The sequence below is a fragment of the Trichosurus vulpecula genome, chromosome 7 (genome assembly GCF_011100635.1).
Source record: "Trichosurus vulpecula isolate mTriVul1 chromosome 7, mTriVul1.pri, whole genome shotgun sequence".
Lineage (NCBI taxonomy): Eukaryota > Metazoa > Chordata > Mammalia > Diprotodontia > Phalangeridae > Trichosurus > Trichosurus vulpecula.
In genome coordinates, this window is record NC_050579.1 from 191608918 (window position 1) to 191681006 (window position 72089).

The following is a 72089-nucleotide window of genomic DNA, read 5'->3' on the forward strand; positions in this document are numbered from 1 at the left end:
TGATGTGATATGATATGATAGGATGACCAGTTAGAGGCCCAACAGAGAATGACTCAGAGAGACCTATGTGATGAATGCATGAAAAAAACATTTATTAAATGTTGTTAGGTAGTGCCTCAAACCAAAGGTCCTAAGTTCCTCCCATTAAGTAATTTGTTTCACCTTGGTCCATTTGACTGGAGGTCAATATATCAAGAGGAAAGGCTAGAAGATAAAAGTTTAATCAGCAACAGCTAATGGGCAGTTGCCAGGCCCCAAAGAAAGGGATATATAGGACATACAGTATATAGAGTTTTGCACAGCCATAGAGTGACATTGTGTGACAAATGGAAGGTTCAATTAGACGAACAAGTAAGGCATTTGGGAGGTTGAATAATCAGGACAGGATGCCAGGCACTTTGGGGGAGGATGTATTAACCCTGGGCTCTCAGCACATTACCAAAGACAGGTTTGTTTCAGTGGGATGTTTTCCCTGTAGTTAATATTGTCAGAATACCCCAATGGGGCAGAAAATCTCTAAGACAGTAGAGGTCTCCTTCCAGATAGAATTGGGCAGGCTCATTCTATGATTGAATAAAATACAACCTGAGGGCATTTATATAACCCAGAAGCCCTGTTTTCTAGACCTCTAAGCTTATTTTGCTGGGGAGATGTTTTCTCCAAACTCACAGTTTACTTATTCTGCAATGTTTACTATGTTCCTGGCACTGGGAAGTGGAGAAGGGGAGATACAAAACCGAAAGCAAATTCAGTGCTTGCACTTAAGGAGGTCATATTCTAATAAAGGGAGAGAGCATATACCGCAGAGATGTGACTGGGATGTAGTATTTTGGTTGGAAAGTTAAGGAGTGGAGCCATTTTTGGGGTAGACTGATATACCCTACCTAGGAACAATTGATTTGATTATGGTCAGTAGCCAGTGTGCTAAGCCCTGACGATACAAAGAAAAGCAAAAGAAAGTTCCTGCACTTATGGAGCTTGCAGTCTAATGGAGGAAGACAGCACATACAAGGAAACTGAAAAGTAGGTGGGGGTGAGTGGGAGAGGGTACCTTGCCAGGGCATGATAAGTACATCCATGTAGAAAATGCTGAGATGGCTTCCCTGGAAGCCCTCCTTAAATGGAGAATCTGGGAGGAACTCTCCACTGTCCATCTTCCACCCTTTTCAGTACTTTGGCCTGGCTTTGGTTTATTATTATTATTTTTTCAGGGCCAGGAACCTCGGTTAACCATAGCATTTCTTCATAGTAGAAATCATTCTACCTCTAACTATTATGACTCATGACATCAAACAGACAACTTCATTAGTTTAAAAAGCCATGGTGGGAAATATTTAAGAGAATTGGATTTGGAATGCAGTGGTTTAGGATTGCATCCTGGCTCTGACTCTTTTTCTAGTTGTATGACTTTGGAAAAGTCACTTCAATCCTCTAAGCTTCAATTTCTTCAACCACAAAATAGAGGAATCTGACACAATGACCTCCAAGATCTCTTTCAGCCGTAAATCTTATGTTGTTAAGGTATTGCGATTTAATTAATAACTCATATTTATGAATCAGCCTATAGTCACAAAGAGTATCCCTCACAACAACCGTATGAGGTAGAGTGAGTATTTTTACCCCCATTTTACAGATAGCTAAACTGAAGTACAGAGAGATTATTGCCCATGGCTACCCAATTTGTGAGTGGCAGAGCTAGAACTCAAAAAAAGAGGTCTTCTGACTCTTAAGTCTGGTGTTTTTTTTTCCCTGGTCTTCACAGCATCTCAGAGTTGCATGGGATCTGGAAGTTGGTCTTGAGGTAGAAGGGAAGAAAACGAAGGAAGCTCACATCAGACAGATTTGATTTCAATAAGGTAAGAGAGAAAGTAAACTTTAATTTAATGAGTTAAAATAAAGGTGTTATTCCATACGAATGTCTGTATTTGTGTATACAATGCATTGATATATACATTACAAAGGCATAATCTGTATACATACCACATACATATATGCATGTATACATGCACATTTACATACATGCATGCATCATACAGTATGCATATATCTTATTTTCTTTTCTTTATTTTTTTTTTAGTTTGTAACTCAAACTTTATCAGTGTGAGGAGCTCCTTGTACAGATCTGCTTCTCTTCTATAATTCCCTTATTAGAATGTAGGTTCCTTCAGGGCAGAGGTTTTCTTTGTATCTATATCCTCTATTCCTTATATATACTTAATAAATGCTCATTTATTTATAGTTACATGGGGCCCTGAAAGCTTAAGTGACTTACCCATGATCCATAGCTAGTTTGTGTTAGATATTTTGTTGTTCAGTTGTGTCTTTGTGACCCCATTTGGGGTTTTCTTGGCAAAGATACTGGAGTGGTTTGCCTTTTTCTTCTCCATCTCATTTTACAAGGCAAACAGGGTTAAGTGACTTGCCCAGGATCACACAGCTAAGCAAGTGTCTGAGGCTGGATTTCAATTCATGAGGATGAGTCTTCCTGATTATAAGCCAAGGGCTCTCTCTATCCACTGCACCACCTGGCTGCCCCTTTTGTTTCAGAGGCAGGACTTAAATCCAGGTCTTCTTTTCTCCAAGGCCATCTCTCTATCAACCACTCAGTTAGTGAATAAGCATTATTAAGTACTCACTTTGTGTTAGGCATTGTGATAAGCATTGGGGATACAGGGAAAGGCAAAAGACAGTCACCTTTTTTTCCAAGGAGCTACAGCCTAATGGAGGAGACAACAAGCAAATGTGTATCAACAGAATAAATTGGAAATAAACAACAAAGAGAAGACCCTAGAATTAAGGGGGAGTGGGAAAGGCTTTCTGTAGAAGGGGGAAATTTAGCTTGGACTTGAAGGAAGTCAGGGAAACTGGGAGGCAGAGATGAGGAAGGCAAGCATCCTATAAACATATACACATAAGAATATGTGTGTCTTTGTATATTTTGTATATATACACATATATACACACGTATATGCATACGTATGTACACACATACACATATGTATATACACATACATGTATATATACACACGTACACACATGTATATACATACATATATACATATACACACATGTATATGCATATATACACACATATACACGTACACATATGTAGCTTTTGCTTTGGCTGCATTTTATAACTTGGTGTTTTGGAAGTAGTTTTAAAAAAAGTTTTCCATATCCTTTTTTTAGCTTAAAAATATTGATCATTTTGAGTGTCAGTTCTTAAATATTTAAAATATACTCTTTCCCTAACTTTTGTATAGCATAACTTCTTTTAAAAATTGTGTTAAAGCAGGTGCAGCCTAGTGTCGACTTGGCTTTCAGAAGGGATGATGATGTAGCACGTTTTGCTAAGAGAGCTGTGAACACTTCAAATACTCCTCTGCCAAATTAATTCTAGAATGAAAATAAACCACTAGAAGAACTCAAACATTCTGTTGAGGTCTGCAAGAATCTGGCATCACTGCTAAGGCCAAAATAGTAGAGGGATGTGAAGTCTTCACTATAGATCTGCTTCAACTTGAGAATCCTTATAATAACAAAAAGAAATAACATCTAATGAGCATTGCTTATAAGATGTAAGAAAAGATCTGGATCTGGTCCCTGCCTGAAGGGCTTGCAAAATCAAAGTCAGAAAAGTGATTAAAACATAAGAATACTAATTGAGAAGATAAATCTTGGACTCAGTAATTGGCATTTGACTTGATTTTGAGATTATTCTCCACTAAGGTCCTTCTGCAACACCTCTTATTGGGGTAGAGATGATGTTGGGTTCTCTGAGGTTTTGCTAGAGAACTCTATAGGGCCTACCAGGTTGGAAAGGTTTCAGGTGATGGACTGTATGTGTGTTGTCTAAAGCCAACCTAGCTAAATTCAGAGGCTTATCACTGCATCGACAACAAAGATTAAACTTTATTTTTTGGTCAACAGCAGCTCTCCAGGCTATCCATAAAATTATCGGGTTGGTGTGGTGAGGGGAATCTCAGCTAGCCTCAGTCAAAAGAGTACTGATACCAATGACAGAACATCAGAGAATTTTGCAATATTGAAGCTGAAGAATTAATTTTCTTCTACCCAGAAAACTCTCAGTTCATGTTTACTATATCTAAGCCACTACTCTGTATAAGGCATAATATGATGGGTTGTAGGAGGAGGCAGCTTTGGGGTACAGTAGATAGAGAACTGAGTTTGGAGTTAGGAAGACCTGAGTTTAAATCTGGCCTCAGATACTTACTAGCTGTGGGACCCTGGGCAAGTCATTTAACCCCTGTCTGACTCAGTTTTGGAAATCATATTAGCTACCTCCTGGAGTTGTTGTGGGGACCAAATATGATATTTGTAAAGCACTTTGTAAACCTTAAGGCATTATATGAATACCACCTATTGTTATTATAAAAAGATGTGTATAGTTGGTACTTTTAAAGAGATAGGACGGGGGAATGACCCAAATACGTACAAGTCTACGCTGTCAATGTACTTTAGTTTTTGTGCCATAACAGGACAAGCAACAGGTCAGACTTCAGAGGGCAGGAAAGGTACTCAGTGGTGGCTTTGTCCTCTCTGAGGAACTTCAGTGAGTAGAATTTCAGCTATTATTAAATACTCAGGATCAAGATGGTAGAAGTTTAACTGTAGAGAGTTCCACTTTCGATCTCTTGTCTGAGTCATTGTTGTGTTAATGGGAATGGGAAGATCTTTCCCATCCATTAATAGGCTTATGTGACCTGCTTTGAGCCAGAGTCACATGGAAGCCTGAGTCACACGAGCTTAGGTCACATGGTGGGAAGAGCTTGCTGAATGAGTGGAGCAGGAAGTGAGACAGAGCAGTCAGAGCTGGGAGAGGGAGAGTAGGCAGAGCAGCTAGTGAGAGTGAGAGAGGGAGTGATTTTGCTTAAGGGAGCTTATTCGTGGTGCTGCCCGATGGAGTGAAGGCTTGGGGATGGAGGTGCTCTTTGCACTGGTAATGTGTATAGACTTCTTTATTACTGTGAAGGATTTGGCTTTCTGGTGTTTGAAAAAATATCTTGGTTTTGTCTTTGAGCTAGAGAGTCTGTTGTATCTTGTGATTCAAACCTGCAAATTTGCTGGCATATTCATAGCAGCCACTGTGGGTATGGCATTGGCGATGTAGTCATCTCTGAACTTCCAGAAGAAGTCTTTTTTTTCCTACCAAGGGACCTTCTAGAAATTCCTTACAACTTATCTTTCACCTCAGCCTTTAAAGGATCATGGCTCCAGAAGAGCAGAGTAGTGTTTGTTCAAGTAATAAAAAATTACTAACCACTAGAAAGTAGAAATTGCACTAAAGAAGACAGATTAAGAGAAGCTCAATTAGACCAATTACACAAAGAAGAGTCCACGTTGAAGGCAACAAAATTTTGAAGGCATAAAGGGATCAATTCCCAAGATCTCTGAAAGGTGATAAGACATTGAATACTTGGGAAAGAATAACCTTTATTATTGCTTAAAAAAGGTAACTGAGAAAATATCACTAATTATGAACCTACACACTCAATTTTCCAACTTTATAGAGTCTTTTTGAGATATTTATACATGCATCTTGGGCTTCCTTAAAGATGAGCTGAGAAGAGATTGGGCAATTATCACAAATTATACTCGGCAAAAAACCAGATTTTTATAGTCACACAATTGTCTGAAAGGTGTAGACTATGGGTGAGCAAACTATGGCCAGACTGCTGCTTGTTTTGATATGACCCATCAGATGAAATTTGTTTCCATCTGTTTCTGTACAGGCAAAGCTTCAGTTCATGAGTTATACAGAAACAGGCAGCAGGACAGATTTGGCTCACAGGCTCTAGTTTACTAATGGCTGATAAAGATCGTAGAAAATCCCACTATGCATATATTGAGTATAAAAGATTCTTTGAAAATATAACAACGAGGGTAGTCTTGTTCAATGGTCTTCTGATAATTGATTTCAAGCAAGGCATAAAACAGGGAGGTATATACTTTACAAAGTGTTTGCCACAGTCATGAAGAATGTCCAGTGTATAGTCCAAATGGTAGAATGATTCCTTGTAGATAGTGAAGTCCTCCAAATGTTCTTGTTGGTGGATAGCGTTGTGTTGACTACATAAGCCCCAGAATATTGAAGAAAAGAAACAAGTGTATGAAAAATGCTTGTCATCCAGATTAAGACATGTAGTTGGATGGACAAATCACAAAACTGGTCTAATGGTTTATGTATCTTGGAGAGAGATTGTAGAGATAATGACTGGGCCCAGAGCAGAACAGGAGGAGAACAATTTGGCTTGCCTTTGGGAATTTCATGATACTTTTAATGACCTCCAAAATCTTTCCCTGAAACAAAGGTCAACTTTTTAAACATCAATATTCTGGTAATGCTGTGAGTCATGGAATATCACCAAGAATTTAAGTTGTGGTTCACCCAAAGGACAAGGGAGAAGTGTACAGTGGATGTGATTAGACCATAGAATATTAGTAAAAAGAATTGTATAATGTAAGTAGGATAAAGGAGATATATGATCAGAGAGAAGTGTGATTGGAAAAGGGGAGCCAGCTATCTAGTGAGAGTGAGGTATAATTAGTGACCCCTGTGCTTGTTCCACTGGTATTGATATGATATAAGAAGATTAAAAGTCCCTTGGCAGTTGGAACTAAGGAAGATTTGAGTTCAAATCCTGCATTAGCCATTTATTACCTAGGACTTGTGCAAGTCTTAGCCTTAGTTCCTTCATCTGCAAATTGGGCATAATAATAGCACCTACCTCACGAGGCTGTTGTGTGGATCGAATAAGACAGGTATAATGCTTTCCAAACCTCACTCTGTTATATAAATGCTAGCTCTCTATTAACATAATCCTTTCAAATTGATTAAGGGCTTAGAAATAGCTAGTTATACTTTTAATTATTAATCTATTTTAATTAAACATGATTAATTAATCATTCAATATTAATCAATTTTAATTGATTCAACTGAGGCATCTGGGTCATTTGTGATTATATGAATTAGGGGTGGGGACATGACCACATCATAATAATAGTAAGATAGGTTGGTTGGTTGTTATCCTTCATTCTCAGAGAGGACCAAACTTAGGCCACTATGTTAGAGTCAAGATATGATGCATCTGACTGTGGCTGATCAGACCAGTACAAGCTCAGACTGCTCGACCATAGGGTGGGTGCAAATAGTCCATGTGAATATTTAGGATAGATTCTTTAAATTAGCACATCTCGCATTTCTTTTGAGCTATTTCAATTCTGCTAGACGAGAAGGAAGAAATGGAGAGAAATGGGTATGAGAAGCAGAGGTGAATTAAAATTGCCTAGTAGTTGAACTTAGTCTATTTTTCCTAGTTTTCTCTCCTTTAGTTTGAGAAATAGGGTATTACCAGCAATTAAATTAGCACAATTCTTGGCACGTAGTAGGTACATACATGTTTATTGAATTGAAAAAAATTGAAGGTTACTATTTTGTATGTATGCATATTTATCTTTGTATTCTTAATAATTAGCACAATGCCTTAGGCCCAGAGGTGGGGAACCTGCAGACTCAAGGCAACATGTGGCCCTCTAGGTCCTCAAGTGCAGTCCCTTGACTGAATCCAAACTACACAGAACAAATCCCCCTAATAAAAGGGTTCTGTAAAAAAAAGTTCTGTAAAATTTGGGCTCAGTCAAAAGGCTGCATCCAAGGACCTAGAAGGTCACATGTGGCCTTGAGGCTGCAGGTTCCCCACCCCTACTAGACATTGTAGGCCCTTAATAGATGTTTCTTAAATTGAACATTACCTCATGCATAGAGAAAGAAGTTGACCTCTCTTCTTTTTTTTCTCTCTCCTCAAACAACAGAGCTGCTATATACATGGATGACCTTGTGGTTCTTCCTGATTTCAAGAAGAGTATACTTTTAACGGCTCTACAAAAGGAATGTACTTTGCCAGATCATATGTGGCATTTTTTTGACTCAGAAAGTATTATAATGGTATCTGCATGTAGCCCTCAGCAGAGGATTCGGTAAATGTGGAGCTTGCCAAAGACTATGGCTTCTTCCACTGGCTGTTACTGGCTTAAGTTATGACTAGAAGACAAAGGAAAACAGTTCTGTTTTCTTTTTAGCTACCCACATTTCTACTTGGGATTGCAGCTCCCAGGGGGGAAGGAAGGGCAAAGTAGAACTGAAGAGTATATCACCAGAATTGGGAAGAGGAGGCATCTCCTTCCCTCTGTGTGTGGACAAGTGTGTGGAAGCTCCTTCTGCCCTTCCCAACTCAATCCAACACATGAAGCGTCTATTTGGGCAGGTCACCTCACCTCTCTGGGCCTCAGTTTCCTCATCTGTAAAATTAAGGGGGTGGATTAGATAGACTGTAAGGCCCCTTCCAGCTCTAAATTTCTCATCCTAGTCTTCTAGTGACGTGGTGGTGTGTTGTTTTGTTGGTGAACGGGACTGTCTTACTTGTGTCCATCTTTGGGTGGTCCTGGTTCCTCCTCTTCTTAGGCATGGTTCCCCATGCCCGGCTATTCCCTTGGCCTCTTCTTCTTTGGGGGCGTGACTTTCCTTTCAAACCAGGCAGATGGAAATAGGGGAAAGGAAAATGGCAAAGTCCCTGCCTCAGTACTAGCTCATTTACTTAGGCCAACTTGACCATTGTTTCTCATTAGCTGCCTAGAGCAGGGTTCTTTTTAAAAAAAATGTATTTTTATTTATTTCATTAAATATTTCCCAATTATATATAAAAAATTTTAACATTCATTAAAAAAATCTTTGAATTCCAAGTTATTTCTTCCACCTACCTCTCCCCCACCCCTTCAGAAGGCAAGCAATATGATATGGATTATACATGTGAAGTCACGCAAAACATATTTCCACATTAACCATATTGCAAAAGAAAACACATATACACAAAAAAGAAAAAAAAGTTTAAAAAATATGCTTTGATCTGTGGTCAGAGTTCATTAGCTCTTCTTCTGGAGGGGGATAACATTTTTCATTATAGGTCCTTTGGAATTGTCTTGGATCATTGGCTTGATCAAAGAGGTTCACTCTTTCACGATTGGCCATTGTTACAATATTGCTGCTACTATACAATGTTCTCCTGTTCTGCCCATTTCACTTTGCATCAGTTCATATGTCTTCCTAGGTTTTTCTGAAATCATCAGAAAATCATTGAGCAGGGGTTCTTAACCTACAGTCTCTAGACTTGTTTTTAAAAATATTTTGATAACCGTATTTTAATATAATTGGTTTCCTTTGTCATCCCATGTATTTTGTTTTATAAGTTTAAAAATGTGATTCTTAGAAGGGTCCTATAGGCTTCACAAGATTGTCAAAGGCGTCCATGACACACAAAAAAGTAAAAAAATCTTCTGACCTATGGGGTCCTAGTATAGTAATCTCTCTGCTCTGAGAAGTTGTAAAAATTCATCAATAGTATTCTACTACATCTCTGAGCCCTCAGCCACTGATAGCATACTGGGAAAATGCCAGTTTTAAACCTATCTTTCTACCTTTCTCATGACAATTACCACTATCTATTGTATTTGACCAATGCCACGCACAGATTATGGTTAACACTGTTAATCACAATTGCCTGCTCAAGTGTTAAAGTAAAAAGAAAGATAAACAAATTTTTTAAGAAACTGAGATAAGTCTCTCACCAGGAAATATCAGGAACATACCTCTTAAAAAAAGAGAGAGGGAAGGAAAAAAGGTAAATGGAAAGTTTCCACCTTGGTTCTAACCCTGCAAAGCAGGATAGAACCAGGCATGCTTCATGTTTCTAGTCTTGCACTAATGATCTCTCCTGCTGCCATGGAAACTATTCTCTGTGGCTTCTTTGCTCTTGACTTACTATTTCTTCTCCTTTCTCTGCTCTCTGGGCTTCCAAATGCTATTTCTCTTGCTCCTGTGCCTCCTAACCTCTCTCATCTTGGCTTCTCATCCTTCCACCTCCCAATATTTTAGGATGGGAGGGGGCAGCTTATCAGTCAAAGTCAGATTCCATCAGTCTCATAGTCAGGGTAGATGAAGGGAAAACTGTGGAATTTCTATCTGAAGCCCACGGGCATCCATCTCCAGCATCCTTGCTACTTAGCAATGTCAAGACAGTGCTGGGTAATGATCCTTTGCAGGACAATTTGGTAGGCATGGGGGTATAAAGACTATGATGAGATGTTTCTCAAAGGTAGACATGAACACCATCACTCATTTTTTTCAGTTTGATGTGGCTTTATCATTTTAGTACATAAACCAAAATTTATGCAACCAGAGCAGAGCCTGTGGATGATTCATATTTCCAATTGGGTGGGAGCACTCTCTTGGTCTTGTGGTACTGAGCCAGCTGATGAATTCAGCTCTTGTTCAGAATCAGATGGAATTTAGAATCCTAATCCTTTCTGCTCTCTCAAGATGCATTCAAACAGCAACAGCTTTCTTGATCAGGTGACAAAGATCTTCAGGAAGATCAGGGGCAAGTCCCTTGGACTTTAGAATTCTCAAAATTTTGGTGCCAGTTACAAAGCATGCCATAAGAATCCTGCAGGATCATAACAATCTGGGAGGGCATCAGGTGCTTCTTGGCAAACTTGTAGATCTGCTTCTTCATGTCATTCAAGGCAAGCTTTAGCCATGTGGGCATGCTGTGGAGGTATGGCAGAATCAACTGGGACAAGCCCTTCCCAGGAACTTGCATGCGACCCATGATGGTGACAATCATGTAGCAAAAGAGAGAACACCATCATTTATGTGGCAATAGTAGAGAGCCTTACTTCACACCTCACTCTTCTCTTCTCCCCAAATTTGCCTCACAGCTTCCTTTCCTTCCAGCCTGAAGAGTCTGAAGTTTCCTGGCATATTCACCATGACCCTGGGCTCACTGGGGAAGCACCTGAAGCACTTCGGGGGCCAAGGCAATGCAGGTGGTCTTGGCTATCACTATCAAATTAACTTAGATATCCTATATATTTGGGAAGGTTGGGATGCAGCATTGCCACTTGAAGAAAAACCATTGCTTTTGCCCAACCATTAACTCTGATAACCTGGGGACCTTGATCAGTGAGCAGAAAAGGGCTAACACTGTTAAAAAAAAGACAGGCACTTCCTCCATTGCTTATGTTATGAGCCTGGGTTACTACAAAGTCCTGGGTAAATGGAAGCTCACCAAGAAGCCAGTCATCTTCCATTCACTGTAAAGGTAAAGTTGTTCAGCAAGATAGCAGAGGAAAAGATCAAGGGCATTGTTCGAAACCTATGTCCTAATGGTATAGAATCCAATATTATTAAATAAAATAAATGCCTTTAAAAAGTAAAGCAATGGAAGAATCATACTGAAACTCTCAACAACTTGAGGTTCCATTTTGTGGGTTCAAATCAAAGAAGAATTTTGACTTTCAGTATTTAGTGAGCACTACAAGCAAATGACCTTCAAGCAAAAACGATTTCATTGATCTGAGCTGCACATATTATACTAAGCATTAAAAAGAAAATAAAAAGTGTATCTTGAATATTTGAAATAACAGTGGAGGCATGATGTATAAGGATGGAATGACTTTCATTTTGGGGTATTTTTTGCATGTAAGACCAGATTTTTAAAAAATTATCCCAATTCATAAAACTCAAGGAATGAGCCAAATTACCTTCTTCGATCACCTGAGGAGTTATAAATCACTGGATAAATATTTTGAGATCCTTTTTGTTATTTACAGGAGACCAATAACTTTTAATTTGCATAATACCTCACAATAACCCATTAAAAACTATAAACAATTTAGCAAGCAATACATCATTTAAATTACTTACTAGGAAAAACCATTCATCCCTTGGAGCCTTATGCTAGGCTAAAGGAAATGTGATTGTAAAATGGCTTTTCTTTGGGTTTGTTGGGGTTGCTTCCCCTTTTCTCCTCCTCCTGTCCTCCCAAGGAGGGGCAGCAGAGAACACATTGCCAACTCCCCTCTCCCTTAGTAACCTAGCTCTAGATTATATAATCTGTCATAATTTATTCAGTGCATACTTAACTGGAGTAGCCAGCCCATCGATTTCCTGAACATTTGTTAACTTCCCTCTGAAAGCAGCTGTATTCTTGTTTTGATAAGATAAATTTAAGTGATAACACAGTTACTCAGGCAGAGCTACTCCGAGCACCTTCTTTAACAACAACTTTGGAGATAAATCTGCCTTTAAAAAAACAGCCAAGTTACACCGGGTGCAGATGGTTGAAGAGGAGACAGGTGCCTCAAACAGGGACATCAGTCAGGCCTAAGCTCAGATGTGGGAGGGGAATCTGAGCCCAGAATCTTACATGGCCAGAGAGTAAGGGAGACTGAGACCAAATCCCAAAAAGCTGTTGCTGGGTGAGGGACTGTCTTGAAACAGGTAGGAGGCTATCCCTGCTTCTCTTCAACAGTTTGAGGGGACATTAGAGGGGCAAAGACTAGTTCATCTGGAGGAAAGGAGCTAAGGAAATGCCTTGCTACATGAATGGTGGGTTGAATGTCCAGAGGGTTAGATATGGAGTTGGAGGGCACACATTTGTTCAAATTTTTCCTGTAGAACTTAGCAGCTATGTGACCATGGACCAGTTATCCATTTTCTCTGAGGCTTTGTTTGTTTTCTCTTTTGCAAATGGGAGACTATAGGACTTGTAGTGAGTTCAAATTTGGCCTCAGACACTTTACTGTGTGATCCTGGGTGGCTTAACCTCTGTTTGCTTCAGTTTCCTCACTTGTAAAACCGGCACAAAAATAACAGCTCTCTCCAAGAGTTGTTGTGAGGTTCAAATGAGATAATATTTGTAAAAGGGTGAGCATAATGCCTGACACGTAGTGAGCGCTATATAAATGTTAGTAATTATGATTATTATACCTGCCTCACAGGATTGTTGTGAGGTTCAAAGGAGATGTGTGTAGAGCAATTTGCAAACCTTAACATGCTATATAAAAGTCAGTTAATATTATGCTGGTAACACCCCAATACTTCCTATATGATTTCTACAACTGGTAAAGAAGAAGATGTGTCTGAAAAATAAGGAACATAATTCTCTTTCTCAATAAATTACTTTATTTTATAAACTAGTTGAGAAGGTAAATGTGCCAGAATGCTTCTGTCAAAATACTGACGGAGGAACTGAGACTCAATTTGTGATTTCATCGGTTTGGGAACTTCTGATGAAGAATCTCCCTCTACCAATGCAAATCAGAATCCACTCTGTAAATTATAGTCTTAGAGAGTTTCCTGGGGCCATTGAGAGGTTAAATGACTTATTTAGGGCCACAAACCAGTAGGTATCAGAGGCAGGACTTGAACCCAGATCTCCTGCTTCTCAGACTGGCTATCTATCCATTATACCATCTTGCCTTTAATACTGTTACATTACAATATATTATGATATTTATGTAGCACTTGAAAGTTTGAATAGCGGTTTACATATAAAAGAATTACCTCTTGCTGGTCTGCAGTCCATGAAATGGTTTCAGTGGCACAGCATTCATACAAAAATATCTTGTACATTATCTCTCAAGTTAGCATCATGGCTGATGGCACTTCCTTCTGAAGTATCTGCTCTTCTTGTCTCTAGCTCTGCTGCTTTTTGTGGTAGCAGCTCTTATCCCAGTAACTCCTCTCTTGTTTTGGCACATTAGTGCCAGCATGTTTTCTTCCTCTTGGATGATTTCATCTGCTCACAGTTTCTTAGGGTAGGTACACCAGTCACATCCATCCCCTTCTACCAGCCCCTAGTTTAGCGCAAATCCTGGGGGAGAGGAAGGAAGGGGTGGTATTGGTGGGGAAGGTGGGCATCAAGAAAGGATAAAGTGCTGGGACACTTCTGCCTGAAAACCATCACACATCCGTCTCCAGTGCGCTGATCTTTCTGGAAATGCCAACACATTATTATATTCCTTCCCAGGGTCATAAATTCCATAGTCCCTTGAAAAATCATTACAAGTACATTTGACATCTGCAATTATGCATCATAGCATCAAAATAAGCACCAGCCCTTAACAGAATAAAGATGATTAACTCAGCAGACCAGATAATCATCTCAAATTCAACAATTCATTCAATAGACATAGCACAGAATAAAGCATCATTTGGCAGATTGCTTCAGTGTCTAAATTTAATTTAGGTCTAAATTAAAAGCAGGGCATATTACATGCACATAGCCCAGTAGTCCATGCAAATCCACAGGACACTAGCAAATGTGCATAAAAGAGAAATAAACAAAGCATTAGCAATATCAGTAGGCTTACAGAATGAGAAAGCATGCAAGTCATGCACAAATAGCACTTTGCATGTAACACAAAGAAATAAACCAGAAAATTATACATAACTAACAGACAAATATATCTACCATACATGTATGACACTTGCACAGAAGTGCTGCAGTCCTTCATCAGAACTCTAGTCATGAATTTCAAAACGTGAACTTGTAGCAGATTCAAGCTGGCTAGCAGTGCTACTGAACTGCATTTACTGCTCTAATGGGGAAGTTGCTCAATTTCTCCTAATGTAGCTTTATATCAATCTACTAATTTATGTAACCCATGAACACCAAGATTTCTTAGCAAAACTCTGTCCTTACTGGACATTTGACGATGAATTTTTGGCATTTTACTGTATCTCTCAGTCAAAAGACTTATTGGTTGTGAGTGTCTGTGGTCTCTTCAACCTCGTAGACTCCAATGCACATGCCAATAGGTAGTTTTGGTTCTCACCCAAACATTAAGAGGTTCAGTGTGAAGTCTATGGCTCCATTCTTGGTGGAGTTGCACATGTGTATTAGGATCTTTTCGTGATGGCTCCACTGAGATTTTGGTTCCAGTTCCAATATCCCCAACACACTTAGCATGTAGGTTGAAACATTGAACCTCTGGGTGTCTTTGCGATTATAAGGTGCACTTTTAGACTTCTTGATGCCAGTCAAAGCTAATATCTTACCAGCATGCTTTCAAAGTCTCCGCCTCAGTTCAAATGGATCTGGACAGGAAGTCTATACACTGAGAAATATTTTACTCACATACATTTTAGGTATTCTAGAAACTTTCTGTCTCCAGGATGGTTATGCAAATGTATACCTTATGAAGTAAATAGTCATCACCAAAACACAGCTAATGTTCTTAATATTTTCTTCCAGTGATTGAAAGTGAATGGAAACAAGTTCCTGAGATTTCTTAGTACTTGTATTTTCCAAATGTGTATTATTTTAATTTGCACACAGACAGCATAAACATCACACTTTTAAGTGACATCTGTAGCCATCTGGGGCCAGTAAAATGTGTTTCTTATTAGATTTGACGCCCTTTCTTGAGCTTGTCCAAAGGCATCATGCAATACTTTCATGGCCATAGAGTCATCATACGCACTGTTGTCAACTACTTCCTGGTACAACGTGTGGAACCATTATTAACTGGTTGTTTTTACAATACCGATAAAACAATGGTCACCATGAATGCTCTTACATTCTCTCTTTTATCTAGTCCTTAGCTCTGTGTGTTAGGAATGGGGCAAAAAAAAATTCCCCTGTTTTAACAATCCGGCTAGCAGCTTCTGTGGGGGTGTAAGATCCACCCACAGCCATCACCCAGAAAGCTGCTGGCATGCCGGGAAAGCACAAGTTCTTTTTATCTGCTTAACCAAGGAAAGCACGGTGAAGGGGTTGACAAGCTTACTTTAATCCAGCATTCACTTAGTTCACGGGAGCATACAGACAGCATTCAGTTAGTTCAGGGGAAAAAACAGCCAGCACCCTGAACTTTGGAATATTCATTTAGTTCGGGGGAAAAAAACCAGCATGCCAAACTTCAGAACAAAATACAAACAAATTACAAATATCAACAGACAGACCCAATACAATTCATAGTTACCAACATCTAGGTTCAGCCCGAGAACAAGGGCTGGCTCAGAGTCATGCTTGCCATCGCTGCCGCTCCAACTGAAAAGGGATCTTCAAGCTGTCTTCTCCCCTCTTATAGAGTTTTTGATATCATCAAATGCCGCCTGAATGACCAGGGCCGATTGGTTCTTGAGTTGGCCCCTTCCCCTAGGACCCTGGGAGGTTCACATCCACATAGACTAGGTTAACACCCAATAGGCCATGGCTCCGGAGTCAACACCTCCCCTCAGCTAGCCCCATGAATTGTCACAAAGAGGCGGACCTAAATCCACGTGGTCCAAAAGCCTCTGCTGTCCCAGACATGCAAACTCGGCCCTCCCTGGAGTTAGCCCTAACAGGGGCCCAGCACCCAGCAAGGCTCAATGAGATAAACTGAGTCACTCAAAGAAAACAAAGGCCATTTTGCCTACCGACACACCCTGCATACTTCTGACTTCTGCCATTGTCTCAACAGGAGGGTGTCTTCTGGATGCTGATATTTTAACCTTTTAGCATCACCATCTAACTTGTTGCCTTACATCACTTCTTGCAGTCCATCTTCAGATAGTTATTCTTGCAGTCTGTCATTCACAGACAACTGAGGCAGAGGTTTGTTCAATGAAATAAGGTTCACATATCCTACTGGCATCCTGACTACTGGATGTCACTAACTTTCAGCTGAAATGCCCATCTACTTGCAGCCCAGATCCCTTAGTTTCTTTTATGGATTTTTCTCTTCTTCCTTCGATGTCACCAATGCTTTGGGACAAAGTATCTGCATCTACATCTTCTGTGGACACTAACATATGCTGAATTCATATTTGACTACTTCTGCCACCCATCTCAAGCTTCCACTCTTCCAGGCTCCAACTCTTCTTCTTGTGATGGGGGCGAGTCCTTATCTGAGAGGCTTCCTCCTTTCTCCCACTATTTTAGCTATTGCTAGATCTGACATGTTCTTTATCTCTTGGGTGGCTCAGGTTTCCCACAATGCCTAGCCTGGGGGTCAAAGGGTGTTATGGTAATTAGGGTGGGACTTTTTTTTTTTACTGTTTTCTCTTTTGGAATGCTGAGGTAATCAAGTGCCTTTGATGAGTTTTGCTTTTTAAATGTAATGGCAAGCAAAGTGGGCTTTTTGTTGTTTTTGTTTTGGAGTGATTCTCAGCACTAAGGAATCTTTGATTGAATCAGGAGTCTTTGATGACCTACTTATGTCAAGGGAAGGCCTAAGTCATGTGGATTTGAGTCATATGGTTGTGATGCCCTTTGACCCTGAAGAAATGTATATAAACTCAGAGGTTAGCGTTTTGCCTTTGGGGGGCACACTCATTGAAAGAGTGTTGGTGATGAGACTCTGAGTAGCTGTTGAAGCAACGCCCCCCCCACTCCGGCTTTGAAAACCCAGGTACTGGTGCTTCTTTCTGGTAACTATGTATTGCTAATAGATAGACTTATTTGTGTTTATTTGCTCTGTTTATATAATGTATGCTTTTAATTTCTGTTTGTATTCTCCCTGAAGTTCAGGGTGCTGGCTTTTACCCCTGGACTAAGTGAATGGTATACGTGTGTTTAATTAAAGTGAGATTGTTAAGCCCTTAAAAATGCTATCCTTAGAAAAGCAGATCAAAGGACCTGTGCTGGCGGCCCTTCTGTGTGCTGGTGTTATCGGTCTTTCACCCCGACAACAGCTGCTAGCAACATTGCTATTACAAAAGGTGATGTTCATGTCTCATCAGCTCCTTAACACCACTCCACAGGTTAGGGCTATTTCCCACAGCCAAAAAAAGGGAAAATGCTGGAATACTTTTGCATAAAAATAATCAATGTATCCGTTTCCAGCATCCTTGGCAGGTCCAAGGCAGGGAAATACATATATCATCTCAAGTGATCTTTACAATAGTCCTATGAGGCAAATACTATGATTATTTCCATTTTACAGGCTTAGAGAGGTCAAATGACTCACCAAGGGTCATGCAGATACCAAGCATCTGTGGTGAGGTTCAAATTCAGAGCTTCTTGACTCCAAGTCCACTACTTTATTCACTATACTAGATTGATTTACATTAAAATTTATCTTCAAAGTGAATTCTCATGAAATAAAGGGACAGGTGACAGAAGTGCACTGTGCTGCTTGATAGTATATAGGAAGGAAAATAAAAAAATAAATGAAATTAAAGAAGTATGCCTTTCCTTACTCTTACTTGAAACACATGCTAATTACTTCAACATATTTAGTATCCTTGCTATAATGACTCAGAAGGTAACATTTTATTTTCTCTACTTGTTTAACTCCCTGCTCTTCAGGTCCTTAGGGTGTGAGCTATTGAAAGCTCCCTTCCCTTCAGTATTTTCTTCTTGGAGGAAATATGGCCCTGAAAAGCCCACAAAACAGAGGACACCCTGACCACTTCTGATACTTGGACAGGCCATACTCCATGAGAGTCAGGAAGGTAGGTGGCACAGTCAATAAAGCATAGGACGTATAGTTAGGGAAATGAGGAGATGGTTGCCCTGTGCCCTCTCCTTTAATGGAGGATCTCAAAGGAATTCTCAATGTCTACCAACCATTCTCCAATCACTGGGAAAGAGGGACCTCAGGTTAGCAGTTTACTTAGCAAGTAGACATACTTCCTAAGATGTGGTTAATATGGTTGTTGTTCATCCTTTGTTTTCAAAGAGGACCAATGACATCACGGGGTGATGTCTGACTTGTGTGTGAATTGGATTGAAGTGAGGTAGAGTTACACAAAGTTGTCAGCCTCTTTTCCATAGTCCTTAAAGTTTAGTGGCAAGACAAAAGTCTCAGGATGACTGACCGTGGCTTGGGATGCAGTCGATGACTTTGGTGTCTCTCATTGTTTGACCAAGTTCTACGTGTTCCAGTGTCTGTTTCAGCTGCCTTCTTGGCTTTTGGAACAAATTGTTCTCAACCTGCCCATTCCTTCAGGGGGAAGTTTTCACCTGCTTGTGGTAGACATCTCCCTAAGTCATTGATGGGTTTGAGGCCTGTCGGTTACCTTCATCCTTGATGGATGAAAGTTGAGTTAACAGGAACCCAAAGTGGGTTAACATCTCTGAAAAGGGCTGGGCAAGCGCTCACACCACAGGTGGTAGTCCTCCCTGAATACCCCCACACCCCCATATAGTAAGCATTTAATAAATTCTTACTGCTTGTTGACTGATGTATAATTTTTGTAGAAAGAGACTTTTTTTTGGCCCCATCCCTATCATGCAGAGCCAAGGACTAGATAAAAGAGAGAATGAAAGGACATTTATGGTGACCATTGTTTTATTAATATTGATTCAGTGACTACTGGGTCAGTGAGATGAAACTGTCATATCCTTTACACACCTGCCAAATAATCTTCCTAAAGCACAGGTCTGACCACCACCTCACTCCCTTGATGAAGGATCATAAATGCCTCTCTATTGCCCCTAGGGTCTAATACAAATTCTTCAGTCTAGCATTTAAAACCCATCATAGTTTCACTCTGGACTATATTTCTATTCTCATTTCACTTACTCTGCATTCCAACCAAATTGGTACCTACTCATGGTTTCCAGAGCTCAGCATTCCGTCTCCTAAATCTTGCCTTTGCACAGAATATTCTGCATGCGTTGCCTACACTCCTTTTTCACCTCCAAATTTTAGAATCGTAAACTTCATGGCTCAGGTCAGGAGTTATTTCACTCCTTTAGGGAGTCTTTTGTAATATGCCTAGTCCTTGTTCTCTTTACTCCTCAAATTATCTTTATTTGATTATCAGTTTTATTTTCCCCCTCTTCAATAGCATGGAAACTCCTTCAAGGTAGAGGCTGTTTTTCATTTTTGTCTTTATATCTCAAGAACCCAGCACAGCCTCTGGCTCCTACAAGGCCCTTGATAAAGGCTTGTTGAATTGTACTGGGTCCATTTTAGCTAGGTCCTGGATAACATTCTTCTGAAGACAAGCCGCTTGTCCTTTCTGCCATATGGGAAGAAGAACAGTGCTGAGGTAGTGGCTCTTTCCAAAGGCTCCCACCTGTGATGAGAGAAAGGGACTAATGATGTATTTAATATGCTACTTACAGGGAGAAGGGAAGTACGGTGTTAATTCCTCAGGGTACCGTACTTGGCAATGAAAGGTGCTTGGGGAGCTAAATCAAAGGGATTCATTCCAAAGTTGTAATTCCTCAAATATGCAAATTGAAAATTAGAATAGTGCCAATTTGCCGCACGGCTGTTTTTCACTTCTGACAGAAACTATAAGTTATAATCTGTCTTATTCTTCCCTTCCTGGCAAAGAATGGGCATGTGCTCCTCTGAATATGGAGGGGAAAGAACTCTGTGTCCCAATTTCCATTAGTGGCTTTCTTTTATGAATGATGAATGAATGAATGAAAAACGTATTAAGTACTTACTATGTACCAGACACTCTGGTGGTGAAACAAATACAAGACTAGACAATTCTTGCCCTCAGGGTCCTTATATTCTAGTAGAAGGTAGAACACATGTAGGGGGAATGGAGGCCAGTTGACAGATGTGGTAGGTTACATGTTTGTATTTACTTACCCACCAATTACAAAACCTCAGTTCTGGGCCAGAGTTCCAGTCTTAGTTGGTTGATTCCCTGTGGAGGGAGAGAAAAGTCTCTGGAGGTCTAGGTTGGTGTAGATGATAGGGAGAGTGGCAGGATGGCTGGAGAGAGGCCTGGCTAGGCTCCCTGGATGGCTGGATAGGAACAGAGAATTATAGAATGAATGACATTTTAAGAGTTGGAAGAGACTATAGTAGTCATTTGTCCAACCCATGGGATGAGGATTGGGACTGGACCTGCGGTTTTATTGAGATAATGAGGAAATTCCCCCTTCCAAAGCAGGTCCCCACTTCCTCTTCAACTCATACTCTTCGAGAGTTGCCTAGAGCACTGAGAAGTTAAGTGACTTGCCCAGAATCACACATAGCCAGTGAGTGTCAGAGATAAGACTTGAACCTGGGTCTTTTTTTTTTAAATTAAAATTTAAAATTTTTAGTTTACAACACTCCATTCCACATGTTTTTGAGTTCCAGATTTTCTTCCCCTCCCCCCGCCCCCCCAAGATGTCATGGAATCTGATTTATCTTCTACATATACCTTTGCATTGAACTTATTTACACAATAGTCAAGTTGTAAAGAAGAATTATGACCAATGGAATAAACCATGAGAAAGAAGAAACACAACCAAAAAAAAAAAAAAGAAAAGAAAAAAAGAGAGTGAATTGTTTGCCTCAATCTGCATTCAGACTCCATAGTTCTTTCTCTGAAAGAGAAAGTGTCCTTTGGAGTTGTCTTTGAGCCTTGTATTGCTGAGAAGAGCCAAGTCTAGCAAAGTTAGTCATCACAGCATCAATATATCTGTGGTTGTGTACAATGTTCTCCTGTTTCTGGTCTGCTCACTCAGCATCATATCATGTAGGTCTTTCCAGAACCTGGGTCTTCTGGACTCAGACCAGCTTTTTATCTACCATACCACACTCTCAACCCATACCTAAAAGGAATCCCCACTATAACATAACTGATGAATGGTCATCTATTCTCTGCTTGAATACCTCTAAGGAGGAGGAACCCACCACCTCCTGAGGCATTTGTTTGTCGTCTACTAGATGCTAAAGCAGTGCTGGATATGAAGCATGGTCTGGGGCCAGTTGAATTCAGTAGGTTAGATGTGATGTACTCACCAACCAGATCAGACAGTTCATTTTCAAGACAGAGTTCCCAAACTGAGTTAATTAATGTCCTTAGGAAGGAGATCAAATCTTACATCATAAGGGAGGCCATGACAAAGAATTTGGCACGATGCTTGATTTTTATGGTGGATGGCTATATATTAATGTCTTTTCCCCCAACTAGGTTGTAAATTCCTTGGGGATGGGGGTCTTAATCATCTATCTTCACATGAATTATCCTTGATTGGGGATTATCCTAGGGAGAATGGTTTATGAAAAAATATAAATCTTTTCCATAAACTAATGCCCTTTTCTAGATTTTCACAGGTCTACTGCAAGAGAAAATGAAAGAGTAGGAAGATACTACTATTTCTTCATAAAAACCAAGTCAGACTGACCCTTGGCATCTCATTTGAACATCTGTAATAATGGGATTTATTCTTTCTCCTCTTATTAAATACTAATTTCACCTAAATTAAACATGATATGAGATAAAACAATGCTCTTTGGGAAAACAGACTTTATTTGCTTATTTCTTTTGGAAGATTGGGGATTTAATAGTCTTTCCTCAGGGAGGAGGAAAGCTTTGCAAATAAATATTTCAGGATAGTATGCTTATCACCTCCACAAAGATGCTGCTCTGATGCCTAATCATGATGTGGAGAGCTGTCATTTTTTCTACACTTTGTCAATAGCTGAAAGCCAAATAGGATAGACCTTACTGGGAGTACTAGGGACAGCCAAGCTAGGAATGGAGAGGCTTATGATCGACAGTCTGAGCAATTAGTGATTAATTCTTTGGCCATGACAATTCATGAAACAAATTAAAATTCAAGAAAAATACCCTCAGTCCTGTGTGACTGTGTTTTATTTCTTCAGTAGCAGAGACAGAATTGGGGGAAAAGGAGCAGAAGGTACTAAGAATGAGCATTTTTAGACTAGATTTTAGTCTATATTTTAGATCTATAAATTTTATTTTAGATCTATAAATATTAACTTATTTATTTTAGATCTACTTGAGATCTATTTATTATTAGATTAGGTCAATTTATTATCTATTTATATTTATCATATCTATCTATATTTATTATATTACTATATATGATATATATTATATATAATACATATATACATATATTATATATCTATTTACTTACAATAAATCTATTATCTATTAGATCTATTTATTTTAAATCTAGAAATATTAACTTGGCCATTGGTGTTCTAAGTGTTAAGTCCTTCTTAATTACCCTGCTGTTCTCTATGTTCATTTTCTTGGTGACTTTATCAGCTCCCATAGGTTTAATTATCATATTTGTACCAATGACTCAGATCTATATATCCAGCTCCAGTTTTTCCCTTGAGCTACAGTCTCACACCAACAATTATAGATTGTTGTTTAAAAGTGGATGTCCCGAAGATCTCTCAGACTCAACATGTTCAAAATAGAAGTCAACTTCTTTCCTCCCAAACCCACTCTTTTTTCTTCTCTAGTTCTCTTTAAGGTACCACCATCCTTACAGTCTTCCAGGTTTGTAACCTTGGCATTATGCTCCCTTCATTCTCTCTCGCCCCATATATCCAGTCCGTTGCCACATCTAGCCTCTTCAACATCTATCTCTTGAATCTGACTGCTCCCTACTCAAACAACCACTACCCTTAATTCATATCCCCATTGCCTCTCACTTAATTTATTGTGACAATCTCCTATTTGGTCTCACTGCCTCAAGTCTTTCATCATTTCAACCTAACCTACACACTGGTGCTAAAGTAACTTTTCTTAAATGAAGATCTGACCATGTTACTCCTGTACTCAATATAGTCCAGTGGTTCCCTATTGCTTCAAGAATAAAATCTAAACTTTTTAGTTCTTAACGTCCTTCATAACCCTGTCTCAGTCTAGCAATAATGCCCTTATTGGATATCATTCTCCTTCCTGCACTCTGCAATCTCATCAAACAAACTTCTTTTTCTTTCTCTCACATGACACTCCTCCCTCCCTGTCTCCCACACTGCCATCTCTGTGCTTTCGCTCTGGTCATACTCCACGACTGGAATTCAATTCCTCCCTATCCCTGTCTCATGGAATCCTACTCTTTCTTCAAGTGGCAACTCAAGGATCCCCTTCTATATGGCACCTTCAGCCTTCCCTGATCCCCTCAACTGCTTTTCTCCTCCCTCTCAAGCTCTCTTGTATTTAAATACTTTCTATTTATTCTGCATATATTTACATATTTAATTTCTCTCTTCTCCATTAGTATGTAAGCTCATTTTGAGTAAGGATTATGTCATGCATTGGTAGTTACATCTCTAACACCTAGCCCAGTGCCTGGCAAATAGTAAGCTTTTAATAAATACATTTTCATTGATTGATTGGCCAAACCATGGGCGAACTGCTAGATGAAATTCATGGTAATGACCTTGACCTTCTCACTAGAAACAAATCAGAAAACAAACAAACAAAAAGTTGAAGCTAAATGGACCTTGTCCATCAATATGTATTTCTTGGATAGACACTGACAATGAATGATCAGTTAGACCCAGAACTAAATAGAGGGAGGACAGCGGCCTGGATTGCCTTTGGGAAGTGGCAAAGTTCTTTTTAATGACCCCAAACTTTTCCCTGAAACAAATGCCCCTCTTTTTACTATCAGTATTCCACCTATGTTGTGTAGCTGTGAGTCATGGAACACAATAGTCTTTGAAGCACTGAAATAGAGGATCACCCAACAGGCAACACAAAGGTGTATGGTAGGTATGAGCAGGTGGCATCACATTACAAACAAAAATTATAAAGAAGTCATGTCACTTAAGATGCCATAGGAGAAAAAAGAAGATTACCTGGTCATGTGGTGAGAGATAAGAATAACTGACAAAGTTCTCACGTGCTCTTTTGATATTGGGAGGAAGTGAGGAAGGCTTCCAGTATGTTGGGTAGACCCCTTGAGGCAAAATTTTAGGACATGGATGGGATGGGAAGGCATGGATGATTTGTGATCTGTTTCATTGGAAGTCATACTTGTATCAAGGAGATCAGAGATCCACTGGGGCATTTAAATATTAAATATGGCTAGACAGCTCCATGGAGCAATGGACAGAATGCTGGAGAGGGAGTCAGGAAGACCTGAGCCCAAATTTGGCCTCAGACATTTACTAGGTGTGTGACCTTGGGCAAGTCATTTAGCCTCAGTTTGTCTCACTTTCCTCATCTATAAAATGGTCATAGTACTAGCACCTACCTCCCAGGATTATTGTGAGGATAAAATGAGATAATATTTGAAAAGCACTTGGCAAACCTTAAAGCTCTACATAAATGCTAGCTATTATTATTGTTAACTACCAATACTTGGAGAAATGCATAGAAAGGGAGGCTAGTTATTTTAGAATAGAATTTTCCAAATTCTGGGCTATCCTTTTACAGGAGGCATGAGACTATAAATTGTGAGGAATGAAGCAAAAAAATATAGATATATAGTATATATATATATATATATATATACATACACATGTGGTATTAGTAGATATTACCAAATAAAACTCCCTCAGAGATGCACCCACTTTAAAAAAATGAAAACAAAGTTCAAATCAATGTCAGTGAAAGCAATACTAACTCAGCAAATTCTCAGTTGACAGCATATATGGCATAGTTGTTATTTAATACAGTATCGCAAGCAACATCAAATTTGAATTGGAGCGTGCCCAATCTCAGCACGAGTACAGTTGGTAAACATCACTGTCAGTGGGTTGATGAGTTGCTTTCCGTGTGCATATGAATGTAAAATATACAAACTTCATGGTAGGCAATTTTTCTTTCCCATGGAAGTTAAAAAAATCATAATCATCAAATTTCTCAATAGCATTTTCATAGGAAGAATTTTATTAATAAATTACTATCACTATTATTTTTATTGCACATTTAAGATTTGTGTGTTATAAAATTGTAATAGACTCTGAATTTCATTTGAATAAATTAGAAACTAATTATTTATGAGAATTTTTTTAATGGAAAATGTTGGGTATGGGTAACGCTGTATAAAGTCCTGGAAAAAGTCTCTTTTAAAACTTTGCGTTTAGAAATCAGACATTCATATGGCATGTATATCAATACATTCAGTTCTTAAAAATGTTTTCTTTTAATTTCTCCATCTTCCCCCATTGCTCTGTATTTAGATATGGGAGAGCTTAAATAGGAAGGCGTGTGGGAATGGTTAAGTCCACAGGGACAGAAGACATATTGCAAAAATGAATCCTGACTGAAAACACTCCTGGGCAAGTTTTCACATGCCTTCTGTGTTTGTGGGAAGAGGTGAGAGGATTAGGGGATGGTGGAAGAAATACTTTTTGAGGTTATTAGCTATTTGCTACCACATTATTTTGCTTGGTTGAAAATGTACAATTAGGCTGCATGCTGATATAAATTCCTTTTGGCACTGGAGTTAAGCTTTGTAGAAGAGATGATCAGCTTGCTTATTTATTCAGAATTAAGCAAGCTGTTACTGAAACTGTTTAACTGAAAACTTAAAAATATTTTGGGGGAAACTCTCCTGAACTCTCCTTGCTCAGGGGATTTTGTGCACAATCCCATTATCTTTAGCTCATTCCATCAATATGAGTGACACCCTTCTCTTCTTCTGGTCTTCTGCTTCACTGGCGCACAACAGGTATTCGTTCTCAAGGTTAAGCTATGATGATGAGTTTTGTCGACTGAAAGCTTGGGACTATGGCAATCTTTCTCTCTTAGTGCTGTTGTATACCGCACAGGGACAGAAGCATGCTGGCCTTTTCACCCTTACAATCAATTGTCCTTTTGGATTTCACTTTTCTGGATCTCAGCTTTCTCATCTGTGAAAAAAAAAAGACCAACTAAAATCATACATAAGGAGGAGGTGATTTTGAAAGTCCTTTCCAGCTCTGAATTCCTTGATTCAATGTCCTGAACAACCTGGGAGGAGAAACAAGGAAGAAACAATTACAGGTCTACCTCATGTAGTCAATGAGTCTCTGAAAAGCTGTATGCCAATGGAAGTATTTAACTGAAATAAACCGATGGAACTAGATAATGAGGCTGAGGATGACAATGGAGACCTGATAGAGGAGACAAAAGTCAGAAGGGAGCCAGATGAGTTGTGTCTCATCCCTGCTGTCCGGTCTTCCCCTAGAATTGCCCTGAGGATGCTCTCAGTGAGAGGATGAGCTTATACCCTCATATTTTTCCTCAGCTACAAAAAAGTATTGTTTTGTCTTCATGTGCAATAGTCAAGTCAACAAAGGGTTTATGAAGCTCCTACTATCTGCCAGGCATTGCGCCAAGCATTTGCCACTAAACATTGAAAACAAATGAATAATAGCAGGATGACGTCTTGCCCCGGGACTGTTTCTATCTGAGCCCCGGTTAAAAAGAGAGGATTGAGACAATAACCCCAACAGCAGTAACAATTTACCTCTCATTTTAATGCTGATGAAATTATATACGTTACATCAGAGGTGTCAAACATACGGCCCACATGGCCCACAATCCTCCCAAGCATGGCCCAAACCAGATTAAAACGTAATGGGGAAATATTTAATAAAATAAATAAAATGCAATAAAACATAGATAATATTAATATGTGGTTTTCTAAGTTAATATGCAGCCTACAGAGATCCTTATGTATGATTTAGTAGCCTTCTTTTCTATTTGAATTTGACATCATTGCTTTACATCCTCACTACCCTGAAAGGTTGGTATCATGGTTTCCATTTTATAGATGAGGAACCTTAGGTTTTAATAGGTTAAATTAAACATCTAGGGTGGCTACTTGAATGATCTTAGCAGTGAATTTCTCTTGTAAAGTAAATAACCCCTGAATCCCATGCTTATTTTATGTGTTATGTACATTCAGATATGTTGACATAGTTTTCTTAAAAGAACACGACTTAAAATACACATGTATTTTCTTCCCTTTCTATATTTTACATACTTCCCTTCTTATCTTAATATTCATTCATTCATCTATCCAATGAGTATTTGCTGTTTTTGTTCCATTGTGTCCCATTCTTTGTGACCCCATTGGGAGTTTTCTTGACAAGGATACTGGAGTGGTTTACCATTTCCTTCTCCAGCTCATTTGACAGATGAGGAAACTGAGGCAAACAGGGTGAAGTGACTTGCCCAGGATCGCACAGTTGTAAGTGTCTGAGACTGGATTTGAACTCAAGTCTTCCTGATTCCAGGCCCAGTGCTCTATCCACTGTGCCACCTAGCTGCTTATGTGAAAGGCATTTCCAGAGTTCTTTTGGAATGCGCTGGGTGAGGACTGTTTCTTTCTGACCAATACACTTGCCAAATGCAGAAGCACATATAACAAATTTTCATGAGAAAAGAGAAAACTATTCAACTCTTTCTATATTATTTTTGACATATTTTAATTTTGATTCTTACTCACTTACCTTACCCTGCTGAAGATGACAAAGCAGGATATATGTAATTCCTTTCCTCGAGATATTTACATTCTCTTAGATATATGTATTTGTTAAATTTAATAAAATATATTTACAATTATCCTCTCTCTTTGATGTTGTTCTGTGTGCTGTTTATTAGGAGTTAAATGGGAGGATATCTCCCTCTAATTGAGTTTTGGAAACTTCTCTTGGATGTCACTTCCTTTATGAATTTTACTGTCTCCCTACCCTCTTTCAGGTTCTTGTTTTTGGCACCTAATACCCTCACTCTCATCCCTGAGATCCTAGCCATCTCACTGTTCCTTCTCATTTACTACTTAACAAGCCTCCTACCTGCTTTTAATTTGCTCTTGTACTCAGTGTGACAGGCAACCACACTGGCATACCCAGGACGGCGGCTAGTGAAGGTTCTTAGATTTGCTTTACTAAGGAAAGCAACTTAAAGGAGTCAATGATCTTCTTCAATTACAAAGAAAAAATACGAAGAGAAATGAAGACCAACAGACAGGGCTCTACTGCCTGAATCAAAGCTTTACATCCACCACTGAATCAAGAGAGCCTTTACTTCTAAGGTGTCGGAAGATCTGAACATAGGGCTACTCAGAGTCTTGATCAGGGAATCACAACATCTTTCTCATAAGCAAGCCCCCAAAGCAAAAGCTCACCTCTCACAATATATGCTCTTCTAGCTAATAGGCTCAGAGCCAGAAGGCATCACAACCCAACTCATTGCCTAATTAGCTTATTAACAAAAGGTGTATAAGTGTTCCTATAAGCAAACTTCCCTTAATGGGCTCACATGAGGCCTATTAATGGACAGGGAAGATCTTACACCTCACTCACTAACATTACACTCAGCTGGTCAGTTAATAAACAGATTTTAAGCCCTTAGTGTGTCCTCGACAGTGTGCTTTGCTAGGAGCTGGGGATACAAAAACATAGTCCCTGCCCTCAAGAAGCTAATATTTGAATGAGTGAGACAACCTGTAAATGACTACATTTTCTGCTCTGTGCTTTCTCTCCATCAGTGGCCCTCATTTTTTTCCACCGCCCCCTCTATACTCTCATACTCCTATGGTCTAAGTGTTCCCCCAGCTGTACCTCCTTTTCCAACCTGTTTTGTCTAATTTCACTCAGCAGGGTAAGGTAAACAGGTAAGAATCAGAATTAAAATATGTCAAAACAATATAGAGTTGATTAGTTTTTTCTCTATGAAATTTGTTATATGTGCTTCTGCATTTGGCAAGAGTATTGGTCAGAAAGAAACAGTCCTCACTCACAGCAGTCCAAAAGAACTCTGGAAATTCTCTAATGCCTTCTATTGCTACATATACTGTTAGAACACTAAGGCTCCAGGGAGCAATCAGTGTGCAAACTGAAACCTGCAATTACAAATAATAATAATTACACACGGGAGCATTTCATTTTTCATGTCTTACAGAAATACTGCTGTGCAAATTAGTATTTAGACACCGGTCTCATGGCTTGAAAAAAATAATGCCCTTGCCAATAGAAATATATCCATGGTTAGGTGAGTGAAGAGTAAGAATATAAGTTATATATGAGAATTTTAATAGAAATTAAAGAGAGAAGTCAGAGGTGGGGCGCTACAACTTTCCCTGATATTATAGGGAGGCATTATTTTTGTGATACTTTTGTTTCAAGTGAGACTGAGCCTTCTGGAAGAATTGGAGGAAAACACAAATGATGAATACTGCTAGGAATTTTATTGGGCATTTCCTGAGAAGAGAGATTACCATGGACTTCGCAGCTCAAGCCTCTCCCCCCACCTCCTAAAATACATCCAAATAAGATGAGGATGATAGTCCTTTTGTATTTTGCAAAAATGGCATCTAAGTGACAAAGTGGATAAAAGCTGGGCTTGGAATCAGGAAGACTTACTCTTCATAAGTTCAAATCTGGCCTCAGATACTTCTTAGCTGTATGACACCAGGTACATTATTTAACCCTGTGTTCCTCAGTTTCCTCATCTGTAAAAATGAGCTGGAGAAGGAAATGCCAAACCACTCTAATATCTTTGCTAAGAAAATCCCAAATGGGGTCATGAAGAGTCAGACATGACTGAAATGCTGAAGAACATACTTTGTAAGAAGAACTTATTCTTTATCAGCTCTGTGAGTTTACCACACATATGGAAGAATATGCCTTGGTAGGCAAATACTCTACCTCCTCAAATCTTTCAGGCTATTCTTTGGACCTCCTATATATTATTTGTGATTATTTCATATCCTTTTGGTGTAGTGGATAAAAGGTCGGAGACTGAGTCAAGAAGATCTGGATTCAAATCCTCCTACTGACATATTACCTTAGGCATATGAATTAACCTTTCTGAGCCTCAATTTCAAAGCCTATAAAATAGAGATAATAGTAGTGTTCCTACCTGGTAGGATCCTCCTGAGGCTCAGATGAGATCATGTATTTCAGGACCTTTATAAATTTTAAAATGTTATATAAATTATGTTTATTGTATTTTTTGGTCTTTGTATCTTGAACAAAGTAGATACTTTTATAATTGTTTCTTGAATTGAATCAGTTCAACAAAAGATGAGCTTATGTAATAAGACAAATAAATGAGTTTGAAATGTATATTATTAATTGAGTTTGAAATGTATATTATTAATTGAATTTGAAATATATACTATTAAAGTAATTGAGTTTGTAATGTATATTATTAAATATATAATGTATATATACATATGTAATATATATATATAAATAATATATAAAGTTTGAAATGTATATTATTAAAGATCATAGATCTAAAGCTAGAAGGGTCCTCAGAGGTCATCTGGTTCAACTTCCTCATTTTACAAGAGAGAAAACTGAGGCCCAGAGAGGGCAAATAACTTGCCCAAAGTCACACTTATAGCAAGCACCAGGGGAAAATAAGGATCAATGTTAAAGAAAAACTCTTCTATACAGAAGTCCCAAAATAAAGATTACATGTGCATGTAGCTAAAATTCAAAGGAACAATGGGGAGCAAGTATACAACATTCACAGAGGTACTTTCTTAATTGTCACATCTGGTTCCTAAATATAAAACTTGAGAAGAAAGCTGGCTCCATGTGGTTCCATGGTGATGTGAGTGCTTATACTTGTAGGCTGAGAGAGACTCCAGTTAGTCCCAGTTCTTTAAGAAGTCTAAATAGTGAATGGATATTCACTGCTCTATATAGTCCAATATTTTTTAGCTGCCAATCTATAGACTGGAACCAGATTGTAAGCAATTTTTACTAGTCTTAAGGAAAATATGTATTATCAAATATCCTGCTTTTTTCACTCTTAGATTCTTCTTTCTTTTTGGCTGAGAGCAAGGGGATTTCCATGAGATAAATTATGTATCTTTTCAGTCCATTGTATAGTTTGTGTTGGGAAGCATTGATCTAACCATCCTTCAGGGATTCTGGGGAAGGAAGGATGTCCTGATTAATATTTTATGTTATTAAAAGTGAGCAACTTAAGTTAATGGAAGTCCCATGATCAGTTGTATCATCAGAGAGTCAAATGTTGGCTAGAAAATGGTGATTCACATTACTTAGAAGCCTCTGACTTCCCCCAAACTATTAATAAAAATTCTCGATTTCTTGGAAAAACATTTTAATTTTTCTTCTGAAGAGTTGTTCTTTTCTGAAGTGAAAATAGATAAACCCACTCCCATTGTTCTTCCGGGAAAATAGTATATAGGGTACCCATTGCAAAGGACTATTCATCTAGAAAGGCACATTTTCAACTCCTTGTGAGTGCTTACATACAAAACAGGCATATAAACTCTGGCCAAGTACTGCCCACGAAATTAGACTGGGTAATCAGTTGTGGGTCACTTTTTTGCCTTTAACTGCTTTATGTAGTTTCCAACCAAACTTCTTGGTAGCTGTAGCTATACTTCTCCCGACTATATGCATTCCAGAAAAGTTGTGTGTAGGACACATTCTCGTAAATTGAATCATAGATCAAATGTGCTAGAGGAGCTTGCTATTTAAATAAGCTTTGGGGGTGAATTGTTTTGTAAAGTGAATAAACACCTCTTAGTTTGCAAATTCAGGTTATCATAGGCTGAATCACAGACCTTTAGACCAAGAAGGAACCTCACTAGTTCGACTCTATTGTTTTATATGAAGTAAGACTCTCAGAGAATGGCCTTACTCTTAGAGAGAGAGGCTGGCTTCATATTCTTAGGGGTCCAAGAGAACCCCTGAGGGGTCAGGTCAAACTCTTCTTTAGAGCTATTGGCCTGAGCCCCTAACTCAACCACCTATGATTAGCACTACAATTGCGTTTAACCATTTAGTATTAATTCACTTTTACAAAGGGGTATTTATTGCAAACATGTATCAAGATCAGAGTTACACATGTTTCCTTCTAACATGTAGGGGCAGATCATTTACCACCTTTCTCCCCAAGGAAAATGGCCTCAAACTTAACACAGTTTCTTCATAACATCCTCTCCTTCTCCGCTCCTTTTTAAAAACCAATTTCATTTCCAAATGTGGCATGACTGATGAATGAGTCTGCTTCTCCATTGTTGCTGGCCAGACCAAGCAGAGTTGTTCAGGACTTTGCTCCTCACCATCTGGATTTCAGGAAATCTTGGCATGGACTCCACTCTTGGACCTCCTCTACACTTTAAAACTCACTGAGTTGTAGCCATTTCTAATCCCTTTTACCTAAAACCAGCAAAGAATAGATATTCTTGGCTTCATGCAAGCTCTAGTGAGAGGGGTCTGAGACCCCTTCCCTACATGGAGTTTCAAAGTAGCTCATCCTCCTTCATCTTCCTTCTAGACTACCATCCAGGTTGGAAAGAACCACAGGAAGAGACTTTTTTTGACTGGTTATTGCCTTTTGAATGTACCCAAATTGTTTCTTCAGCCAATCAAAAAGAGTCCTCTTCACTGTGTGCTTGATGGACCAGAACCAGCTGTAGAATGTCTGCACACGCTCTTAAATTCACGAAGAGATTTCCTCCTAAGTATCATATTGAGATACATGCACACTGCACATGCTCACCAGCAACCTATCCCTTCTCCCTTAAAGATGTATATGGAAACCTGAGGCCCAGAGATGTTGCACAACTGGTTAGTGGCAGAACTGGGACTAGAATCCAATTGAATTCAATAAACATTTATGAAATACCTACTATGTTTCAGCCACTGCGATAAGTACTTGGGAAATAAATAAGAAAAAGAACTTGCCCTCAAGGAGCTTACGATCTAATGAGGAAAGGCAATACACAACAGGAAGCTGGAAAGAGGTGAGGGTTTATACCTGGCAGTTCTGCAGGTGGAGAATGGAACGAGCCAAAAGAACAATTTCTGCCTTTTATAAAAGAAAGCTTTGAGAGCAGTTTAGTACTCCACCCTCTTTTCCTCCAATCTGATGGGAAGGGAGGTGACATCGTAGACTAGAGTTAAACAGGATGGTGATTGAGATTAGGAGTGATCAGTGTAGCCTGGGAGGCGCATCTTGTTCAGTGGAGTTGAAATCTGGCAGAGTTGCAGATGTTGAGATCTCACACCAAGTCTCATGGTTCTCAGTCCAAAACCCTTGGCCATACTGCAGCAGGGTAAAGACTGCACCAGCTCAGGAAAACACATTTCGTCAAAGCTGGAAGAGATTTTACTCCCCTTACTTCAGCTGTCTCATCATAGTGACAAGGAAACTGAGGCTAACAGAAGTGACCCAGCTGTTAAGTGACAGACTGGCAAAATAATTCCATTGTTTATTAATTTCTAGTGCCATGTAAAGACCTTTCCAGGTAGCATACTTTTTTGCTTGGTATTGATAAAATATTTTTCTGTTCTGCTGATTTTGAGTTGTTTATTTAAATCCCAAATAGAAACAATAATTCTCTTAGGAATTAATCCTTAATCTCCTGAAACTCTCACTATCTTTATTTATAATAATGATTGCTATAACCACCAGCAAGATGCTAAAAAAAGGGCAACGACACTCATTAGCTTTGCCTAATTAAAAGGGTGCTCACATAAGTGAGCACTAGGGCCCTTCCCAGGAAAAAAAATGATTGAGAATCTACTAGTAGTCAGTACAAATATGATTCCCACAACTACTAATTTACTGTCCCTGCTTTTTTTTTTGCAGTGGGAGGTAGTGCTGTTAGAATGTATATTTTGGGATTCAGTTTGCCAGAACTGTTCTCTGCAGTGGAACACACACAGACAGACAGACAGACAGACAGACAGACAGACACACACACACACACACACATCACAGAATCTCAGAGTTTCAAGGGACTTAAGAGGTTATCCAATCTAAGTTATTATACCTTAATAGGGAATCCAACCATAGCATACTTGACAAGTGGTCTTTTAGCCTTTGCCTGAAGATAGTGAAACATACTATCCGGGACAGAGTGGTGATGGATTTAGGGTGAAGAATGAGACAAATATTTTTGTGTATGGCTATTGAGGGAATTTATTTTGCTTTACTATGCTTATTTGTTACAAGGAATTTTTTTCCTTCTTTTTCCAATTGGGTGGAGAGGGGGAAGGATAAAAAAATAGATTTCTATTGATTTAAAGAAATAAAGGTGGGATGCTACAGATATGGAATATTGTATGCACTTTAAGATGAGGTCATAGCACTGTTAATTTTACTTTATTGTTTTCCTTTTTTACAGGAGACCTCTCATGGAATTGGGGGGTGGTAGTCTGCAGATGTTATGTAAAAACAAAATATATCAATAAAATTTTTAAAAATAGGCTTTTAGTGATGGGGGATTCATTATGTATCAAAAAGGCCCTTTTCCTATTAGATAGCTGTAATTGTTGTGAAATTTTTCTAACATTGAACCGAAATATGCCTCTGCAATTTTTATTCACTGTTGCCAGTTCTGCCCTTTGAAGCCAAACAGAATAAATCTAATTCTATTTCCAAAAGACAGGCCTATAAATAGATACTCAAAGATAATTTTTGGGGGGATCTGTGGGATGGAGAGGAAGAAATCAATCTGCTCCTGGAAAAGAATCACTCTGGGGGTTTTGTAACAGGTTTTTCTCAAGGTGATGGGGGGGGATTCTGAGTTTTCCCAGCAGGACTTGGAACTTTAAGAGTCTCTCCTTCTTGGAAATGGATGCATTTCCTAGACAACATCCTTGTATGACCAGAAAGATGGAGCACTATGGGCAGGTAGCAATCTAAAGAGATGATATAGCTGATGCTAGGACATGACCCTAGAAGAGTTAGGTGGCTCAATGGATAGAGTGCCAGGCCTGGAGTCAGGAAGACTCCTCTTCTTGAGTTCAAATCTGGCCTCAGACACTTACTAGCTGTGTAACCATGGGCAGGTCACTTAACCCTGTTTGCCTCAGTTTCCTCATGTGTGAAATGAGCGGAAGAAGGAAATGGCAAACCACTCCAGTATCTCTGTCAAGAAAACCCTAAATAGGGTCACAAAGAGTTGGACATGATTGAAACAACTGAAAAACAACCACTACCACCTACTCTCTAAAACAGAAACTGTGGCCTTTTAACCTTATCACATCTTAAACTGGTAGGGTTACAGCTCTCATTATTTGCTGTTATCCTTGCCTGGCTATGAAGTCACTTTGTTAAGGGGCTAGCCTTCCACTTGTCATTAATCTTGGAGGAGGCTATTGCAATAATCTCGGTGAAAAGTGACAGTCCTGAACTAAGGGGGGGAAGCAAGAGAAGTGGTCAGATACAAGATAGATTTTGGGGGCAGAGTTGGCAAAATTTGGCAACTGATTGGATATATGGGAGGAGGGAGAGTGAGGAGTCTAGGATAATGCCAGGGTTATGAATCTGAGAAACTAGAAGAATGATACTGCCTTCAACAGAAATTAGGAAGTTTAGAAGAAGGGAGATTTTAGGGAAAAAATAATTAGCCCAGTTTTGGACATATTGAATTTAAGATGTCTTTGGGATAGCCAGTTTGAAAGATACATACATACACACTCATACTACATATATGTATATGTGTATGTGTTTATATGCACACGCATATGTATATATGTATATGTATACACATATATACATACACGTAGGTATGTGTGTGTATATGTACATATATCTGTATATATAATATATATGCATATGTATATATGTGTGTGTATATATATATATATATATATATATATATATATATATATATATATGGAGAGAGAGAGAGAGAGAGAGAGAGAGAGAGAGAGAGAGAGAGAGAGAGAGGGCATGAGCTCTGTAATGCTTGTACTTCCCAAATAAATATGCTAGAGATTTCTTTTTTTACAGGGGAACCAGACAATGGAGTAGCACAGCAACTAACCAATCAGGAAGCCCAGGGTTGCTTGACATACCAGTGATCCTTTGAGAGTAAACATTAGCTGAACTCAGAGATGCCTGCAACTGCTGAAATCAGTCTTGACCGACTCAGAGGGTGCAGCAGATATCTTGGTTCCTAACTTATCTGAAGAGCAGCAGAAATTCTGCTTTCTGATTTGTTGTGTTTGCAGATGTCTTGTCCTTAGACCCTCACTCCCTTGACATCTCAATCTATTGTATTTTTCCCTTAGCTCCCCATTTAGCCATAAATACCTCAAATAGTCATAAATATTTCAAATATGTATAAATACCTAACCCTTTTCCCACTCCCCTTTGAACAGCTGAGAACACCATCTCATTGTTCCAGTTTGCAAGCTTCTTCTCAAGCAATAAATGAAGTTATAATCTTTGTAAACTGTGATTAGACTCTGGCTTATTCCAGGTTCCCCTCCCTTTTTGGACATGGGGTTTCTTCCATTTTAGCAGTTCACAGGGATATATATACACACACACACACACACACACACACACACACAATGTACATATGTGTATGTATATATACACATACATATACACATGCACATATACATAAATATACATACATACATATATACACACACATACACATATACACATACACACACATATTGATTGGTTACTGTCCTTCGTTCTTGAAGAGGAACACAATGGAATTATTATGTTAGAGTCAAGTTATGTGTCTGACTGTGACTGATCAGACCAATACAAGCTCTGAATGCTCTACCACAGGTCAGGCACAAATAGTCCATGTGAGTATTTGGGATGGATTCTCTAAATTTGTGCATTTTGCTTTTCTTTCAAGCTACTTCAATTCTGCTTTGCTCAGAGTGCAGCACCTTCTCTGCTGAGCACGCCATGCTGAGCGGTCCTGTGCCAGTGTTTCCTATGTCACACAATCCACAATCAATTCAAAAGTTCTTAAGAGAAACCTTGAGAGTGTCCTTGTGTTGCTTCTTCTGACCACCATGTGAGTGCTTGCCCTAAGTTATACACACACACACACACACACACACACACACACACACACACATATGAAACTGAGAACTGGAATTATCAGTAGTGGATAAACACTGGAGTTTTTCTGTGCTAAATTCAGAGGTAAAGCAGGAATGTTTCCTTTCTCCATTATTTGTCATAGTAATAAAAAGTATACATGAAATGAGATAAGATAAATCAGACAACGGGAAAAGATAATGGGAAAAAGTATTATTGAAGGGGATGCAGAGTAATCCCTAATTCAGAGGATATGATAATTTGAATAAACTAACTGAGATGATTACATAACTTTAATAAGGTAACAGGATGAAAAGAAGGGGGTTATAGCAGATAATGGGCTGGCCTTGAGTCAGGGAGAAGTGGTTTTAAGTCCTGCTCTTGAAATATACTAATGCCTCGTTCAGCTCTCTTTAGACTCTAAATTTTAGCCAAGTTGTTGGATTTTGTGCAGATCACACTTCAGGATGGGTTGCTTCTGGGGTGACATCATCCTTAGGTATTTAGATTTTTGTTAGACTCAGTCTCAGTGCAAGTGCTATTTTCTGCAGATCTTTCTCAGTGCTCCCAACTGCTAGTGTCCTCCTCTCTGTGGCCCTGTATCTACTTTGTATGTGTCTAGTATAAGTGTGTATATACACATATGCATATATTTGTGTGTGTACATACACATATATGTGCCTGTGTATACATATACATACAAGTTCTTGTGTATATATACACATGTATTCGTGTATGCATGTATATTTGGGTATATATACATAATACATATGTGTATATATATGTGTGTATATATATGTATGTATATATACATACATTTTCTGTTCTACTATAAACTCCTTGAGAAAAGGGAAAATTTTAACTTTTTCTTCATATTCCCAGTGCTTAGCAAAGTTCCTGGTATCTAGTAAGTGAGTCATGAAGTAATGAATGCTTTTTGAATGATTAATGGAGGAGATTGGCCATTCCCTGGTTTGGATATCTTGTTCATCTGACCTTTTGATTCAACCTTCTCTTTCTTAGATCTTAGGATCCATCCCACTCTTAGGCCTATGGCCTTTGTTCCCTTTCTACAGACTATATATATATCTACCCACCTACTTTACAATATAAATTGTAAGCTGGTTCTTTTCGGTATGTACTTATTTCTCAGAGGACAAATTCCTAGAATTTTAAAGCAGAAAGGGGCCTTAGAGATTATCTGGCCCAACCCCCTCATTTTACAGGTGAGGAAACAGGCCAAGGTAAGCGAAGAGACTTGCCCAACCGTGCAATAACAAGTTGTGATATAATAGGACTCTATCCTATTTAAATGGGAGGATTTAATGAGTGAAAGAGAAAGTTTCTTTCTCCAAGGTTAAATCTTTTCACTTTTGCTACTTCAGGTGACTCCAAAGTTCTTAAGAAATAATCAAAATGAGAGGTAGAACATGCTTGAGAAAGTCATGGCCCTAAGCCCATAACTACCTCCTCTATAGAGAAAACCAATTTGTGCCTTTGATATTCATCAGAAAGTGCTGATAACCTCACAGGGTAGGTTTTTCCCCTTTTAAATCAGTTTTTCAAGGTAGAATTTTAACCCTTCTTTGCTTTAATCTGTTTTTAAGGAACCAATTTTTATTTTTCATGCAGAGTTTATTTTGCCAAATGTCCAGTAACCTACAGTCTCTCTTGGAGTGTTTCAGAGGCAGCATAAAAAGCTTCGTTTTTTCCTTTGTGATAAGATAAATCTCTGTGAGGTTGCTGTACAGGAATAAAAGGGTTTGGGGAATCCATTCGTACCTACGTGGGTTTTTAAAGGCTCCAATTGGACACAATTGGCCTATAGTTACGAGTGGGTGAACTGGTAAGGCAAATAGCTTAGTATTGTGATAAACTACTTTGTAGCAAACCATCCTCAGTTCCTGGCCACTGGGTGTACTCTGATGGAGCCACTTTGAATCTGGAAACTTTGATGAGGAGAGAAACAACGAGGCCTCATGGGTGGTGTATGAAGAGAGAAGACCGGGAACTGTGAAGAAAGATTTCTCCATGGAGCAGAAGGAACACAGGATCATGAGATTGGAGTATAATACATGTTCTGAAGCCACTATTCTAAGTTCCACTTTCACTCATGTGTCAGGTCTCCAGAGCATAGCAATTATGTTCACTTAGGGTTCTAAGGGTCACCCTACAGGGTTGAGGGATGTCTTCCTAAAGGTATGCTTCACAAGCCCTAGCTGTTTCATAACATGATTAGAAATGATATCTACTTGTCAATCAGAGTTCAGTAGCTTTTAGAAAGGGATTTACTAAGCTAGTTAAGTACAGCGAGAAGAGTTGGTGCAAAATTTTGCCACCCTCCCTCTGCTCTGTCCTACCCCCCAATCAGTGATATACTCTGCCATAAATACACACAAAGTTTAGGAGTGAGCTCAAGCTTAGAGTAAGCTCAATCTTAAAGTAAGTTCGAGAGTGAGCTCAAGCTTGTGGTTAAGGAATATCTCATACCTCTTGGAAGTCCTTGTGGAGAAGTCAAGATATTCCCCTTAGTTAACTCTTCTTTGGGGCTTTTTGTAACATCCGGAATTTACAACTAGTCTGTCCTTGGGTCCAGATGCAGACACCACCATCACTGATCCTGGGTTACTGCTAGAACGATGACAGGAAAATGGCAAGTCCTTCAGAACTCCAAGGTTCACTAGATTCTTTGGTAGGGAGCAGGGAGTGGGAGGGCTCTCCTTCTCTCCTACTAATTGGTTTCTCATTCTTCTCAGGGGATTAGTTGGTATGTTTAATCCTCTCCACTTTCTTGAATTTTGGTGAGCTTCTTGGTTTTATAGAGGTCCCAGGGAGTATGACCAAGTCCCTCAGCCAATCTGAATAGACCAACTCACCTGGGGAGGTAGTAAAACCTAATGAAAAATTGAGATGTGTTCTCATCTGATAAATGTGTCAGAGAGTAGCACCCAATCACTCATTTTAATTGGTATCTGACTCAATGTATCCCATTTTTGTAAGAGGATTATGGATTGTGGGGTGGAAGAAATCTCAGAGCTCATCTAGTCTAATTCCCCTCACATGTTTTTTAAAATGCATGAAGAAACTCAGAACCAGAGAAGTGAACCTCCCTAAGGTTCTCATAGGAACTGTATTGCAGTACAAAGAGCACTGGATTTGCAGTTAGAGGATCTGGGTTCAAATCCTGACTCTGTCACTACCTAGGTGACTGCGAACGAGTCGCTTACTCTCAGTGGGCCTCAATTTCCTCAAATGCAAAATGATGGGGTTGGACTAGATGTCCTCAAGGGTTCTTTTCATATCTAAATAATCTATAAATTTGTGAAATTCTTTCTATAATTCTATGTAAAAGTCAGAGGACTCTAAATTCAGCAAGTTTGTGGTATATTCTCATCCTTTCAATTCCTCTTTCTTGCCCAGTGTGAGTGTGGGGAAATTAAATATGCATAAATATTCATTGAGGGTGTGAGGCACTGGGTTCTCCACATGGTGAAGAAACAGTTAGGAGCCTGCTTTGGAATCTCAGGAGATGGGTTATACAACATATTTTTTTGGTCTGTGACAGTCAAAGATAAAACTTTTAGGCTAGTATCCTACAAGTTTTAGTAAAAAGCCTTTGGCCAAAATTGATTTGTGGTTTCATTCTTGTGCTTTCTCCATCCAAGAAATACAATATAGTACAAGGATATTATCTGCAATTAACACCGTTTAAAATAGACTCAATTTATAGTCCAACTTGGCACTGAATAAATGCTTAGGAACCAGAAAAAGTCATCATATCCATTCCCTTTTCTTCTGGCAAAACCACACTTAAACTATTCCAGAAAGATTGGAATCTATGCTATTTTTGTAAGTCCTCCGAAGAAAGCTTCTGCAGGCTCTCTCAGTATCCCATCCTAATTTTCATTGTCAAGAAATACTTTCTTATCTAACCTAAATCTGTCAGGTTATAGTCTTGTATAGATTGAGAGCAATTGGTCACCATCCTATGTGTCAGTTTCCTTCACATTCTTGAAAAATGCTACAAATTACCCCCATAGCCTTTTCTTCCCTCAGGCTGAAAAATCCATGTTCCTTTAAATTTATTTATCACTGCTTTAATCATGTTCACCTATTTAGGCCCCAAATCTCCATATGGTCTTTCTGATGTGAAGCCCAGACCTGGCCAGAGTTCTCATATAGGACCTTAACTAGTGCCAAGTGTAATGGGAAGATGACTGTAGGGTTCCCCACAGGCTATTCTCCTATTTTTGTACTCCAATATATTGCTTGATTTTTAGATCTCAGCAGTAGGTTGCTGAGTCACACTCAGCTTGCTATTCTCCATAAGCCCTAGATCTTCTTTTCCATTATATTCGTTTTTACCATAAGCAAGGAAGCAAGACAGTTGAATTGTAGAGACAGAAAGGTATCAACTGCTACCCATAGCCCTAACGCGGGCACTAGGCTTTCTTCTACTCTGAGGCAGAATATAGAATCCAAAATCTGTAGAACGGTATTGACTAGGCTGGCCTACCAAGCTGGTTATCATTGATTTTTCACTTGAGGAAGTCTTGTGCTCTGTGCTATGCTATAAGCTGGCTAATGTTGTGGCACAGAGACACTAAAGGGTTTGGGCAATGATAAATCTTTTTCATGAAGTCAGCTGTAGTAGTGTCCTTGGCCTTCCGTTATCTTCCCAATCCTCTTGGACATCCTGGTTTCTGGGGTCATAGGACTCATGAAGTCTGAGGTTACAAGACTCTGACACTTCCATATTATTAGCACTAATACCATTTCTTTTCTTCCTCCCCCAGTTACTCCATCTCATCTGTGTTAGTGATTGCTATCTCCCTTTGCCTTCCTCCCATAACACTTTGTACTTCTCTTAGGATGTCAATAAGTCAACAAGCATTTATTAGGAACTTTATGTGTCAGGCACTGTGCTATGTGCAGATCACATTTTGCCATATGATATATTTGCATTTTTTTCTCGTGCTAGAATGTAAACTTCTGGAGGGAAGGAACTATGTCATTTATTTTTGTATCATGCACGATATCATGCATAATATTAGTTAGGGAGTTAATAGTTGCTTTTAAGGGAATGCATTTTTTCCTCCCTAGGATGGATGACCCTATATCCATATTACCAAACTTCATTCCATTTCTTAATGATCATTTCTTCATTCACTAATTCAAATCCTAATTTCCAAAGTGTTGCTCTTCCCTCCAAATGCCAAGATGTCATCATCTATAAACTCATTAAAGAGGGAGAGTATTATACTTGGTACATACGACCAAAACACAGGTACTATCATCATTTGCCATTGTGGCAGTCTCACCACTCTCTTCCTTTTGCTAGTATCATGAGCCCTTCTGTACCTCATCCTATGACTCTGGGATCCCTCCTGTTCTGGAATCATTGTCATTATCAGTAGATTCCTCATAATTATCCATGGCTCTTAGCTACTGGATTATGTTTTTGATCAGATTTAAGGGAGACTTGGGGATCCATAGAAATATCTAAAGGTGCATGCCAGACCATCTCTTGCCTCTTGCCCACTTATTTACTGTTTGTCTTCATCTTGCAGCAGCAGCCATTCAAAGTTAGCCATTAGCTGGGCCAGACCACATCTCCACAGTTTAATGAGAAATCTGTTCTGAGGGACATAATAAAAAACTTTGTACGTTTAGCAAATATTGTTTGCTCTAAGTCTATTAGACTTTTTGTGTTGTCATAGAAAAGAATTATATTATTCTATTAGCATTTATTCTTTATTAAGCCATATTGATTGCTATTCAAAGTGTTTACAAGTAACATATGCTTTTCAAAACTTCCAAGTGTAGGGTAATATTCCAGTAAGGTACTGTCCTTTCATATGGAGCAGTTTGTTGCTGCTGAGTTAGGTCTGCTCAGAGTTTTAACAGAGCTCTGAAGCAGTTGTTGCCTTTTGAATGTAACAGGCTGAAGTATACTGGACTGATACAAAAACCAGAATTCTTATATGATCATAGGATATTTTATCTGATTATAAATGGATGATGAGAATTTAGTTAATAAACATAGGCTAAGTGGGGTTGTTTGCAGAAAGAACTCAGAATCTGAGCCTATAAAGATCACAGGGAGAGTTAAAAGTACAGATTTCAAAAATGTATCAGCTAAGCTTGAAGCCAGAAGTGATGGATACTACAGCTGATGTTGAGGAGTAAGTTCAGCTAACAAAGAAAGAGTCATCTAGAAAATCAACTAGTTTGGCTGTGATGTACTTAGTGAGGTGTTAGTCGAGTATAACATGAATCAATTTAGTTTAACATTGGAAGCATCTGCTCAACACAAATTCATTATCAATAAGGAACTTTTATGGACATTTCCTGAGACAAAAAGAGAAGACAGTGAAATTTATATTTCCAGAGTTGTGAATTACTCTGAACCCGTGGATTTCCCTCACTCATGTGCCCCAATGCAGATTTCTCTGTCTGCCCACTCTGTCCCATGGATACTGACATACATTTGTTTAATATGTACCTGCGATGTTATTTCTTTTGCTATATTGCTAAGTAAATTGTTATGCTCAGTATCTGAAACTGTCACTGTTGTGAGTGGGAAGTTTGTGTAAATGGAATCATATTCGTAGGGGCTCAAGAGATATGAGTAGGGGGAGTGTATTTCTCTATAATAAGGTTACCCCTAGGACACTGAGAGAATTTGTAGGTAAACACATGGTGGTTGTCTTTTTCTGAGAACCTAGATATGCTTCTAGGCTAATTGGAGTGAGCAAGACAGACCAGAAAAAGTAGGTATCTGTACTCCCATGTGAGACATGTAAGGTACCATTTGGTGAGTATAGACATCCCAAAGCTCATTAAACAGGTATAGAAATTAAATTTCTGTGTCTGTAATTTTCTGTTTCATCCTGTTTCTCTGGCCAAGCATAGAAGCAATGGATTATCTCTCTTGAAACCAGAAAGCAATTTCCTAGTCCTACAAAAATTTTCTTTAAGAAGCAGCTAGTAACAATTCCAGCTCTATTCTTAAAAATGCTCTGGATCACTACTGATTGGAGAGATGCAGGTCAAAGCAACTCTTGGGTGCCACATCTCTCCTGTCAGATTGGCTAGGGTGACAAAGCAGGAGAATGGTGAATGCTGGAGAGGATGTGGGAAAATTGGAGCATTGTTACATTGCTGGTGGAGTTGTGAACTGATCCAGTCATTCTGGGGAGCAGTTTAGAGCTATGCCCAAGGGGCTATAAAGATGTTCATGCCCTTTGGCCCAGCAATACCACTCCTGGGGTTGTGTCCCAGGGAGATCACACAGGTAGAAAAGGGACCCGTGTGCACAAAATATTCATGGCGGCTCTTTTTGTGGTAGTAAGGGGTTGGAGATCAAGGGGATGCCCATCAACTGCAGAGTAGCTGAACAGGTTGTGGTATATGAAAGGTAATGGAATGCTGTTGTGCCATGGGAAATGGGGATGATACGGACTTCGTGACAACCTGGAGGAGCCTACATGATATAATGCTGAGTGAGCGGAGCAGAGCCAGGAGAACATTGTACACAACCACACATATATGGATTCTTTGACAACTGACCCTGATGGACTTTGCTCTTCTCAGCAACGCAAAGTGCGGGGACAGCTCCAGGGGACTCATGATGGAGGGTGTCTATGTCCAGAGAAAGAGCTGTGGAGTCTGAATGCAGATTGAGGCACACTTTATGCTCACCTTTTTTTTCTCTTTTGTTTTTGTTTTCAGGTTTTTTTTTTTTTGGTTCTGTTTTTTCTTTCTTGTGGTTCATTCCGTTGGTCGTGATTCTTCTTTACAACTTGACTAGCGTGTTATACATAGAGGATGTGTTGGATTCCATGCCGTCTTGGGGAGGGAGGTGCAGGGGTGGGGGTGGGGAGGAATATCTGGAACTCAAGGTTATGCAATGCTGGGTGTTGTAAACTAAAAATAAAAACTCTCAAAAAAAATTGTTCTCATCTTTCAAAGACCAAGTCAAATACTACCTCTTTCATGAAGCATTTCCTGATTCCCTCCATTAGATGTGGTCTCTCCTACCATAGAACTCCATTTTGTTCTCATCTGTTTCTCATTTTGCCTTATAGTATATCCATTTGTGTAATTGTCTTAGTCCCTTTTTCTCTAAGATTTTAAGTTCTCTAAGGGCAGGAACACTACCTTATTATTTTTTATCCTTCCCTGCCTGCTCCCTCTCCAAATGGCATTGTACTTTTCACATGATAGGTAGTCAATAAACATGTTACAGACAGAGGAATAAAGGTGAGAGAACTGATTGTTTTTCTATTGAACTAACAACCAATTATTAAATTAGGATTAAGGTTTTTCCTTTCTATTTCCTCATTCAGGTACCAACCCTTGTAGGTCATTCAGCCAGTCTCTGAAGGACAAGACTGATAGATGAGGTTAGCCTAATCTTCGGGGCACACACTCCATGATCTTGGGTGGATCCCACCCAACTAGAAGACCTTACTTCTGTTTAGAGTGATCCACAGAATCTAATCTAGGTGCACTCTGGCCCTAAAGCATTGAGCCCATGCCCTTCCATCCCTGTATTACAGTCTAGGGTAACTCAACTCATTAAGGAGAAAATCAACCAGACTGCTTTGGGTAGAGGTGGATTCTTTTGTCCAGATCGCTGGAAGTGGCTGAGTCTCACGATTAAGTCATGTTCTCAGCAGGAGATACTGAACACTTTTAGCCCATTGTTAATATGTTCACCATTAATTGTTCACCAATCAGGGCTGATTTTCACCTGTCAGGCACACTTCCTCTCCCCAAGGTATTTCAGCTTTTAGGGATCTCCATGGTTTTGTCTTTGGTTACTAAGAGAAACCACTGATGACCATCAATTTATTGATTATCAGCTAGCCTAATTAATAAATTGATTATTAACTACCCAGAAACTGTCTCTTGGACTTTCCATTCCTCTCAAAAGGAATGACCATAGGTTACAAAATAGAATGAATTTTGCATATTTAAAAGCCTTTCTGTAAGTTGTATCTTTCCCTGAAGTGTTTGCTTATCTCAGTTCCTGGAAACTTTCTCCACACTATAGATTTGGTTAAGCTGGTTTGTGGAAAGAGTGCTGGAATTCTAATCTCTTAAACACTATTTTATTGTTCAGTCATTTTTCAGTCCTGACTCTTTGTGGCCCCATTTAGGTTTTATTGACAAAGATACTGGAGTGGTTTGCCAAGCTTATATTATAGATGAGGAACTGAGTCAAATAGGGTTAAGTGACTTGCCCAGGGTCACACAGCTAGAAAGTGTCTGAGGCCAGATTTGAACTTGTTAAGATGAGTCTTCCTGACTTCACGTCTGTTACTCTATCCACTCTATCCACTATCCAACTAGCTGCCTATTCAATCATTACATAAATGTGTACTCTCAGTCTATAGCATGAGTATTACCCTTATATCTCAATGTCAGCATTATAAAAAGATTATTTCTATTGAGATTGCCTTTTGGGTACTGTTCATGATTATCTTTCCTTCACAAAGTAATAAATAAGCAAAATTTCCCTTTGGCAGCATGATAGGAAATGACATCCCCGAGTCATTACTCTTGGTTTGTGAGAGTCATTTTTTTTCTATACAAGTCAGTACTTATTATTTTGTTGATTGTTTAGACCCAAGAAAGTGTTAATAATGTGGATTACATTTAAAAGTTAATTGTTAAAGATTTACCAGCATATCCTTGTATTGCTCTATAAATTTGCTTGAGCCTAGCAAGAGTGCGGTAGAAGGCTCAGAGAATGAAGTCATCACCAGACTTGTAACTGGAGACAAATAAAGAAGCAAGTAAATAAACAAATAAGTAGATGAATTGCTAAGTAAATAGATTAATGAATAAACTTTTTAAAATAAATAAAGCTGGCATTTATATATTACTTTAAGATTTGCAAAATATTTTACACCCATTATCTTATATGAGCCACACAATCACCTTGATGAGAAGTTTCATTGTGAAGTGTGGATGGAGCACGGGAATAAGGAAGACCTTATTTTAAATCCTGCCTCAGATACTTAATAGTACATAACCCTAGGGTCTATGGAGTGTTCAGGGAAGACTGCCTACTCTGGTGTGAGATCTTGCTAAGCTTATCCCACATTTGGTGTCTCCTTTCACCCCACTCTCACCTATGACTCCCAGGAGGTATAGCATGTGCAGCAGCTACATCCTGGTAAACAGTCTTGGCAGATGGGGCAAACCAGGTTGAAGGTATCCAACAGGCCTCATATATCCAGTGGGTTAGGGGGTTGTCTAATTTAAGCATGTTAAGACTCCTCCTGGTGAAATGGGCAGATGAGAACAATTTGTTCCAATAGTCATGAAAGTGGCTAACACAAGCACTGGGGAGCACTTTAGAGCTTGGTCAGACATCAAATTAGCCAAGGTCATCCACTGCATCCCAGACTATCACCAGTAGTCCCGACTTTTGTCTTGCCACTGGATTTCTATGACTCTGGAAGAGAAAATGAGGCTGACAGCTCTGTGCAACTCTGCCTCACTTAAATAGAATTCCCGTGCAAGTCAAGATATCACCCCATGATGTCATCGGTCCTTTTTAAAAACAAAGGTTGAACAACAACAACGTGGCCTTATGTAATTCACTGAACATATCTTTGCCTCAGTTTCTTCATCTGTAAAATGAAGGGATTAGATTTCATAGACTCTATAATCCTTCCTACTTCTAAATCTATGCTCTTTTATCTATTCTTGTTTCAGATAAAATAATCCCCCTCTGCCTCCCACAATTAGTTTTCTTCAATTTATCTGAACATGACACTCCATCTCTACTCCCGGTGTCTTTGCCTTTGATGTTACCTATGCCAGGAATGTTCATAATGTGTGGATTCTTCTAAGACTCAGGCCTTTCTGGGTCCTTCCACCTGTTAGTACCATTCTCTTTAAGGTTGCCTTCCATCCTCTTTGTATTTATCTTGCATATTTTGATTTATACACCTTGTTTCTACATAATAATGAAAGCTCTTTGAAAGCAAGGACTGTTTTTGCCTTTTCTTTTTATCCTCAGCACAATTCCTGGCACCCAATAAGTGCTTAATAAATACTTGATTGATCAATTACATAGCTAAGTGGCAAATAGAATTTTTGAACCCGTGTCCTCTGACTCCAAATCCCAGAGTCCTTCTGCAGCACCACACTGTCTTGTCTGATGTTTGGGTTTAAAAAATCAACTTCACAAATACAAGATTTGGGATGGGGGAATAGTTAGCAGTTCATTAAAAAAAAAAGAATGGATTCAAGCTTAATATGTCAGTAGTGCAATATGGCAGCCAAGACAGCAAATACAAACGTAGGCTAAATTAGCCAGCATTGTGTCCAGGAATAAAGAGGGGATAATCTCACTGTTCTCTGTCCTGCTCAGACTATTTTTGGAGCATCATGTGCCTTTCTGAGCTCCGCATTTTAGGAAGGATATTGAAAAGCAAGAGTGTGGCTAGAGGAGGGGGACCGGGGTAGAGAAAGCCCTTGAAATTGTGCCATAAGGAGATTGGTCTAATGAACTTGGGAGTGTTTAGCCTGGAGAAGAAAAGAGTTAGTGAGGAAATGAGAGTTATCTTTGAGTATTTAAAAGATAGTCATGTGGCAGAGAGATTAGATTTATTCTATTTGGCCCCAAAGAGCAAAGAGAAGTCTCAAGAAGTCAGATTAATGTTTTGTATAAGGAATAACTTCCTAAAATTTGAACAGCCTTGTAGTGGAATGGGTTGTGTGGGCCTGGATGACTGCTAATGGCTACGCTGTAGATGGGATTCTTATTCAGGAATGTGCTGGACTAGGTGACCTCTGATCTCAATTCTAACTCTGAGATTCCTTCATACTAAACTGAGCTAAGAGAGAGGCATTTAAAAATATTATTAATGTGCTCCTCCTACTATACATACATACATATAATTGTGACATTTAAAATGTTTGAGTGACAATTTCTGGGTAATTAATCATTTTATTAATAATGTTAGCATTCTCATAATAGGCACTCTTGAATGCCAAAGACTCTCCTCGAAGTGGGCTCAAGTCTGATAAGCCTTGGAAACGTGGTTGTTTCAGAGAGTGAGTATCAACTCTGATCCCTTAACAAATAGTGAGAGAGAATGAATGCCACGATGAGGGGCTGGACCTATTTTAATGAACTTTGATTATGTCATTTACTTCTAAATTACCCTGAGCCTTGGGCAATCTAATGAAAGAATTTGTTCCCACTCAAACCTGAGTAGAACACAATGGGATTAAATTCCTTGTAAGATTGGGTGAGATCTGACCAAGATTTAGGAGAATTAATTCAATCTCATTTCATTAATAGCCTTTAAGAGATGAACTTTGAAATGAGGACTATAGAAAAAGGGGAAACTGTGGATCTCCCTAAATCATTGGGTATTAATAATCATTTCTCTCATAATATATACAACATATACCTGAGGTCAGGTCATACAGTACTTGGGATGAGGTTTACATGTAAGTGCCCCTAATGAGCTGAGTGGTATTGCAGCCAAGAGATCCATAGTATAAGAGGCTGGTTGTAGGGAGATTGGAAAGTTTTTGAAAATTAAAAAAAAAATTCCATTGCATCGACTGTTGATTTGAAATTCTTGGCATGTTAATTAGTCTAAAATAAGCAGGAGCGATGTTATAAAGGCCACTTACAGAAAAGTTGAGGCTCTTAGCCTGAAGGAATACAGTGAAGGATGGACCTCACACAAAATCTTCACAATGTACTTGGGAAAGTGACAAAAGGTGATTAATTACCTGTATTGAAACTAATTTGCAATAGATGGTATTAACATTCTGCAGTGAGCCATTTCCTTCAATTTGCTGCTCTTCTGGTTATGAACTTATCTACTGGCTTTGTTCATTTTTAAAGGAACCAGCCCTCATTAAAAAAAAAATATATATATATATATATTTTTTTTTTAAACCTAAAGACCATGTAGATATCTAAGCTTTCATTCACTTATTTGGCTGGGACACTCTATGACAGGGGTTATTAAGGAATTCAAGAAGAAAATAAAAATTAAACCTTTTAATTAAAGGCTCAATCAATTTAAGAAAAATATAAGCTTTAGGAAGATTTCTATCTCATCATTTATTTTGAAGTGGAAAGTAGGCAAACTCTTTTGAATTATACTAATTCACAACTATTGTCTAGTTGTTTCAGTTGTGTTTGACTCTTCATGACCCCATTTGGGGTTTTCTTGCCAAAGATACCAAAGTGGTTTGCTATTTCCTTCTCCAGCTCATTTTACAGATGAGGAAATTGCGGCAAACAAGGTTAAGTGACTTGCCCAGGGTCACACAGCTAATAAGTATCTGAGGCCAGATTTGAACTTGATTCTTCCTTACTCTAGGACTGGCCCCCTATCCACTGTGCTCCCTAGCTGCCCTAGCTGAATTCACCTTCTTTTGTTTTTTTTATCCTCAGAGTATGAGCTCCCTGAAAACAGGGGCTGTTTTGCTTTGTCTTTTTATATTCTCAACTACTTAGCAGAATGCTTGGCACATAGTAAGTATTTAATAAATGCTTTTTCATTCTTTCAATACCAGAAATATTTATTTACTTGTACACTGCTATACCAGCACAACAGAGTACAATGATTAATTGAAATTTCACATCAATGCAAAACCACTTTATTATTTTCTTTCTAGCAGCAGTTCAAAAGCAAAGGAACATTTGCTTATAATGGATGATAGTCACATTGGTTACCAGAAAATATTCTTTTTCCAGGGAAATTCCCTATTGCAGTGTTTACAAATGATAGATGCTCCAAACTTTGAAATTTTAATACCTTTTCGAGAGTTCCTGTTCTGTGCTATAGTTCTCTGTAATTTATTCATAAAGACAGTAAGATTAAAAGTGAAAGGGGTATGGATAAAAGGCTAACCTTGAAGTCAAGAAAACCTGAGTTTAATAATTCCTGTTTCACATACCCTCTAACTGTGTGGTCATGGGTAAGTCACAAACTCTCAACATCCCTGACAACTCTCTAAGACCATAGGTTACAGGTAAGAAGAGAATTTCCATATTGATATTCCCTATATCAAGGATTTCATAGGATCAAAAAGGGGAGGATATGCTAAAATAGCCTTTTCAAGTGTCACACTCATCACTTTTTTTCATTGTAGGTTGATTGGTTCAGGCCATGCCTCCAGCCTCTCTCTATTCATTGTCTTATGGGAAATTAACTTCAAGGATAGAGCAGATTCTCTCCATTCTGACTATTTTATTGCCTTTTTTCATTATCTCGCTCTCATTTTGTGCCTCTGAAATTCCCTCCACCTTGATCCAAAATTCTTTCCCTTTTTTGAAGTAGTGGTATAAATTGTCACTTTCCCTTTTATGTTTTTCACTTCCTCTGTCTTGAAAGAACACATAGGGTCATGCATATAGAGAGCCAGCATCAGAGTGAGGAAGCTTAGATTTGAGACCTCCCCTTGGCACATCAGCTGTGTGACCCTATGCAAGTCAGTTAACCATTCGGTGTTCTCCGACATCTCTCCAAGACTGTAAGTTGCAGAGAAAGTATTGTCCTGTACTGGTAGAGGAAGTTTCATTATTCAAGAGTTCCCTGTGCTGAAGAAATCTGTATTAGACCTAACTTGACTTATCACAAAGTAAATGTCATGGAAATTAGAATCTTTTGGAATTAAAAATGTATATTTGTAAAAGGAAATAGGGAAAAGTATTCATTGTTGTGCCTCCTCTCCCCTTTCTTGTATATACTTTTCTGCCTCCCATGTCTGCCATGTCCCATGTCTTGGTACTGCTCGATACGTTATTAATGCATCCTAAAATTGGATTAGCTAAAAATCCCACTTTGGCTTCATACTGAACGTGCTAAACTCCCGGGTCTGTGCATATTATTTTGTTGAAAATACTTCTATCTTCCAGGATTTTTCAAATTACAGTACTAGACCATTATCTCTCCCAGGTTGACTCAGTGACTTTATATTATTATCAAGACAATCTTTAAAACTCTTTTGAGCATTGATTCTGCTAGCTGGTAACTTGGGGTTTAGATTTCGATTAGAAATAGGTCCCTGAATAGCATGGCCAGGCTAAGGATGGTGATATCGGTATCATAGCAATGACATGTAATCCTTAAGGCATCCCCCTAACCAATCTGGAGTACTTAGGGAGTCCTAACATACTGTTATAATTTCACTGCTTTAATTAAAGGAGGATGTTTAAGGATGTGGGTGGTCCAATATAATTTGACCATATGGTATAAAATTAAATATCTCAATATATTTTAAATTCATTGATATAAATCAGTTTACATTAACAAAGCAAACATCTGTGCACCTAACTCTTGGGGAGCATATATGCTAATATGGTAGTATCAGGGTTGGGGGACTGATGTAAGCAGTGCCTAAGCATATAAATGTGGTTTTACTTATTCTATAAAGCAGGTATGCAAATTTTGTTCTTACATAAAATAAACTTCCTTTGAGAAATTTAGTTCTAATTATTGCTTGGTTTCTTAAAAGGTTGCTTTTTAAGCTATGCCGTTCTGCTTAACAATAATAGATGACATTTATAAAGCATTTTAAGCTTCTAAAGCACTTAATAAGTATTGCCTCATTTTAGGCTCACAGCAATCTTTCAAAGTGGGTACTATGGATACTACTATCCCCATTTTGCAAATGAGAGCTTATGTGACTTTCCTAAGATCACACAGCCAGCAAGTGGTAGATGCAGGATTAGAACCAGGTCTCCCAAACCCTAGATTCATCATGTTATCTATTACCTCAAACTCCCTTCCTATTTCTCATTCTTATACAAATAAGGTCTTACCCTTTGAGACAATTGAAGCTTAGGGTGAATGATATTTTGGGAAACAAATTTTAAAATGAGAACAGAAGTCTGATATATACTGATAATAACACATTAAGAGTTATCTTAATGCAGAGCAACCCTAATGTCTGGCCAGAGTCAAATTAATCTAAGAATTCTCTGAAAAATGCTAATGTGAACATTTTATAAACAAGATTCTTAAGTCATCAATGCTGAGGCAACTAAAGTAATGATTATGCTTATTGGAAAGCCCCGGTGGTTGCTGGGTGGCTCGTTCTTTTCTTTACTTTTTGGTGGGTGGAGGAAGAGGGAACATTGACAGTGTTCTCTAGCTTGAGTCCCATTTATTAGTTCAGAGTATCCTGGCAGAAGAATTGGGAAGCTATTCCAACTGCAAGAGAAATTGAAGATCATTAGCAAGTTGTACCATAAGGAAACTTTAATAAAATCAAAGGAAAGTTCTAAAGTGCCTGTGGAAAGCAGAGGAATGATTTCTACAATCCACATTAAGTCTAAAATCCAGTGATCTGATGACATAATGTCTGAGGGTATAATGACCCTCAGATTGGAAGTGACCTCGAAGGCTATTGACTCCAATGGGTACTGTAAGTCCCTCGCTCTCCAATACACTTGACAAATAATCAGCCTGTCTTTGCTTGAAGACCTTTTGTTCAATTCTTCTCTCTCTCTCTTTTTTTTATTCATTTAATATATTTAGTTTTCAGCATTGATTTTCACAAGAGTTTGAATTACAAATTTTCTCCCCATTTCTACCTGCCCCACCCCCCACTCCAAGATGGTGTATATTCTGGTTGCCCTGTTCCCCAGTCAGCCCTCCCTTCTGTCACCCCACTCCCCTCCCATCCCCTTTTCCCTTCCTTTCTTGTAGGGCAAGATAAATTTCTACGCCCCATTGCCTGTGTATCTTATTTTCTAGTTGCATGCAAGAACTTTTTTTTTGTTTTTGAACATCTGTTTTTAAAACTTTGAGTTCCAAATTCTCTCCCCTCTTCCCTTCCCACCCACCCTCCCTAAGAAGTCAAGCAATTCAACGTAGGCTACATGTGTATCATTATGTATAACCCTTCCACAATACTCATGTTGTGAAAGACTAACTATATTTTTCTCCTTCCTAACCTATCCCCCTTTATTGAGTTTTCTCCCTTGACTGTGTCCCCTTTCAAAAGTGTTTGTTTTTGATTACCTCCACCCCCATCTGCCCTCCCTTATATCATCCCCCCCTTTTTTATCTTCTTCCTTCTTCTTTCCTATGGGGTAAGATAACCAATTGAGTATGTATGGTATTCCCTCCTCAGGTCAAATCTGATGAGAGCAAGATTGACTCATTCCCCCCTCACCTGCCTTCTCTTCTCTTCCTACAGAACTGCTTTTTCTTGCCACTTTTATGCAAGATAATTTACCCCATTCTATCTCTCCCTATCTCCCTCTTTCAATATATTCCTCTCTCATCCCTTAATTTGATTTTATTTCCTTTAGATATCTTCCCTTCATCTTCAACTCACCCTGCGCCCGCTCTCTCTCTCTCTCTCTCTCTCTCTATACATATATATATATATATACATACACACACACACATACATATACACATACATACACATTCACTTATACATATACATACATAAACATATATATATACAAATGCATATTTCCTTCATCTACCCTAATACTGAGGTCTCATGAATCATACATGTCATCTTTCCATGTAGGAATGTAAACAAAACAGTTCAACTTTAGTAAGTCCCTTGCAATTTCTTTTTCTTGTTCTTTTTCTTGATTACCTTTTCATGCTTCTCTTGATTCTTGTGTTTGAAAGTCAAATTTTCTATTCAGCTCTGGTCTTTTCACTGAGAAAGCTTGAAAGTCCTCTATTTTATTGAAAATCCATATTTTACCTTGGAGCATGATACTCAGTTTTGCTGGGTAGGTGATTCTAGGTTTTAATCCTAGCTCCATTGACCTCCGGAATATTGTATTCCAAGCCCTTTGATCTCTTAATGTAGAAGCTGCCAGATCTTGGGTTTTTCTGATTGTGTTTCCACAATACTCAAATTGTTTCTTTCTGACTGCTTGCAGTATTTTCTCCTTGATCTGGGAGCTCTGGAATTTGGCAACAATATTCCTAGGAGATTTCTTTTTGGGATCTATTTGAGGAGGCAATCGATGGATTCTTTCAATTTCTATTTTGCCCTGTGGTTCTAGAATATCAGGTTAGTTCTTCTTGTCAATTTCTTGAAGTATGATTTCTAGGCTCTTTTTTTGATCATGGCTTTCAGGTAGTCCAATAATTTTTAAATTATCTCTCCTGGATCTATTTTCCGGGTCAGTGGTTTTTCCAATGAGATATTTCACATTGTCTTCCATTTTTTCATTCCTTTGGTTCTGTTTTATAATATCTTGATTTCTCATGAAGTCACTAGCTTCCACTTGCTCCAATCTAATTTTTAAGGTAGTATTTTCTTCAGTGGTCTTTTGGACCTCCTTTTCCATTTGGCTAATTCTGCCTTTCAATGCATTCTTCTCCTCATTGGCTTTTTTGGAGCTCTTTTGCCATTTGGGTTAGTCTATTTTTTAAGGTGTTGTTTTCTTCAGTATATTTTCAGTATTTTTTGGGGTCTCCTTTATCAAGTCATTGACTTGTTTTTCATGGTTTTCTTGCATCCTTCTCATTTCTCTTCCCAATTTTTCCTCTACTTCTCTAACTTGCTTTTCCAAATCCTTTTTGAGCTCTTCCATGGCCTGAGACCAGTTCATGTTTTTCTTGGAGGCTTTTGTTGCAGGCTCTTTGACTTTGTTAACTTCTTCTGTCTGTGTGTTTTGGTCTTCTTTGTCACCAAAGAAAGAATCCAAAGTCTGAGACTGAATCTGGGTGTGTTTTCGCGGCCTGGCCATATTCCCAACCAACTAACTTGATCCTTGAATTTTTCAGCGGGGTATGACTGCTCGTAGACTAAAGAGTTCTATGTTCCACGTTTGGGGGGTATGCGCCAGCTGTGCCACAGCAGCACTTCTCCTTCCCCAAAAACCCCCAACCCAGACTGGACTTAGATCTTCAGCAGGCTCTTCACTCCTGCTCTGATCTGCCACTTAATTCCTCCCACCAGGTGGGCCTGGGGCTGGAAGCAACTGCAGCTGTACTTCTTCTCAATGGGAATCCATTGACTCCCAAAGCAAGCTATTCCACTTTTGGTTAGCTCTAATAAAAAGTTTTTTTTTAATTGTGTCAAGCCAAAATTTGCCTCTCTACAACTTCTACCACATTGCTCCTAAATCTGACTTCTAGGGTCAAGCAGAATGAGTCTAATCCCTTAACAATAATTTAACAATTGTTAATTAACAAATCTAATCCCTTAGTAATCATTTAACCATGATAAACTTTCAAATACTGGAAGACAGCTATCATAGTTCCCTCTTATCCTCCCCTCTTCCCCCAAGTCTCTTTTCTAGGCTAAATATTTCCGGTTTCTTCAACTGATCCTTATATGGAATAATATCATAGCCCTTCTCCATTCTGGTCACCCTCATGTTTCCCATTGGTAACTGATCATAGTGCTCCATCTTGGCATGAAGAAGGCAGAGAACAGAGGCACATCTCTACTTAGATATACTATGTCTCTCTTAATGTAGCCAAAACAAACCTTACTACTTTATAGTCATAGTTTATGTATTATCTTGGAACTGAAGCATACAACCATTCCACTGAAACCAATTCTATTATTCCCATGTAGATTATTTACATTGGAACATTATCCATGACATTGCTTTTCAGTTGTTTATGAATAGCAACTGTAGTACCCCTTAATTCCTTGCTTTGTAGACATTTGATTCTGTTGGCAGTATCTCTTTTCTGATTAATAACTTGAATATTTTTTTGTTTTTGCTGTAGCACACTACAGTTATTCGATAACCTGTAGCTCAGGCTCACATCTCTAAATTACAAAAGTAAGAGGGCTGTTATTACCCCTCTTACTCAAAGTCAGAGTTCAGTCTTTGAGGTCACCTCAATAATAGTCAGCTTCTATCCAGGTCTCAGGACCTGAGGATATTTGAATTTGTTTTATTAAGCATATTCAATGCCCTTGCAAGCACAAGCTAATAAGGCACAGATCACAGAACAGTTTTACTGAGATTCATGTCAAGAACAGAGCGAGGACTAATATCTTACCTTCTTTAGTAAAGCAGTAGTTATATAATACATTCAAGTGAGTGCTGTTTTATTCCTCTGTTATTCCAGAGAGCCAGTCTCAATCCTTGGGGAAAAAAACTGACAATACCAATAGGGGAAGTCATAGTAGTATAAATGAATGGATATCTTTGCCTCTTGTTTTCATCTTCTCAGTGGGAGAGATTGCCAGTCTACTAGCTTTGGTTTCTGTATGGCCTCACTCTCAACTCTTTTAAGTTGTTATCATTCAGGATACCCTATAGCTGTCAGAGCAGTGGGCTTGGTACCATTCATCATTTAGGTTCCGACACCCTGTAGGTAGACCTGAAGTCTCTTGTTCGTATCGTCCACACATTTCTGGGTTCCTGATGGCCACTCCTGCTTAGAATATTTCATGTCTGCACTCCCTCATGCTCTCTTCTGGTGGTGATAGCTGGAAATGGGAAGACATTAAATCCTTTTTTAAAAAAAATTAATATATTTTATTTTTCCCCAATTACATGTCAAAAAAATTTTTAAACACTTCAAAATAAAGTTTTGAATTCCATATTCTATATCACCTTCTTTTCCCTCCCTCTTCACTGTGATGGTAAGCAATCAGATATAGGTTATACATATGCAATCACATAAAACATTTCTATATTAGTCATTTTGAGTAAGAAGACTCAAAAGAAAAAGAGTGAAAGAAAGAACATAAAAATAGCATGCTTCGGTCTGTATTCAAGCAATATCAGTTCTTTCTAGGGAGACAGTATGCTTCATCGTTAGTCCTTTGGTTTTGTGTTGGGACAGTGTATGGCTGAGAATAGCTAAGTCATTCCCAGTTCTTCACCATACAATATTGCTGTTACTGTCTACAACATTCTCTTGGTTCTGTTCACTTCATTTTGCATCAGTTCATGTAAGTCTTATTCCACCAAAATCATATACCACAGCTTGTTTAGTCATTCCCCAATTGATAGCATCACTTCAATTTCCAATTCTTAGCCACCACAAAAAGAACTGTTATGAAATTATTTGATAGAGATAGAAAAAAATAATAAAATTCATCTGGAAAAAACAAAAGATACAGAATATCAATCAATCAATCAATTAACTAATGAAAAAAAATTCAAAGGAAGGTGGCCTACCCATACCAGATCTAAAACTACATTACAAAGCAGGAATCATCAAAACTATTTGGTATTGGCTAAGAAATAGAGTGGTGGATCAGTGCAATAGGTTAGGTACACAAGACACAGTAGTAAATGGCTATAATAATCTACTGTTTGATAAACCTAAAGACTCCAGCTGCTGGGAAAACTGGAAAGTAGTATGCCAGAAACTTGGCAAAGACTAACATCTCACATTGTAGACAAAAATAAGGTCAAAATGGGCACATGATTCAGAAATAAAGGGTAATACAGTGAGCAAATTAGGAGAGCAAGGAATTGTTTACTTGTCATATCCATGGAAAAGGGAAGAATTTAAGACCAAACAAGAACTGGAGAACATTATGAAATGCAAAATGGATAATTCTGATTACATTAAACTAGAAAGTTTTTGCATGAACAAAGCGAATGCAATGAAGATTAGAAGGAAGGCAGAAAGATGGGAAACAATCTTTACAGCAAGTGTCTCTGATGAAGGCCTCATTTCTCAAATATATAGAGAACTGAGTCAAATTTATAATATAATGATATATTATTATATCATTCCCCAATTGATAAATGGTCAAGGGATATGAACGGGCAGTTTTCAGATGAAGAAATTAAAGCTATCTCTAGTCATATGAAAAAAAGTTCTAAATCACTATTGATTACAGAAATGCAAATCAAAATGACTCTGACGTACCAACTCACACCTATCACATTAGTTTATGACAGGAAAAGAAAATGATAAATGTTGTAGATATGGGAAAATTGGGACACTAATGCATTTTTTGTGGAGTTGTGAACCAGTCCAACCATCCTGGAGAACAATTTGGAACTACGCCCAACGGACAATCAAACTTTGCATACCCTTCAATGCAGCAATACCACTACTGGGTCTGTATCACAAAGAGATCGTAAAAAAGGGAAAAGTACCTACATATACAAAAATACTTATAGAGGCACTTTTTGTGATGGCAAAGAGTTAGAAATTGAGGGGATGTCCATCAATTAAGGAATGGCCAAAAAACCTAGAAAGATTTGTATGAACTGATGCTGAGTGAAGTGAGCAGAACCAGGAGAACATTGTATACAATAACAGCAAAATTGTAAGATGATCAACTACGATTAACTTCTCAGCTCTTCTCGGCAATACGATGATTCAAGACAATTCTAAAAGAATCGTGATGGAAAATGCCGTCCACATCCAGAGAAAGAACTATGGAGTCAATGCAGATCGAAGCATATTATTTTCACTTTTTGGGTTCTTTGAGGCTTTTCCCTTTTGTTCTGTTTCTTCTTTCACAACATGACTAATGTGGAAATATTTTTACATGATTGCACATGTATAACCTCTATCAGCTTGCTTGCTATCTTGGGGAGAAAGGGAAGGAGGGAGAAACAAATTTGAAACTCAAAATCTTATCAAAATGAGTGTTGAAAACTATCTTTAAATATAATTGCAAAAAATAAAATACTATTTACAAAAATTTTAAAATGGAAAAAAGAGCTGCTGTGAATATTTTTGTACAAATAGGTCCTCTCCCCCTACTCTCTTTTTATGTCTTTGGGATACGGACCATAAGAGGTATTGCTGGATCAAAGGGTATGCACAGTTTTGTATCCCTTTGGTCATAGTTCCAAATTGCTCTCCAGAATGGTTGGATCAGTTCACAGCTTCACTAACAGTGTATTAGTGTCCAAAGGTACCAAATTCTTAAAGAGCCACTTGTAACATCTTAACATAAACCCTTTTGAGTGTACATGACTACAATTCTTATATTTGAAAGAGCTGGATGTCCTGAAAACTGTGCCTGAGTTCTAAATTGGCTACTAAGTGGCTATGTGACTTGGATAAACCCCTTTGAGTTTCCTCACCTATAAAATGAGGAGGTCCACCTTTAAAGTCCCTTCCCATTATAGTGGTTTATAAGTCTATGTCCTTAAAAACACAAATATCTTTTTTTTAGGTAGGAGGGGAGTGGATTGAGGAAAAAAAGCTCTATTTAGGATAGTTCTTTGACATTTACTTGAGTATCATCTATTTCCAGCATGGCCTGGATTAAGCAGAGGAGTTGAACAAAGGTCATGATGAGAAAAAGGGACAGTTTATTTTGTTAGAAGCAAATTCCCTAAACATCAAACATGCTCATATGTAATTTTCAGACCCTGTGCCAAAGCCAAACATAAATGATTTATGGGTTATACAACCTCTGCTCCCCTCTGTTGGTGTGCATAGTCAAGAGTCGGCTGAATATGTAAAGCTTGCACACTTATGTCCATGTGAATGCAATGCATAGGCCTAGCAACTGTAGCTTGTTATTAGACTTGCGAATACCAATTTGGGAAATAATTTTGAAGGTTAGATGTACTAATGGGGTCTTCAGCAGATTTTAATCAGGATCTAAAATTAGTCATTAAAGATGTGGTCCATCTTTGTTCAAAGATTTTTTTTTGGTAGCCACGTGCCAGGAGCTTATCATTGGTGGGTGATTTCAAAAATAGAATTCATTTACTTATCCTTAAGCAGCAGCTAGTTGGCACAGTGAATAGAATACATGGCCTGAAGTCAGAAAGACTCCTTTTCCTGAGTTCAAATCTGGTCTCAGACACTAGGCTGGGCAAATCACTTAACCCTATTTGCCTCAGTTTCCTCTTCTGTAAAATGAGTTGGAGAAGGAAATGGCAAACCACTCCAGTATTTTTCCAATAAAACGCCAAATGGAGTCACAAAGAGTCAGACGTAACTGAAATGACTCAAAAACAACAAGAAAAATGTGCCAGAAACTGTGTTGGGGCTACAAAAACAGAACAGTCCTTGACTTCAAGGAGCTGACATTTTTTGGGAAGACTCCATAAGTTCATAGATGAATAAATATAAGAGATACATACATACACATTAAAAGACAGTATGGTATAGTGAATAGAGGGCTAGCCTGGGAGGAAAACTGTATTCAAATCCTACTTCTCACACATACTGGTGGTGTGACCTTGGTTGGGCAAGTCACTTAAATTCTCAATTCTGTAAGCAGCTAAGACAATAAATTACAGAGAAGAGGTGGATCTACACTGCTAGAGGAAGTTCTTTGTATCAATGAAATGACAGGTCCAGTTCCCATCCCTATTACACAATAAATACAGATGATGGGGGTGGAGGTAGAGTCACTAACAAGTGGGAGAAATCAAAGACTCCATAAAAGAGATGGCAGTTGGATTGAGCCTTGAAGGGAGTCAGGGATCCAAGAAGTGGAAGTGAGGAGAACATCTTAAGCATGGGGTATGTGCTCTTCGTGAGTTCTACTTTGGGATTTTCTTTATAAGCTAAGATTTAAATCACCATTTTGTTAGAAATTAAAATCAGGAAATGTAATTCTAGAAAAACTCCAAACTCTAAGAATTTTTAAAGATCAAGGCTCCTTCCTGCTATAAAATTTCAAGGTGGCTTACATTTATGTAGGATGTCTCAAAAGTCTAAATGTAGTTTTAAGCTTTAACAATTCATTAAAGCTATTACATAGTGCAATTTAATACTGTTATCAAAGCTATTAAAGCTTAAAACTGAACTAAAACTTTTGGGACATCTTGCTAGTGCTTTAGGGTCTACTTTCCACATTTGTTCTTTGTTGCAACTCTATGAGAAAGGCAGTACAGAATTATGTTTTCCTTTTTTCAATAGAAACTGAAGTTCAAAAAGGTCATGATTTACTCAAAGTTATCCAGCTAGAAAGCAGGAAAAAATAGGATCTGAATCTAGGTTTTTGGCTTCTTTTTGGACTGTCATCACACTATTTGTACTATACCAGACTGCTTCTGATAGGATTTGTGATCATCTCTTCTCATCCAATGGTTTTATAGATAAGGACACTGGCTAAAACAAAGAAGCATAAACTGCAGGTGGCAAATGAGGAGCTCGATTCCAATCCTATGCTGTTTCTACCATGGCATAATGAAGTCAATTTATTCTTCTCTATATCAAATATTGTGATTTATTTCATTTCTTTAAGGCTTAAAGCCAATTAAGGACACATTTACACCCAGTTAACCTTTGAGCTATAGTAGATTGTTGTGTAACTTTTCTTTTATAGGTAGTAGAAGTAGAAAAGACCTTAGAGATGATTTAGTTAAGTCAAATCAACAAGCTTTAATTAAGTGCTTACTATGTGCCAGGCACTGTGCTAGATGTACCCTGGGACTACAAATGCAAGCCAACAGTCCCTGTCTTGAAGGAGTTTATATTCTAAGGGTGATGGGAGTGGTGGCAGGAAGACAACACATAAAAAGGAAGCTCAAAAGGGAAGGGGATGAAAGTGCCTGATTCAGGCGGATGGTAGATAACCTAGGGTGCTGTGTGGTGAGAAATGAAAAGCATAGCTAGCCTGGACACCCTCCTTAAATGGAGGAGCCACCGTTAATCAGAGGGAGAGGCTGAAGTGGCGAAAGGCACTTCCAAGATGTGAATCAGGACTGCAGTGATCTTCCAGGATGAAGAGGTTTCTGGATCATGGCTACTGCTGTCTTTCATTGTTGAAGAGGACCAATGACATGATAGGTGATGTCTTGACTTGCCCTTGAACTGTGCTTAAGTGAGGCAGAGTTGCACAAAGTCATCAGCACGGCAGAGAAGTCCAGAGTACAGTTAGGTGAGAAGCAAAGTCCAGAGGTCATGGACCTCTTTGGGAGTCTGGTGAAACCTATATATCTCTTCTCAGAATAATGGCTTTTAAATACATAAAACAAAATACCTAGGAATATTTTCAAAACTCACATTAAAATATGATTATTAACATATTTAAAAAACCCAAGTTCATCACACAAATAAAGTCAGACCTAAACAATTGGAAAAACATCAGTTGCTTGTGGGTAGGCCAAGCTAATAAAATAAAAACAACAGTTCTACCTAAATTAATCTACATATCCATTGCCATACCAATCAATCTACCAAAAATTATTTTATAGAGCTAGAAAAAAATAATAAAATTATCTGGAAGAACAAAGGTCCAGAATATCAAGGGAATTAATGAAAAAAAAACCGCAAGGAAAGGTGGCCTAGCCATAACAGATCTTAAATTGTATTATAAAGCAGCACTAACCAAAACTACTTGTTACTGGCTAAAAAATAGAGTGGTGGATCAGAGGAATAGGTTAAGTACACAAGACACAGTAGTTAATGACTATAGTAATTGACTGTAGATTACCCAAAGACCCCAGCTTCTGGGATAAGAACGCACTATTTGACAAAACTTGCTAGGAAAACTGGAAATTAGTATGGCAGAAGCTAGGCATAGACCAACATCTTACACTGTAGACCATAAAGGCTGATATTATAAGCAAACTGGGAGAACAAGGAATAGTTTTCCTGTCAGATTTATGGAGAGCAGAAGAATTTATGACCAAACAAAATACAGAACATTATGAAATGCAAAATGGATAATTTTGATTACATTAAACTAAAAAAGTTTTGCACAAAAACCAATGCAACCAAGATTAGGAGACAAGCAGAAAACTGGGAAAGAATTTTACGAGTGCCTCTGATAAAGGCCACATTTCTAAAATATATAGAGAACTGAGTCAAATTTATAAGAAAAGTCATTGCCCAATTGATAAATGGTCAAAGGATATGAACAGACAGTTTTCAGATGAAGAAATTAAAGCTATGATAGTCATAGGAAAAATGCTCTAAATCACTATTGATTAGAGAAATGCAAATTAAAACAACTCTGAGGTACCACATCACACCTGTTGGCTAACATGACAAAGCAGGAAAATGATAAATGGTGGAGAAGATGTGGGAAAACTGGGACACTAATACACTGTTAGTGAAGCTGTGAAATAATCCAGCCATTCTGGAGAGCAATTTGGAACTATGCCCAAAAGACTCTAAGGGATACCCTTTGACCCAGCAATACCACTTCTAGGTCTGTATCCCAAAGAGATCATATAGACGGGAAAAGGATCCACATGTATAAAAAATATTTATAGTAGCTCTTTTTGTGGTGGTCAAGAATTGGAAATTGAGGGGATGCCCATCAGTTGGGGAATGGCTGAACGAGTTGTGGTATATGAATGTTATGGAATACTATTTTTCTATAAGAAATGATGAGCAGGTGGACTTCAGAAAAACCTGGAAATACTTATATGAACTGACACTGAACGAAGTGAGCAGAACCAGAAGAACATTGTACACAGTAACAGCCATACTATGTGATTACTGACTTAGATAGATTTATCTCTTCTTAGCAAGGCAAGAACCTAAGACAACTCTGAAAGACTCGTGATGGAAAATGCTGTCCAATTCCAGAAAAAGACCTATGGAGTCTGAAGGCAGATTGAAGCATATTACTTTCTCTCTCTTTTTTGTTTCTTCTTTCTCGTGGTTTCTCACATTGTTTCTATTTTTCTTTACAATATAACTAATATGAAAATATGTTTAATATGAATGTATATGTAGAGCCTATATTAAATTACATGCCGTTTTTGGGTGGAGGGAGGGGAGACATAGGGAGAAAATTTGGAACTCAAAATCTTATGGAAGTGTATGCTGAAAACTAAAAATAAATAAAAAAATATATTTTTAAAAAAACCCACCAAGAACAAAGCTCCCCAAATTCATGGACCTCAGGTTAAGAACCCCTGATTCTAGCCCAACTCCCTGTCCTTCTCTTCCCCTCCCTTCCCCTCCTCTCCTCAGAGAACTGATTTAAGGATTTCTCTTCAGTTCTTACCCTAGTATGACCCAATAGCCTCCCCTTTCTAAGCTCCCCAGCTGGCCTTGTATTTAAAGGCCACCTTCAAATAGTGACAAATAAAGTCAGATAGGTGTTCCAATGGTCAGATAGCCCAAGCCAGGGTTTAAAAAGATTTGCGCTGGAGATGTCCATTGGTGGAGTTTTACATTAGCCACCCAGAAGGATAAAAGTGAAAAAGAGACTAAAAGAAGAGTTTCAAATGCACAAACAGGTGTCCTAATAAAGGAGAAAATCCTCTCACCATATTATTGCTCCTGTTTTATTTTTAATTACAGTGAGTTACAAGGTTAGCTCTGCTCTTAGGCTGCACTCTCATTATCCTTTCAATGTTGACTTTCTGTGTTATGATCTCTTTAACATACGGGAGGAAATAGACATTTAATTAGCCAGATGTCACTCAATAAATCTTAAGTGTTATTCTCAGCATCAGGAAAGCAAATGCTAACCAGTGGAAAAGGACCTGAGTTTTTTAATGATTCATTAGCCCTGGTTTGGGTTTTTTTTTATCATAATAGCATCTCTATTTCTAAAGGAAAAGGCAAGCATGTTCTTTAAACCATTAGTGAAAGGGAACTTTAGGTCAGTTAGAAGAATATTCCTTTGACCTGAAATGCTGAATTATGTTGTTGTCTATATATCTATCAATATCTGCTCATTCAACTACAGGTCTTCTATTCCTTGATGTAACCTTTTCTGAAAACACTCTTCTGTCATCTTCAGGTCAAGGTGCCAGAGAACCATCTGAGAATCAAACGGGCATTTAATTGGCTTAAATATGTCTGATAAAAGGGGATACACCAACACTTCTCTGGGAGCCTGCCTGCTTCCTATTCTGATGCTTCTGGACATATTTATCTCCCCCTATGAAATTATCAGCTCTTTTAGGTCAAGGACCAGAACTGAAGTAAGCAGCAATTTGGGGCACAACAAGCATTGGGATTCATTGAGAGACATTTTTTAAAGCACATGCAAGGTATCCCAAAAGTCTTAGTGAAGTTTTGGGCTATTAAAGCTTACAACTGCACTAAGACTTTAGGGACACCCTGTATTTTTTAATGCCACAAATTCTTTCTATATGCTGGCTTTGTTTTTGTTTGGGGTGGTAAGGCAAACTGCTGCATAACAATGAAGGTTCAAAAACTCTGATGGATAATAACATATGGGGACAAAGGTTTTCAATATTTGTATATAAATTTCAGACCTTGCCTAAGGTACTGCACAAATTCCTTGTCCTAGAACTGTTAGAGACCATATAATTCATCTTTGCATCTCTCCTGCAGCCTAGCAAGTGATGAGTGCTTAGTAAATGTTTGTTGAACTAAATGGAAAAATCAATAGGACTTGATAACTGATTAAATATGAAGGGTGAGGGAATCTGGCCACAATTTTCCTTCCGATCATTACCCTTCTTTACTCTAGAACATTGACATCTAAACTTTTTTCCTCTATGCAACCCCATTGGTAAAAAAAGTTCAATATGTACTTCCAATACATATATATTTGTTGTTGAGTTTTTCAGTTATGTCTGACTCTTTGTGACCCCATTTGGGGTTTTCTTGGCAAAGATAGTGGAGTGGTTGGCCAAATCCTTCTGCAGCTCATTTGACAGATGAAGAAACTGAGGCAAACAGGGCTAAGTGACTTGCTCAGGGTCACATAGCTAGTAAGTGTCTGAAGTCAGGTTTGAACTTAGGAAGATGAATCTTCCTCACTCCAGGACAGGTACTCTATCCACTGTGCCGCCTAGATGGCCCATATGTATATTAACTTACCTATAAGGTATATGCATATGCTATTATATTAGTAATTATTTGCATTTAACACTTGTGAAAAAATAATTGGTTATATTTTTGTGTAAGTTAGATGAATATGAAATAATATTTGGTCTTAGAGTCAATAGAGAGCCAGTGGTGTTTATTGAATATGGGAGTGATGTGGTCAGATCTGAGCTCTAGGAAAATCATTTTGGGAGCTGTTTGGAGGATGGATTAGAGAAGTGAGAGACCGAAGGTTAGGAGACCACTTAGGAAGCTATTGTCCACGCAGGAGGTGACAATGGCCTGAACTGGAGTGGTAGCTATGCAAGTAGAGAGAAGGGGTGAGATGCAAGAAGTATTGTGGAGGTAGAAATGCTAAAATTGAGCAACTGATTGGATATGTGGGATGAGGGAGAGTGAGGAGTTGAGGAGAATGCCAAGGTTATAAACATGGCTGATTAGAAGGAGGGTGGTTCTTTTTATGAAAATTAGAAAGTTTAGGAAAGATTTTTTTGGGGGACAAAGATAATGTCCTAACTCACCCACGCCTGCTCATCTAAGTACTTCTCATTCTTCCCCACCGGAGGAAAACAGTGTTTGTGTGTGTGTGTGTGTGTGTGTGTGTGTGTGTGTGTGTGTGTGAGAGAGAGAGAGAGAGAGAGAGAGAGAGAGAGAGTGAGAGCAAGAGAGAGAGAGAAAGTGAGAGAGACAGAGAGACAGAGAGAGACAGAGAGACAGACGGAGAGAGAAGAGAAAGATACAGTAGAGAAAGAGAGAGAGACACAGAGAGAGATAGAGAGGAGAGAAAGAGAGAGATGGAGAGAGAGAGCGAGAGAGGAGAGAGGAGAGAGAGATAGAGAAGGAGACAGAGAGAGAGAGAGGGAGGGAGGGAGAGAGAGAATGTGTTCATGGTTCATAGCCCCACTGTCAGCATGCATTTATTAAGCACCTGCTATGTGCCAGGCACTATGCTAGTGCTGGAGACACAAAGAAAAGATATATACAGAATAAATCTGTGATAATATAAAAGGCATTAATGGAGACTGGGAAAAGTTCCTTGTAACAGATAGGGTTTTGCTACTTAAATGAAACCAGGGAATCCAGGAGATAAACACAAGAAGAGAATTCATGGCATGGAGGACAACCAGTGAAATTGCCCCAGAACACGAACCTTCTTCTCCCACCAGGATGGTCTACTCACTGTCCCCCAAATATCCCTTATATATTCCCATTCCCACACTTTTGTTATGTTGTATTACCCAACAAGACCCTCTTTTCTCCTCTCTACCTGTCCAAATCCTACTCATCATTTCAAGGCTCGAGTCCCAACTTTTATTTTGTATTATATCTTTTGTTTGACTGTGCTTACACGACTCTTTCTCTCTGTCTCTGTCTCTTTTGTCCTGCTTACCACTGCTGCTTCAATCAATCAAAAGAGAAAAGTACAATCAGTCAGTCAGCAAGTTCATTAATAACTTACTTTGTGTCAGGCATTGGAAATCCAAAGACACAAATCCTTACCTGCTCCACCATTATTATGTATGTCCTTTGGGGGCAGGCAGTATATCTCCACTTTCTCAAATGGGAAGGAAAGGTAGAAGGGCGAACTATGCCAACCTTCATTTAGCACTGTTTTGGGTTGCTATTTTACTTGTTTTCCTGGAGGCCATAGCTGATATTTCTTCATATCTTCCTAGTTCCTTGCATTTGTTTTTGCTGTTGTTCAATAGTTTCAATTGTGTCTGACTCTTTGTGATCCTATTTGGGGTTTTCTTGGCAAAGATACCAGAGTAGTTTGCCGTCTCCTTCTCCAGGTCATTATACAGATGAAGAAACTGAGGCAAACAGGGTTAAGTGACTTGGCCAGGGTCATACAGCTAGTAAGTTTTTGAGTCTATATTTGAACTCAGGTCTTCCTGACTCCAGGCTCAGCACTCCATCCACCGTACCCCTTAGCTGCCCCTCGTTGTATTTAGTAGACATTCATTAAATGTTCATTGGGTGAATGAATAGAAGAGAAAACCAAATGTAGTAGCAATTCAAATAAAGAGAAATTCATTGTTGTCCAGGCCTATGGAGAGGTGGGATGGTGTGGCTGTTAGCTTAGAGCCGGGAACTTCTAAGATTACATCTTGTCTCTGACATATACTAGTTGTATGGCCACAAGAAAGTCATTGGACTTTTCAGTGCCTTAGACAATTCTCTAAGCCTCTAAATTACAGATGAGTTGCATACATGAATCAGTGGACAGAGTTTCTACACTGTGAATTCCTTATGTGAATAAAATCACAGATACAAAACAATGAAAATTGCCACTTATATGGAACTGACTGCAGTAAACTGAATGATGTCAAGCTCATAGGATGGAACTTTGGAGTGCAAATTGCTAACTGGTTGAGGAACTCCTTGGTTGGTTACCTGTGCTTTGGAGTAGCCCCATGCATGTAGTCAAGATCTGGTTCAAGGATCCCGTCTTCATCATGGAACTCAGATGTGCCCCGCACCTCTGTCAAATAATAACCAGGACACTTAAGAGACTCTAGACGTGAATCAGCCAGCTAGGGTCTTTCCAAGGCCCTGCTGAATGAATCTCAGATTGGACCATAACAATCTGAATCCGAGTGGTTTGGGTGGAATTGGACAGGTCTTTAAATTCAGTGAAATGATAGACTTCGATACGATAAGACTACTGGGAAAACTAGAAAGAAGTTTGGCAAAAATAGGTTTAGGCCAGCACTTACATGATATACCACAATAAATTCTAAATGGATGGATAATTAACCTGAATATTAGAGGCTATGCCAAAATAAAACTGAAAGAAATTGGCAATGGGAGAGATTTTTATTGAAGGGGAGGAGGGGAAACACAATTGGAAAAGATAAAATTGCCAATTTTGATGACGTGAAATTAAAAAAAACTTTTGTATGAACAAAATCAATTCAGGAAAATCCAAGAAACTAGGAAAAAAATCTTTAAATCAAATATCTTTAATAACAGTCTAATTTCTCAGATATATAAAGAATTAACATAAATATATAAGACCAAGGTGCATGCTTTGATTTATACGTGGTCAAAGCATATAAACAATAGTTTTCTAAAGAAGAACTAAGGACTATTAACCATATGAAAGTGTATTCTTAATCACAATAAAAGAAATGCAAATTAAAATGACTCTGAGGTTTCACATCATATCTAGCAAATTGGTCAAGATGACAAAAATAGAAAGAGCCAATGTTGACACGGCTGCAGTAATACAGGAATACTAATACATTGTTTTGGAACTGTGAATTGGTTCAACCATGATGGAAGACAATTTGGAATTATGCAAAAAAGTGACAACTTTGTATTTTTTGACCCAGGGATTTTACTACTGGGCATATGCATCAAAGTATGTCAAGGACAGAAAGAAAAGATTTCTAACAGTAACATATTCCTAACAGCACTCTTTGTGGCAGTAGAGGACTAGAAACCAAATGGGTGCCCACTGAGATAGGAATGGCTGAGCAAAATGTGGCATATAAATATATTATAATATTATTGTAATATTCCAATATTACAGATGACATTGCTCATAATTGTCCATCATCATTCTTTGTTTTTTGCTTCTTTTTTAAAATTACATTTTAATTTTTTAAAATGATCAAGCATTTATTTTTTATCTCTCACTTCACCCTCCCCTTCTGGGAAAAAAAGAAAGAAAACCCTTATAGCAAATAAACATGGTGAAGCAAAAAGAATTCCTATATTGGCTATATCCGATAATGGGTGTCTCATTCTGACTGTCAGACCATTACCTCTCTCTCAGGAAGTGAGTAGCATTTTTCATCACTGGTCCTTAGGAATCATGGTTTACCATTACATTGATTAGAATTCTTGAGTCTTCTAGAATTATTTGTTTCTATAGTGTTGATGTTATAATATGAATTGCTTCCCTGGTTCTGCTTACTTCACTCTGCATCGGTTTATACAGGTCATCCTAGCTTTCTCTGAAACCATCTCTTCATTTCTTATAACATACCAGTATTCTCTTGCCACATACCATAATTTATTCAATCACTGTCCAATTGGTGTATGCTTAAAAAAGAGCTGCAATAAGAATAGGACCTTTTCAGCTTTCTTTGATCTTTTTGCAAGATTTTATAAACAAGTTTATGTTCTAACCCATTATTGCCTCTGGCAGCCAAATCTCCTTCTGTTTGGTGAGTAAATCAGATATTTGCTAACTAAAGCACTTCATGTGCTCTTTTGGTCTGGTTGTTGTGGCAATTAATTTATATAAGTTAAGCTTCTGGACATTGTGTGGATGTAATTTCTCCTTTTCACGTGCCTCAATAACGTTCTCCCATTTGTACAAATCTTTATGACAGCCATCCATACAAGAATCTAATATATTCCCAATGAGGTTATTGGTAGGCAACAAAAAAAGCTTTCACAAACAATATCCAATAATGTACCCTATATTTGCCATTTCACAAGTAACTGAATCATAAGAGAACATAAGATCTCATTGTGTTCACCCTTTGTTGATTATAGAAAAATGCACCTGGTTAGTTAGACTGAAATTCCACATTTATAGGTTCTACCACAGTTAAATGTCTTCCATTCATACATCAAGATCATTTAAGATTCTTTGGAAGCTATAATAGTAGAAATGACCCCACTCAGTGCCTCTATAAGAACAAACATCAGGTGAGGGGGTCAAATCAAAGAGTGCGTGGTGGGGTCCTCCATCTGCTTCTCTCTATGGATAACGTTGTGCTAGTTTGCATCAAGTCTCAGAACGCTACAGGCTTTTTTGGAAGAAATCTCAAAGGAATTTGGTCCATCTGTTCACATAAGAAAGACAAAATAGATAAAGAATGTCTATTGCCCAGATCTCAATATATATTTGGAGAAGACACCATAAAATAATGATAATAACAGTTACCTTTTAAAGATTGTGTAAAGTGCTTTATAAATAATATCTCATTTGGTCCCCACAATGACCATGAGAGGTAGGCATTATTAGTATATACATTTTATAGATGAGGAAGCTGAGGGAAACAGAGGTTAAATGATTTGCTCAGGATCATGCAGTTATTAAGTGTCATGTCTTCTTGACGTAAAGTCCAACAGTCCATCTACTGTACCACCTAGCT

General features: G+C 38.5%; 1 long non-coding RNA gene across 3 annotated transcripts; it reads left to right on the plus strand.

Moving 5' to 3' along the window:
* Positions 1-1288: 1288 nt before the first annotated feature.
* On the plus strand, positions 1289-39318 carry LOC118855792. Of its 3 annotated transcripts, none has more exons than XR_005010811.1 (3): positions 1289-1521; positions 1763-1856; positions 39203-39318. It is a non-coding gene; the product is annotated as an uncharacterized LOC118855792 (long non-coding RNA). The 3 variants fall into 3 exon arrangements; XR_005010813.1 differs by lacking the exon at positions 39203-39318 and adding an exon at positions 34641-34695; XR_005010812.1 differs by lacking the exon at positions 39203-39318 and adding an exon at positions 33151-33241.
* Positions 39319-72089: the final 32771 nt, after the last annotated feature.